General features: G+C 42.7%; 2 protein-coding genes across 3 annotated transcripts; one reads left to right on the top strand and one right to left on the bottom strand.

Moving 5' to 3' along the window:
- Nucleotides 1–43429: 43429 nt before the first annotated feature.
- Nucleotides 43430–46169, bottom strand: LOC129395775 (testis-specific Y-encoded protein 3). Its single transcript, XM_055107222.2, is given in 6 exon segments — nt 43430–43639; nt 44333–44414; nt 44521–44666; nt 44768–44879; nt 45008–45085; nt 45693–46169. Coding segments are annotated over 6 exon segments (918 nt in total). The 3' UTR covers nt 43430–43616.
- A 9679-nt stretch (nt 46170–55848) lies between these two features.
- On the top strand, nt 55849–70298 carry LOC129395776 (RNA-binding motif protein, Y chromosome, family 1 member F/J-like). 2 transcript variants are annotated; one of them, XM_055107224.2, is made up of 12 exons: nt 55849–55983; nt 57848–57960; nt 58421–58524; nt 61489–61666; nt 63578–63730; nt 65741–65855; nt 66810–66920; nt 67356–67466; nt 67903–68013; nt 68935–69045; nt 69132–69220; nt 69721–70298. In XM_055107224.2, the coding sequence occupies exons 2-12, from the start codon at nt 57852–57854 to the stop codon at nt 70020–70022; spliced, it is 1494 nt and encodes a 497-aa protein (XP_054963199.1). In that variant the 5' UTR covers nt 55849–55983; nt 57848–57851; the 3' UTR covers nt 70023–70298. The 2 variants fall into 2 exon arrangements, with proteins under 2 accessions (XP_054963199.1, XP_063458079.1); XM_063602009.1 differs by lacking the exon at nt 55849–55983 and having other exon boundaries at nt 57852–57960; nt 69132–69213; nt 69719–69733.
- The last annotated feature ends 1791 nt before the right edge of the window (nt 70299–72089 follow it).

Raw genomic sequence — 72089 nt, 5'->3', positions numbered from 1 at the left:
AGATTCCACTTCTTCCTGGTTTAGTCTTGGGAGGGTGTATGTGTCAAGTAATTTATCCATTTCTTCTAGAATTTCTAGTTTATTTATGTATAGGTGTTTATAGTATTCTCTGATGGTAGTTTGTATTTCTGTGGAATCAGTGGTGATGTTCACTTTATCATTTTTTACTGCTTCTATTTGATTTTTCTCTCTTTTCTTCTTTATTAGTCTTGCTTCCAACTGAGGTAGCAGGCTAATCTCACTGGGGAGTATTGGAAATTGGGTGCAGGACAGTGGCTGCAGTGCACCCAGTGTGCACTGAAGAAGGGCGAGGCATCACGTCACCTGGGAAGTGCAAGGGGTCATGGAATTCCCTTTCCTAGTCAAAGAAAGGGGTGAGAGATAGCACCTGGAAAATTGGGTCACTCCCACCCTAATACTGTGCTTTTCCAACAGTCTTAGCAAACAGCACACCAGGAGATTATATCCCATGCATGGCTTGGAGGCTCCTATGCCCATGGATCCTCTCTCATTGCTAGCACAGCAGTCTGAGATCAAACGGTGAGGCAGTAGCGAGGCTGGGGGAGGGGTGCCTGCCATTGCTGAGGCTTGAGTAGGTAAACAAAGCCGCCAGGAACCTCGCACTAGGTGGAGCCCACTGCAGCTCCAGGAGGTCTTCCTGCCTCTTTAGACTCCACCTCTGGGGGCAGGGAATAGCCAAACAAAAGGCAGCAGAATCCTCTGCAGACTTAAATGTCCCTGTGTGACAGCCTTGAAGAGAATAGTGGTTCTCCCAGCACGCAGCTGGAGATCTGAGAACGGACAGACTGCCTCCTCCAGTGGGTCCCTAAACTCTGAGTAGCCTAACTGGGAGGCACCCCCAAGTAGGGGCAGACTGACACCTCACACAACGAGGTAGTCCTCTGAGACAAAACTTACAGAGGAACGATCAGGCAGCAACATTTGCTGCTCACCAATATCCGCTGTTCTGCAGCCTCCACTGCTGATACCCAGGCAAACAGGTCTAGAGTGGACCTCCAGCAAACTCCAACAGACCTGCAGCTTAGGCACTTGACTGTTAGAAGGAAAACTAAAAAACAGAAATGACATCCACACCAAAACCCCATCTGTACGTCACCATTGTCAGAGACCAAAGGTAGATAAAACCACAAACTTGGGGAAGAAACAGAGCAGAAAAATTGGAAACTCTAAAAATCGGAATGTGTCTCCTCCTCCAAAGGAACGCAGCTCCTCATGAGCAATGGAAAAAAGTTGGGCGGAGAATAACTTTGACGAGTTGAGAGAAGAAGCCTTCCAACGATCAAACTACTCTGAGCTAAAGGAGGAAGTTTGAATCCATGGAAAGAAGTTAAAAATCTTGAAAAAAATTAGACAAATGGCTAACTACAATAACCAATGCAGAGAAGTCCTTAAAGGACCTGACAGAGCGGAAAACCAAGGCACGAGAACTACGTGATGAATGTACAAGCCTCAGTAGCCGATTTGATCAACTGGAAGAAAGGGTATCAGTGATGGAAGATCAAATGAATGAAATGAAGTGAGAAGACAAGTTTAGAGGAAAAAGAAATGAACAAAGCCTCCAAGAAATATGGGACTATGTGAAAAGACCAAATCTGCGTCTGACTGGTGTACCTTAAAGTGACAGGGAGAATGGAACCAAGTTGGAAAACACTCTGCAGGATATTATCCAGGAGAGCTTCCCCAATCTAGCAAGGCAGGCCAACATTCAGATTCAAGAAATACAGAGAACGCCACAAAGATAGTCCTTGAGAAGAGCAACTCCAAGACACATAATTGTCAGATTCACCAAAGTTGAAATGAAGGAAAAAATGTTAAGTGCAGCCAGAGAGAAAGGTCGGGTTACCCACAAAGGGAAGCCCATCTGACTAACAGCTGATCTCTCGGTAGAAACTCTACAAGCCAGAAGAGACTGGGAGCCAATATTCAACATTCTTAAAGAAATAATTTTCAACCCAGAATTTCATATCCAGCCAAACTAAGCTTCATATGTGAAGGAGAAATACAATCCTTTACAGACAAGCAAATGCTGAGAGATTTTGTCACCACCAGGCCTGCCCTAAAACAGCTCCTGAAGGAAGCACTAAACATGGAAAGGAACAACTGGTCCCAGCCACTGCAAAAACATGCCAAATTGTAAAGACTTTCACGGCTAGGAAGAAACTGCATCAACTAACAAGCAAAATAACCAGCTAACATCATAATGACAGGATCAAATTCACACATGATAATATTAACCTTAAATGTAAATGGGCTAAATGCCCCAATTAAAAAACACAGACTGGCAAATTGGATAATGAGTCAAGACCTATCAGTGTGCTGTATTCAGGAAACCCATCTCACCTGCAGAGACACACATAGGCTCAAAATAAAGGGATGGAGGAAGATCTACCAAGCAAATGGAAAACAAAAAAATGCAGGGGTTGCAATCCTAGTCTCTGGTAAAACAGACTTTAAAACAAGAAACATCAAAAGAGACAAAGAAGGCTATTACATAATGGTAAAGGGATCAATTCAACAAGAAGAGCTAACTATCCTAAATATATATGCATGCAATACAGGCGCACCCAGATTCATAAAGCAAGTCCTTAGAGACCGACAAAGAGACTTAGACTCCCACACAATTATAATGGGAGACTTTAAAACCCCACTGTCAACATTAGACAGATCAAGGAGACAGAAAGTTAACAAGGATATCCAGAAATTGAACTCAGCTCTGCACCAAGCGGACCTAATAAACATCTACAGAACTCTGCACCCCAAATCAACAGAATATACATTCTTCTCAGCACCACATTGCAGTTATTCCAAAAGTGACCAGATAGTTGGAAGTAAAGAATGCCTCAGCAAATGTAAGAGAACAGAAATTATAACAAACTGTCTCTCAGACCACAGTGCAATCAAACTAGAACTCAGGATTAAGAAACTCACTCAAAACCGCTCAATTACATGGAAACTGAACAACCTGCTCCTGAATGACTACTGGGTACATAACGAAATGAAGGCAGAAATAAAGATGTTCTTTGAGACCAACAAGAACAAAGACACAACATACCAGAATCTCTGGGATACATTCAAAGCAGTGTGTAGAGGGAAATTTATACCTCTAAATGACCACAAGAGAAAGCAGGAAAGATCTAAAATTGACACCCTAACATCATAATTAAAAGAACTAGAGAAGCAAGAGCAAACCCATTCAAAAGCTAGCAGAAGGCAAGAAATAACTAAGATCAGAGCAGAACTGAAGGAAATAGAGACACAAAAAGCCCTTCAAAAAATCAATGAATCCAGGAGCTTGTTTTTTGAAAAGATCAACAAAATTGATAGACTGCTAGAAAACTCATTTCTTAATGAAATGCATGGTATTGTTCCTGTCCTCTTCTCATTTACTTTCATTCTCTATTTTAGGCATAGGTAACTATTACTAAATGCCAGAGTGAGGCTGGATTCATTATTGGTTCAATTTTTATTTTTTTCTTTCTATGGATGGAAGTGTCAAAAAGAGACTTTGTTCCCATGAATATGTATTTAGGAATGGAAGAAGGAATTTTTAAAGCAATTTCACTCAATTCTTTGAATTCTTCATGAATTAAATACTGAAAACTATACACATGACAACTGCAAGTCATTCAATTTTGTTGAAAACAAAGCAATGAAAATTGCTTGACTTACAAGAAGAGTTACTATCTAGCCTTTAGAATTGTTCACATTGTGAAGCCAATGACTAACCTTTCCAATGTTAGCAGGTAAACTGAGGCACATTTTTAAAGAGTTTGAGCAAGAAATATTCCCTGAATTGAGCAGCTCCAAACTAGAAGCCATTCAGGAGTTCCATCAAGGGAAGACAATGGGGAGAATTTTATAAAACACACACAGAAGTAAAGCAGATGGCATTTAATTGTTTACAATTATACAGTTGCCTCATTTGATCTATCCCATTGGAAAGTCCTAATTATATAAGTTTGTTAACTGCTTCTGATTGGTTGAGTTTACATTCTGTTTATTTATGATATAAACATTTACAAGAAATAGCTCAACTTAAGTTTTGCTTATGTTTGCAAATCAAGCAAGGTTGAGGACACTTCTGGGGCCTAGCTGTTGTTTTTCTTCTAAGAGATTCTTCAGGTCTCGTCTCTATTTTAATTTGCATCAGCTTTAATAAACCTCTTGTCCTTGGTGTGTGTCTTTTTTGTTTGTTTTTATTTTTACCTTTTTATTTTAAGATAAAACTCAGATATGGAAACCACACAAGTGTATGGTTTTATTTCTGCCATGCAGATGTAAAGCAACAGGATATTGCCAACCAAACTAGTATTCCAATGCAGATGCCTTGTCCAAATCACCATTCCCTTCAGACCTTTTCCACAAAACTGAGACATTTGTCTGTGTTATTAGGAAGTCACTCGGTGGCCAAGGAAGAAATGAAGACCAAAGACAGTTAGACTAAGAAGAAATACATGATGAATCAAGGTCTTGAAGAAGGCATGAGTGGAAAGAATCAGATAAATTCTACATCACTGACAAGGTTTAGTCTTGGAAAACTGAAATTTCTCTTAGTGCAAGTCAGAGAAAAGAAAAGAGAGGACAAATTCATTCAACCTGTTATTTAAGGAAGATTTACTCAGGCCCTTATTACTTGGCAGTAGTGTAGAAAGCACTGGAGGGAGATATTAAAGAGGAAAATAAACTGTACTTGGGCTCTCCAGCTAGATGGACTTAATTGCTTTGAAAAAGGAGGAGATGAGGTTGTGGTTCTCAATAAAAGCTGTTTAGGAGATTGTGGATTTGGACATGTGAAGAGTGGGAACAAAATTTCAAAAACCTACAGTCGAGAAAGCCCTGCAGAATCAGTACATTTTATTTGCAGGACTCTGGAAAGAGCCAAGTCTACCATTTTGTTTTAAAAGCTAAGCTTGGAATGCTTATATCAGACATCACAGTGAATCTAATTGATTCTATTTTTGTATCTGGATCTGCCATTGGAGTGATGCCAAAAGACACATACCAAATTAAAGCAGAAACACTAATAAAACATAACAGGAACAGAATGCTGCAAACTCAAATTGCTTATTTAAAAGAATGATTAGGTTTAAAATGTTAGCACGTCAGAAAACAATTTTCCTCTACTAACATCACTTCTGAAGGTCAGCTAATCAGAAATATATAGAATTAGGACAGGCTGTGAATTCAATAAAGCAGACCTTGCAGTAAAATAAACTTCGCTGCAGGCCCATGCTATTGGAATTAGAAAGGCGTCGTCAATCATATGCCTGCAGATCAGAGGTCTCAGTGAGCCAGTGATAATTCTCATGTTTAGAGTCCACCTGTTAACAACATGTCATTTTTTTACATGTCTTATTTGATGCAATATTTAATTGTCTCTTTAAGAGTGCTAAAAATACTAGGATGCTTGAACATTTTAAAAACAAAAATATACAAATGAGGTAGGCAGTGGGATTTCTTTTGTGTCTTCCTTTGTTTGAGCAAGACAGCCTTTTTTTTCTTTCAATCCTTTCCTTCTGTTCTCATAAATTAATCTGCATTTGTGATTTTAGATTTGTGCAGAGTGGAGTGTGATTACTGAGGTCTTAATCAACATTCAGGCTGACAGAGAACAGTTGAAGCAGCTATTGCCTGTTGTGCAGAGAGATATGTTTATTGTAAATGCTGTGGGCTCTCTGAAAAGTTGGGAGGATAGGCCTTTGAAACTGATGAAGGTGTCAAAGTGTTGCTTTAGATCTCTATATAGCTGACAGTACTGCAAGGGTCACTTGGGAAAGGAAGAGTTATCTGTAAGATCTTTGAATGGAAGACAGAAAAGGAAATTACTTTACTTCAAATATGATATGTTTTCTAATTATTAACTGAATTATAGAATTTGAATTGGAAGCAATTTCATAAGGCAATCAGTCTAGTGATTTCCCAATACTGATTTCCAGACAGACACAAGACTGGGAGAATATTTTTACTAATACTTGGCAGAATTAAAAAAAAAATAAGATATCAGTATAGACAGAGTTTCAACGAAGCTAGATTTGTTATTTGATTTTAATCTTAATGTTACATTATTTTTATCTGTAGTCCTAAAATACTCCTTCTTCTTTTAGATGACAGATGTATATGATGGGATATGTAAATGCTCTTAGACTAAATGAAACGATCATTGTTCTTTTGGAAACTGGAGTAGGGCTAATGTGAAGCTAGACTAGAAAGTAGGCAGCATGTGGTTTGAGGAACAAGATCTTCTTGTACCTGAGCTCTTTCTTCCCTATGTACTCAATATCCTTATTTTGCTATGCAGTTTACAGTGTCATGTTGTTCCCTACTCCCTTCTTTCCCAAATAGAAACCAACTTTGAAAAAGAATCAGCTTTCAGCCACTTATCCAACTCACAGGCAAAGTGAGAGTGCACTGTAGGTGCTAGAAACCTCAATCCACTGCTCTCAATTTTATTTTCTCATGTATGTTAATCCCTCCCTCTCTACCAACTCAGTATACATATACATTTGTGATCTAAATTCTTACATTGCTTTTATAAATTAGAATTTTTCCCATTGTTTACCCCCCGGCCACCTAGCCCTTCATTACTTTTCTCCACTGAGTACACTGTACCCACTTCCCTCATTTCTTCCCACTGGCTTTTCAGTTCAGTTCAATTTGGTTTTGGTCTCATTCCACTGGAACTACTTTTATCAAGGACAGAATTCCCATCTGTACTATGAAAACTGCTGGTTACTTTACCATTTTCCTCTTAGTCAAATTCTCAGCATTATTCTGCACATTAGCAACTCTCTGTTCTTCAAACACAGAACTATTCCAAAATTGTCCTATTTTAGAGATTTGGCAGATTTTTTTCCCTCTTTTTCAATGGCTACTCTTTCTGATATCTCACAAAAGACTTCTTTGGAGAAAGCTTCACTTAGTGCCCAATATACAGTAGTTCTGTCTGTTATACCAACCATCACTACTGTCTGTTACACTCTTTCAAAATCCCAAAATTTCCTTCACAGCATTTACAACTGCTTGTGTCTTTTATTTATTATCTGTCTCTCCCTGTAAATAAAGCTTTATGAAGTCAGGGACCATTAACCCCATATTCATTGCTGTACCTCCAGAACCCAGCACAGTGCTTGTTGCATACTAATAAATATTTATGATATTTTTATTATTCAATGAATCATAAATCTTAATAATCTTGAATAATAATAAAGATTAATAATAATATTGAATCTTAATAAAGATTCCTTGAATAATTTGATGGATAGATGAATGCCAAGAATCCCACAATATTTTTTACTAGCCTCAACTTGAAAACTCATGCCAAGACTTTTGTACCTTATCTTTGCAATGATTCTTGCATCTGTCTCTTTCTTCCAGTCCTTGCTTCAACTTTCCTTGCCCAGGTCACCATCATCTATTAGTTTAACCATTTAATAAAACTCATAACTCACCTTCTGTCTTCTCTTGCTGATCTTCAACCCATCCTATATATTGCAATTAGTCTTACAACCTTCGTGAAACTCTGATCTTATTTTCCTATGAAACAAAAACAACAACAACAAAAACTTGCCTTTGTGTACACAGTTTGTTCTATACTTTCTATCCTGGCATTTCTGGGTCTTGAAGACCTGGCTTTAACTGATACCAGCTCTAAGTGATCATAATGTTCCATGTATTTGCCTAGCTTTTTTTGTGTGTGTACTTCTCTTTCGAAACTTTTATGACTCAAAGTTGTGTTATTACAGCATTTAATAGAATGAGAACATGATGAGTGCAGATACATGGTATGTTTTCTAATCTCCGTACTTATGCAACTCTATGCATATTTACTGAATAAATCATTGTGTGAAACTCTTCTTGAAGTTCTGTGTTCAGTATCAGAGAGAATATAGAATATAAAAATGATTAATTGCAAACCCTATATAGTGTTTGTGTGTAACTAAAAATACTGAATTCTGTACATTTTGTTTAAGGCAATGGATATGACTTATTAGCTGTGCTACTGTTAAATATTGTTGTGTAACTGATGCCTGCAGTTTCCTGAGCCAAAAGAGGAAAAATCTTGTCCTTAGAAATTTTTCGACTGAAGTCCTCCAATTAATTAGAAGACCCTTAGCAAAAAAAAAAAAAAAAAAAAAAAAAAACTGTTGGTGCATGTGGCCTTTTGCCCAGAAAGATCTGCAAGATATGAAGAGAACAATAGCCTCAGGAAGTACACTCAGAAGATGAAACTGTATAATGTGAAAAATCCCACTCTGAATATTTCTAGCACAGGCTGACTACCTGCAGCTCCTGATATTGACCCTTAAGCATGCTGCTCAGAATTCCATTGTAGAGGAATTAAAGTGGCCAAGCGTATATGTATGTGTGTGTGTGTGTGTGTGTGTGTATGAGAGGGAGTTTCACTCTTTCCTATATATGTATATGTGTGTGTGTATGTACATATACATGTATATATATATACACACACACACATTCATATAGGAGACAGAGACTCAGTTTGTTGCCCAGACTGGACTGGAATGCAGAGGCTCAATCTGTGCACACTGCACCTTCAGCCTCCTGAGCTCAAGTGATCCTCCTGAGCAATCCTCTCACCTAAGCTTCCTGAGTAGCTGGGACCACAGGCACACACCACCAGTCCTAGCTAATTTTTTGTATTTTTTGTAGACACCGGGTTTCACCATATTTTCAAGCTGGTCTCGAACTCCTCAGTTCAAGTGACCCACCCACCTTGGCCTCTCAAAGTGATGGGATTACAGGCGTGAGCCACTTTGCCCTGCAACGTATATTTCTAAATATTTTAAAATATTAATGTTGGCTGGGTGCGGTGGCTCAACTTGTAATCCCAGCACTTTGGGAGGCCAAGGTGGGTGGATCACGAAGTCAGGAGTCGGAGACCAGCCTGGCCAATGCAGTGAAACCACGTCACTACTGAAAATACAAAAATTAGTTGGGCATGTGTGTGGGTGCCTGTAATCCCAGCTACTTGGGAGGCTGAGGCAGGAGAATCCCTTGAACCCAGGAGTCAGATGTTTCAGTGAGCTGAGGTTGCGACAATGCACTCCAGCCTGGGCAACAGAGCTAGACACCATTTCAAAATAATAATAATAATAATAATAATAATAATAATAATAATAATAATAATTTTTACTTGTATCATGCTGCATGAGAACAGTGTAATATAATTAAGGGCAGATGAGTAGATAGGAACTTACTTTCATGGATTATTGTTCTTAACATAGTTGCTCTCAATTTTGAATGCACATTAAAGTTATCTGCCAAGCTTACAAAAGCTCACATATCCAGGATCCATTGATCCCCATAAATTCTGATATAATTGGTGTAGGGTAGATCTCAGATGTGGGATGCTTTTTGTTATCTCTCCAGGTAAATCTAAGTTGTTTGTATGATTGAGAAGCATTTCTACTCATTAAAGATTGACATTCTGCTGTAAGTTATTCAGGAATAAAATAATTGATGTAGTGGTTGAGGGGCTTTTTGTCTCATTCTAACATAATTTTTCCTTCATGAAGCTATAAGCTTGAGGTTTGAGCACTCCACATTCAACACCTGTAGGGACATAGTGAAAGCACACACTGAGACCTCTGTATTTCCAACTGCCCCAAACAAGTTACCTGTCACAGATATTCTGTCCCTTTTCTCAGCTTTTAGAGCACTTTACGTATCTGGGTTTTTTTGTTTTGTTTTGTTTTGTTTTGTTTTGTTTTGTTTTGTTTTGTTTTGAGACAGAGTCTCGCTCTGTTGCCTAGGCTGGAGTGCAGTGGCATGATCTCTGCTCACTGCAACCTCCGCCTCCCAGGTTCAAGCAATTCTCCTGCCTGAGCCTCCCAAGTAGTTGGGACTACAGGCGTGTGCCACCATGCCTGGCTAATTTTTGTATCTTTTGTAGAGACAGGGTTTTACCTTGTTTGCCAGGATGGTCTCAATCTCCTGAGCTCATGATCCTCCAACCTTTCCCTCCCAGAGTGCTGGGGTTATAGGTGTGAGCCACCATGCATGGACTACATATCTCTCTTCTTACATCATTTCTATTTGTCTCCCTTTGGACTGAGCTATCACTGAAGGCAGAAACAATGTCTTATTCACTTTGGATCACAGAAATTAGCACAAATGGATTCATTTTAGCTGGGAGAATATTGAAGCTTAAGTCAATTTGCCTGGAATTTAAAGGTTTTCATATGCTAAAATTCTGGAGGATACAGTGCTTGCATCTTGTAACTATTACCCATACATTTAAATTTTTGACAGTCATTGCCCTTCTTCAGGTTATAATGTGAATACCTAGAAATACAATATTTATCCTTAATAAAATATGACAACCTTGAGCTGTGATAGTTTGACACAAACACAATCAGTGTGGTGTTATCTTCTTCTCCAAGATAATTTCTTTCAATTGTTTTAATTATATGAGTTATAGAAATAAAATAAATAAGTAAAACAAAGGGGAATAAATTGTTGGCAAAATAATTAAAAAGTCTCAGAACTTAAGGGTGCTTATTTATAGATTAAAAGGCAAACACCTAGCAAAATAGATGAAAATAGACTCATGCCAAGATATATCAATGTAAAATTTGGGAACACTGAGAACAAAGAGAAAATTGTATAAGTTTCCAGAGAGGTAAAAATAGGTCAGGTACAAAGGATGAGGAATCAGATGATTTAAAAATTTTCAACACTGGCCAGGCATGGTGTCTCATGACTGTAATCCCAGCACTTTGAGAGGCCAAGGTGCACTCTGGGAGGCCAAGGTGCACTTTGGGAGGCCAAGGCAGGCAAATCACCTTATGTCAGTAGTTTGAGACCAGCCTGACCAACATGGAGAAACCCCGTCTCTACTAAAAACACAAAATTATCCAGGCATGGTGGTGCCTGCCTGTAATCCCAGCTACTGGGGAGGCTGAGGCAGGAGAATTGCTTGAACCCAGGAGGTAAAGGTTGCAATGAGCTGAGATCATGCCATTGCACTCCACTCTGGGCAACAAGAGCGAAACTCCATCTCAAATAAAAAAAAAAAAAATCAACTCCACCACTATGAAGCAGAAGGCAATGAATTACGGAGTTCTGATTTGAAAATTCTAAAAGAAAATGATTTCTGATATACATTGTTATTTCCACATAGACTAAAATCAAATGTACAAGGAGAAAACATACATTTCTCAGAAATATGACAACTCTGAAATTTTGTCTCCCTGTGAAACTTTTCTCAAGAAACTACTAGAGATTTCTTCCTACCAGAAGGAAGAAGTAAACCAAGAAAGACAAAGATTCTGAAAAGCAGAAAATAAGAGACACAACAAAAGAGAAATAAATTCTTAAAAGCGTAGTGAATGAAATTCCTAGGATGAGACAATTGAATCAGGCCTAGAGGGCAACCAGTCAAGACTGTTGCAGAGAAGCAGCCTACAAGAGAGTGTTCTTCAAGGAGGGAGCATTTATAGAACAATTGATGTGAATAAAAGTCTTGATATGAGATTTAAAAAATTAGTAAAGAATTTTCAACTGAGTTAGCACAGGTTAAAATAAAATTAAATGGGAATTGAACAACAAAATTATAACAGCTATTTCTCAGCAACTCATGGATTATCATAATATAAATTTATAATAGAAATTAATGGTACTGCAAATATTACAGATTAAATTTTTGGGTAGCAGGAAAAGTGATATTGCAATAGGAGTTCATAGACAAATGTTTCTACAACTTGAAAATTAATGTACTAGATATTTAAAGAAAGAATTAGAAAAGAAACAACAGAATCAATACTGAAAAACTAACGTGAGGGGAAAATGATGTAGAGAAAATTGGTAAAACATACAAAGCCAACCTCTGGTTGTTGGAAAAATGTAATAAATGGTGCAAACCTCAGGCAAGGTTAGAAAAAAAGAGAAAAGCACAAATAAAATGAAGAATTTAAAAAATACATAAGCATAGATACAGTAGAGATTAAGAAGCTAATAAGGAAATATGATTAAAACTTTATGATACAAATTTGAAAACTTAGACCAAATAGAATTTTATAAATTTATAGCTTAGTAAAATTGATACAAGAAGGCATATGTAATCTGAATTGTCTCATACATGTTCAGGGAAATAAAAGATTGTTCCTAGAGATAAAACACTAGGCTCAGATTTTTTCCCCAGGAAGAGCATTTCAATATATATGAAGAATTCTATAGAATAAAAAAGGGAAAATCCTAAACTCATTGTGTGAGGCAAGCAGAACTTTGATGCCAACAAGACATAAACTGAGTGGATAAAAAGATATGAAAACTAAAGTCCATTCTCATTCATGAAGCAAATGGTAAAATCCCAAATGTAACAAGATTTATGTGGATTCTCTGAGGGTTAGAAGGAAATTTCCTTCTGCCAGATCCTACTACTCTGGGACAACCCACACATGAATTTATGTTTTGAGATTTTCTGTAATACCCATGCAATATGGAACTGGCTTGACAGTCTATGTGATAGCCAGCCTGTGGCCATGACTTCTCAGGGACACAAATTTTTTCTGTTTGCCTCCTTGTTCTGCTCAGCTCCAACAGAACTTTGACCAAAGTTCCTTGAGCTTGGAAATAGGAAAGGGTTTGCTTCTGTTTCACCCTTACTGTGAAGATACAGTCCTGTGGAATCCAGATCCACTGGAGAGAGTCAGCTATTAAACTCTTTTCATAAGTAGTCCCTAGGCCTTGACTAGAGTCTTTCTTGAGATATGAGGCTAATAGTTCCTTCTTGGTCCACCACTTTTTGATATAATTAATGTTTCTTCTATTCAGAATTTTTAATCGTTTGGGAAGTGACATGGTTTGGTGTGTCTCCATTCAAATCTCAGCTTCAATTGTATCTCCCAGAATTCCCACATGTTGCAGGTGGGACCTAGAGGGAGGTAATTGAACGATGGGGGTTGGTCTTTCTCGTGCTGTTCTTGTGATAGTGAAGAAGTCTCACGAGATCTGATGGGTTTTTCAGGGGTTTCCGCTTTAGGTTCTTCTTCATTCTCTCTTGGCATTGCCATGTAAGAAGTGCCTTTATTCGTATACCATGATTCTCAGGCCTCCCCAGCCACGTGGAACTGTAAGTCCAATTAAACCTCCTTTTATTCCCAGTTTCAGGTATGTCTTTATCAGCAGCATTAAAATGAACTAATACAGGAGGGTTGGTCCAAATAACTTTGGCTTCCATTATAGAAGGTAGAAGTTGGTGAAATGTTTAATCTTTTCTGTGGCAAACTTTTGCAGTGGGTATTATTTTTCTAATTTTTTTGTTGTTGTTGTTTTATTCACTTTTGTTTCTCACAGGGTACTCTTGCTCTGTAGCCAAGGCTGGAGTGCAGTGGCAGGATCTCTGCTCAACACAGCCTCCGCCTCCCAGGTTTAGCCTCTCCAGTAGCTGGGATTACAAGCATGCATCACCACACCCAGCTAATGTTTTGTATTTTTAGTAGAGGCCTGGCTACACCATGTTGGCCAGGCTGGTCTCCAACTCCTGAAGTCAGGTGATCTGCCCATCTCAGCCTTCCAAAGTCCAACATGCTGGGAATACAGGCGTGAGCCACCATGCCCAGCCAACTACAGTATTTTTTACCTAAGCGAGTGGACAAGTGGAGTTGTTTTTTTTTTTTTTTCTTTTTTGAGACAGGGTCTCGCTGTGTCATCCAGGCTGGAGTGCAGTAGTGAGATCTTGGCTTACTGCAACCTCTGCCTCCCAGGTTCAGGCGGTTCTCCTGCCTCAGCCTCCCAAGCAGCTGGGACTACAGGAATGTGCCACTAGGCCTGGCTAAGTTTTATATTTTTGGTAGAGACAAGTGTTTGCCGTGTTGCCGAGGCTGTTCTCAAACTCCTGACCTCAAGTGACCCACCAACCTCGGCCTCCCAAAATGTGGAAATTACAGGCAAGAGCCACCATGCCCGGCCTGGAGTTGTGGTTTTTTGACATAAAAAGAAATCTGTGCAGGAGAAAGCTTGGTTTGTGGGAGCCTCTGAGCTCAGTTTGGCCCAAAGGTTTGGTATACCTATTATTAGTGAAGGTATGTTGTTAATATACAATATGTTCATTTACATAGCATAGGTATATGCTCATCAGATATTTTCAGGTAAAAAAATAGACATTCCAGTAGTTGGAGCCATTACAGCAATTTCCACTGGGGGATTTAACAGTCAGATTCCAGTTGTGGGCAACAGTGATTAACATAATGGTTATTAATGAGAAGAGATTTTGAGATGTCTACCCATGTTTAGATGTCAGTGTCTTGAAGGGATGGGTTTGGCACATTATTAAGAAAGAGTGCATTTGACTGGATACTAAGAAAAACATTGAATTTTTTTTCTTGCCTCTATAACATGAAAGGACAATTAGAGATATAGAAACAATGGAACATTTCACAGTATGACTTGACATTTCACTGAACTTTTATCCTTTTAACTATGTACAAAGTTTACTACATATGCAAAGGTAGGACTGCTATAGGAAGAAAGAGGTGGAGTTAGAGGTCACAATCCACAGCAAGATGAAAGTCTTTTGTGGATCGCACCCTGAGAGTTGAATTAGAGTGAGAATTAACTTTCAGACTGACAAAAGAGAACAAGGAGAATGAAGCTATCAGTAGTTAACAGTATTGGATTAATTGAAATGAATGTTGACAGAGTTTTTTTGGCTTTCCATCAAATTGAGTACAGAAACAGTAACTGCTTATCCAATTTCACACATATACAATTGTGGATTAATTAAAAGATTACACAACCCATATATTATGGGTATCTCATATAAATATATATGTACAAGGGCAAACTTACAGTGTGCAAATATGTGTCTGTATCTAGATATATATAATTCCATTGACCAACAGTCAGAAAGTTAGAAATTATTCTCCCATTTTACCATTCCCTTTCCAACAATTTTGTCACAAATATAATTTTTCTTTATGTTTGAAGCCTATTCTCTGGAGGCATGTAATGTATGGATACAGTAAAGCCCTGAGATATCACAAAGTTGGTGTCAGAGAAAACAACTACACTGGTATTATAAAAGATTAATCGTGAGGAGAAAGTTATACTTCACCTTACTACAATTACAGTTGTATGACTTCATCAAAAGCTGAAATCATTCAATATACTTTCTTTTTAATGTTTTATTTAAAATAGTTAATTTCAACAGGATTACTCAAGGAAAATATTGGTATTCATAATCAATAATGTTGAAAAATTCCCTTTAATTGTTGATTATTTAAAATGTAAGTAAAATACTAAAAAGTACGTATAATATAATTTCATGAAGCATTCTTTATGGTTTTCATAAAATTAATAGTCTCAATGGAATATTTTGAGACTGAGAAAGTTCCATATATCATTTTATTGTACTTTCACTTTATTACTTGCTTGCATGTCATAACTGATGGAAATAAAAATATGTATATTTACACATATGAAAAACATGGATTTTTGTTTATGTTTTCTAGTGAGACAAAGTTACCAATAATTTTATCTATATAGGAAAATTTTTACAAACCCAAAGTTCTTAACTTTCTTTTCTTTTGAAGTTTTATATTTCAGTCTAGGTATGAAATGGAATTGGCTGTGATCATTCTTTGATTTCACTGTTATTTGTGAGTTTCTGATACAGTGTTAGGAATGTATAGACTTTAAAGCTTTTCTTCTTCTTCATCTCCCTTTGGACCTGTATATGTGATTTCTGCAGTAATGCGCACTGTTATCTGACATATGGTTGCTGAAAGATACAAGCGTAAATAGAATTCTTAGTTTCAGTGAATCTTTAGGAACAGAGAAGTAAAAGTGAAAGATAATTATGGTATGAATGTAAGTAAGCAGTTTATCACAGAGGTACAATAAGGGTGAAAATAAATTTAAAAACACATGCCTCATCCAAAACATGAGGTAGTAAAAATGAAAAATTTAGGTTGGCATAAACAACAGTTTAAAAGTTATGATCATTTCTGATGACAGCAAGTAGCTCAGAAACCATGAGGAAGTCCTGCAAATCTACATGTTGGATTGGCAAGTCAGGATGGGAAGCCTGGGTCTGGAGGAGGGTGCTAAGGTCCTGGTCAGGTTGAGGTTCTCCTGGGGCTCAGCGGTGTCTCAGTGCGAGAGCTGGGAATTGGAAACGCATGCCTCACCCCAGCTACAAGGCCACATCAGCCCACCTAGATGAAATTATCCCTTGACTGTCCTCTTTCTCCCTCTTGGACAGGCAGGTGAAGGAACTCAACTATCCTGAGTACAAGTGTCAGGAAGAAGTTTGCCTTTCATCACAATGTTTACTTCCGCAATGAAGTGATCAGTAAGGAGTATTGCATTGGTATCCTCAATGAGGAGTGCCTCCCGGCATGTTAGAGGGGACAATATGCAGGAAGCTGTGCCTGGCGTGAGCCTTGCTGACTCCTCTCTCTCCAGGATACAGGGCAACTGGCTCCACTGCAGTCCAGTGGTTCTAGGGTCATGCAGGTGAAGGCCCCACTTCCCCGCAGGTCACTGCCTAACTGAACTTCTTCAGCTGGTTGGCTGACTCTGACTGCCCAGTGTACGGCACGAGTGCTGAGGTGGGGCAGCTATGGGGCATCATGGCAAAGGACCTTGTTGGACATTCCTTGGCATCGGAGGAATTGGCTTTGAACCAGAACCTGACCTGTCATGACCAATTTGCCCAGTCCCCCAGATCATCAGCCAGGGCCTGTGGCTCAATATTCTGCAGCACTGCTCAAGGGAGTTAGGCCCTCAGAGAGGGAACAGAGAAGAGGCCAGGGAAGCAGCCCAGGGCCGGGGGTTGAGAGGCCTGTGGGTCCTGGAGGTAGGACACACATAGGGAAGCCAAGGCTTAAGGAGGAGACTGCAGTAAGCAAACTTAGGCCATCATGGGCTGGTGGAGAAAGGCCCATCAGGGAACTGTAGTACCCACATTTCAGGATGGGGGAACCATAATCTGCTTAATAGACATAAGTAGCTAAGGTAAATGGGTGAGAAGCCAGGATCAAGAGACAGCTGCCTCATCAGCCCTTGCTAGCTCCCTTCCTTGTCCTGAGACTTGCTACTTACTACCTGGGGTTCAGCTTGGACTCAACCAGGGCTCTCTCACCCTCCACACAGATGTCCACCTGAGGCCTCTCTAGGTCTGCATCCTCCCAGAATGACTCTCCCAGGGCTGCCAAGTTCCATTTGGATGATGCCAGTCTCCTCTGACATGCTCGTTTCCCTCTGCCATCCTCATTCAGCCAGCAACTCCCTACCCCTAAAAAAGACAGGCCAAACTCAGCAACTCTTCACCCCCCAAAAAGACAGGGAATCTGGAGGACCACAGAGGGCTCACAGGGGAGGAAATGTGAAGAGACGGCAAAAAGGAAGGGGACCTTCCAAGTGCTTCCAGGAAGGCAATCTGGCTGGACATTAAGGCGCACCTCACTATTGGTGAGGACACCCAGTGTCTCTTGGCCCTGAGCATGTGCATACACACACATTGTCTAAATGGCACTGACATCAGTACTACCTAAGTGATCTTCAGATTCTATACAACCCCTGTAAAAATATCAATGACCCATTCTTAGAAAAACAATCTGAGAATCCTAAATTTGCTATGAAATGGCAGAAGATCCTGAAAACCCAGAGCAATCCAGTAAAAAGCACAAAGCTGGAGGCATCACACTGCCTAACTTCATGATATACTACAAAGCTTTACGTACCCAAATAGAATAGCACTGGCAGAAAAGGGAAGACTCGAGCTTATGAGAAACAATAGGAGCCCAGAACTAAGTCACTGCATTTGCAGCTCACAGCCTTTTCCCAAAGAAGCAAGAATACCCAGTGCAAAATCTAGTATCTTCTATAAACTAGGTTGGGGAAAACCTGAGTATCCACATAAAGGATTTTACAAGTGGATTATTTCTCACCAAACTCCAATATCAGACTTGAAATGATAAAAATACCAGGAGAAATAACAAGAAAGAAGCTCCACAGCAACCCTGTGGGCAATGATGGTCTCAAAGTGACTGCGAGAGCACAGTAAACACCATCAAAAATAGAGAACGGAATCATATCAAACTAAAGTGCTTCCACACACCACAGAAAACTAAACAGACAGGGACATCCTACAGGATGGGAGCAATGATTGGATCACCATGCATCTGCTAACTGGTGAATATTCACAATACATAAGGAACTCCCAACAAATCAATAGCATGAAAACCAATGGGCTAAGGCTGTGAATACTCATTTGTAAAACGAAGACATACAGTTGCCCAGAAGACACACTAAAAAGTCCTAATCCCTCAGGAAAATGCAAATCAAAAACAGAATGAGATTTCTTCTCATTTCAGTCAGAATGCCTATTATCCAAAAGACAAAACAAACAAACAAACAAACAAAAATGCTCATTTCCAGTGAGGATGCAGAGAAAAGGAAATCATTGCTCACTTTTGGTGAGAATGTAAATTAGTGCAGGCATTACAGGAAGCTTTATGGCTTTTATTTAAGTATAAACAGTATTCAGAAATCTACAAGTAGAACCACCCACTATATGATCCAGCAAATCAGAATTCTGGGGCACACCCACAAATACACATATCAGTATGTTGAAGCCGTGTGTGCACCCATGCAATTATTGCTGCACTCTTTACATTTATGCTATAGCCAAAATACAGAAGCAACCTGAGAGTCCCTTGATTGATGAGTGGATTAAAAAAATGGGGGCAAAAACACGTATGCACAATGGAAAAATGCACTGCCATAATAAAAAAGGAAATCCTGCCAGTTGTGACAATGTGTGTGAATATGCTGAATGTGTGCATGCCATTTTGTTAAGTGACATAAGCCATGTATCAGAAAGGCAAATAGCACATGACCTCATCCTTATATGAAATATAAAAAGCAGACCTCACAGAGGTAGTGACTCCAATGGTTGGGGTGAAGAGGGTGCACTGGGGAGATGCTGTATCAAAAATACATATTTCTAGTTAGAAAGGAGGAATAGGTTAAAAACATTTTCTTCAGCATGCTGACTATAACTAGTGATAATATATTATTTCTCTAAAAAATTCGAAGACAGTGCTTGTCACGTTTTTTCACAACAAAAATGACAAGTATGTGAGGTCATGCATATGTTGATTAGCTGAATGCATCCACTGCATAATGTATATGACCTTTGGAACATCACCCCCGTAAGTTATAAATATGTATCTTTTCATATGCCATTTTAAAAAATTAACAATTTTTAAAATTCCTGAAGAGAATAAATGTCAATAAAGTATTTTATTATAAAGCAGTGCTTTTCTTTTCTATCAAAGTCTTTTTCATGATACAGGAAAGAATGCGACGTCGTTTGGTAAGTTAAGAAAAAAATATACATGTGTACATGTATATACATATATATGAAAATCCCAGTGAAGGCCGATGATGAGTTGAAAGATAGAAATTACAGGCGCGGAGACTATAGTCCATGAATTGAAACCTTCACTGCATGTTTCAATACAAGACGTGAGGAGGAGGAATAAAAAGCAAAAAACACAAAGCGATGGCCGGGCCATGGGTCACACCTGTAATCCCAGCATTTTGAGAGGCTGAGGTGGGAGGATTGCCTGCACTCAGGAGTTCCAGACGAGCCTGGGGCAACATGGGCCCACATCCAAAAAGTAATTAATTAATTAACTAATTAATACATAGCTGAGAGGGGTGGCATGCACCTGTACTGCCAGGTGTGTGACAGTCTAAGTTGAGAGGATCACAAAGGTGTGTGGTGTCTGGGCTACAGTGGGCTGAGATCGTGGGGCTGCTCTTCAACCCAGGAGACAGAGTAAGACCCATTCTGAGGAAATGAACACAAAAAGCGTCACATTAGGTAAATTAAAACTATGTAGTGTGAGGAGAATCAAAATAAATGAAATATCATTAGACCTTATGCAATCCTAGGAAACAGCTTTCACATAATAAGAGCCCCAGATGGGGAGAATAATGAAAAAAGGTAGAGAGAACACTGTAAATAATAACACACCAAACTCCCCAAATGAGTTAAAAGACATAAATGTCAAAGAGTGCTTCTTTTGGATTCATAGCCCTTAATAACAAGTGCAAGTTTCTTTCTGAATCCCTGACATGCATTCATCTAGCCTGAACCTCTTGGTGAAGTTCTCAGACCATGATTTGTCCTTTCTATATGCTCTCATTTTGTTATTTCCTATCACTTATCTGTAGCAGGTCATAACGAATCATGATGCTTTGACATTCTTTGACACAATGAAGAACTCATGTATGAGTTAATTAAACAATAGTTTATGACATGTCATGAAGAAATTATGTATGTATAATATTTGTTAAAAAGATAAAATAACATTAAAACAGAGGGAGAAGAATATTTTATTGGTTTCATCATTGTGCTTGTGTTTACACAGCATGTATCTACGAACTACAGCTGCCTCCTGGAAAATGATCTGACACAATCACTTGAAAGTTCTCATTCTGCCTTGGAGACCACAGGAATCACCCACTTTTTCACTTTTCCACCTTTTGGATACACTGAGTGGGATGAGTGGAATCCGTGTGACTTTTGGCTTTCCTGTCATGCCCAGTATTTTTTTTTTAACAGTCATTGCTAGATCGGCCAGAAATAAACCCTTCATTATGGCTCAAAAAAAGAACTCATATCCTTCAGCTGAGAGTCTTTAAAAGAGGAATTTCATCCAGACATTAAAATGATAATCTGATGCCACTGATAACAGATTCAGAATTACAAACTGAATTTAGATAGAGAATAAAAAGACAGATGATACAGATGGAAAGCGTGTGGTGGGGAAGGAAGAAAGGAGGGGTGTAAAGGAAAGAAAGGAAAAAAAGGAAGGGACAGAGAGTGATCGATGTTCAAAGACACAGATACAAAGTCCAGCACGGTTGTAGAGATAGACATGTAAAATTACTACAAGTGGTGTGGAAACCTGTTGGGTAGACAGAGACATAGGTGGAGTCAGAGAAAACATATAAACCCACACAGAAAAATAAACATACACAACTACAAACACACACGTGGTAGTTTAAACATGAAAAAACACCAAGACCCTGACACTAGAAATAACACAGGTGTTTCAGAGTTACTGAGGCAGAATACAAATTTGTCAGTGACCTTAGTATCTGCGGCCCATGTGCATGAATATGCAGTGGAAGAATCATTAGACAGCCTGTATAATTCAGCACGATCTCTGATAATACCAAAAGAAGGGCTCTCATGTGAAATCACTAGACTGAATTGTATGTAGGAATCGAGGAAGAAGCCCAGTCTGCTGCATTCACTCACTGGGGTGTCAATATGGCTGAGCCAGCAACCCATGGCACGCCCATCCATTGTAGACAGTTCCTGGTTTGCTGCCTGCCTTGGAAAAAGTGCTTCCCCTACCACTTTAAAACAGTCTACCTCCAAAACTAGCCCTGGCATCTATTTACAGTATTTTTCATATCTATTTACTTCCTAGAAAAATCATTGCAAGACCCTTTCCTCAACTTTTTCCTATGCATTAAATTTGGGGCAAGACCTTTTCAGACGACCTCATTATAGGCAAGTCCCCAGACGTTTCCTAATCTGAGTTGCCCTGAGTGCACACACCAATCTGTTGCCCCATTCCACCATAGGGATACTGTACTGGACAACAGTGCCTTTGACCAGCACACAGTAAGATAAAGGGCAGCTTGCAGGGGCCAAAGGGTTCCAACTGTTTTCAGAATAATTTGCTGAGGAAACCTGTTTCTCCTGTGTTTGTGGGACATGGGGACAGTAGTCAGAGGAGGACAAGACTCCCGCTGGAGAGCCTCAGCTCTTTGCATAGGAGCAGGGGCAAAACTGGGCTATAGATTTTCAAAGCTCAACTGCTGATACCAAGCAGGAGATGTGGAATGCTTGTTGAAGGCAGTACAACAGATTCATGAACTTTGACTGTCAAACACCCTTCCCTGAAACAACACAGCTCTTCTCACAGGAGCTGTGCTGACCAGAGTCCATAGAGGACAGGAATGTTAGCACTCTATTAGTGTGTGGCCAACATGGATGCTCATGTTGCAACTGTTTTATCTGGGAACAGGGAAGAAAGTTCTGTGCCCAACAATGAAATCCTCCTCCCCCATCTATGATAGAGGCAACCCCTTATCTTGTGCATAGACACAGGTGTCCCTGGGAAGCAGCCACCCACTCGAGAATGAACACTGTATGTTTTGTCCTCCTGTGTGAGGCTTGCAACACATACTCTGCAACTATATTCTCTTTATATCATTAATCTTAGGCAAAGTATGCTGAAAAGGCCAAAGAAAATAAAAGGGCCCTGGGCTCTAGAAATAATCTGCAGTGCCCATCACTGGGGAGAATAGAGCCTCACTAGAGTGTGCAAGAGCACAAAATGCACTCATAATGTTGTTAGCTACATACATTATTGGCTCCTCACCTAACATAGAATCTTGGAGAAAAGCTTAAAACAACTAAAGATGTAAACATCAACAAGAGTGTCCATATCCTGGTCATCAAGTGACAAGAGAGTCCATGCGTGGATCCTCCAGCAATCTTATATTCCACAAATCCTCCCCCTTTTCCCTCACTTCTGTAAGTTTGAGTTTTCCCTTAGTCATCTATGCCAAAAAGCGTATTCTGAATGCCTTCCCACATGCCTCTGTCACCTTTCCCACAGTCCCTCCATACAGGTTACGTGCCCATTTCTTCTCAAGTTGATGTCTGAGAAGTCCTGAGAGGCTGATTGTCCCAGAAAAGGATTATGCATTCACCTTTAAAAGGAGAACATGTGAATTCAACACGAAATTGAACTTTAAGATTTCTATCATCCTGTGCTATCTATTGGGTATGATGATACCAAAATGAAGGATTTTGCAGGTCCCAGCAAACTGGGACCTGGAAACCTTAGTGCCTATTGACCCCTTTCCTTGAACTACCTCTGCTTCCATAGGACGAAGTAAGCCTCCAACTAAGCTGTCTTTTGCTTTTACCTCCCCAACTCTGTCCTGTAGGAAGAATCGCAACACATTCCACATCTATTCACTCTACAACTTTAGAGGCCCAGCTCCAACACAGACTGGTTATTTCCATGAAGAGAATAATGCACATGGATTGATCAATTCATTATGACACCCGAATCCAGGGGATAAATATACACACACATACACACACCCAAACAGAGAAACACACACAAACACAGAGTCACATATCTTTGAGAATGTTTATTCTTCATTCCATACAATCCAAGTTTACCCCCACTTCCTGTCTGATTTTCTGTGACTCGATCTGTTTTTCCTTTAGTTCCTGTGCATAAGACCATGCTGAATACTGACATCCTGCATACCGTAGTAACTTTTTAGGAGTTCTGCTGCTTTAGGTAAAGTGTGATGCTCCATCATACTCAACTCAACTCAACATCGGGGAGAGACTCAACTCAACATCTGGGAGTACCCTAGAGAAACACAAACGCATGTCAAAATGCATTTTCTCTGAGCCATACTTCAAAATGTTTCAATTGTAGGGCCCGCTGAGAAAAGGATATCTCTTCCCCATTTGTGATCCCTTAAACTTCCTTCTACCACGTGTTACAAACTGTTCTGTGCAATCCCTGCCCCATTCCCAGTATTCTCTGTGAGGGGAGTCAGCTAACAAGATGCACTGTACCCTAAAAGCACACAGAAATCTGATGAGGCAACAGCTTAAGGAAATCCATCAATCTAAACAGTCCTTTGTGGTTTGGGGCAAGGATGACCAGGACGCACATTCAGGGAGCCCAATCTTATGGGGTTGGTAGGATGACTGCCGGTGGGGTTGACGGCTATGGAATCAAGTGCCACAGACTGAAGTGAAGGATTTTTAGCTTTTCTTCTCAGTGATTCCGGAAATGGATGATGCTTCCCTGGGCTTAAGACTTCACAGCTATAACCTGCTTTGCAGTGCAGTCTCTAATGTGCCTTTTTCAGCCCAATGCCATGAATGTCCTGGATTCTGTCACACTCTGTCTTCCTCTCAAGGAATTTCTACATGTATGAAAGGAGGCTCAATTTATACATTTCTGAAATGAGCCTCCAGCCTCCCTAATAGGCAGGTGTGTCAACCCCCTTATCCTGGGCATCAAAAAGCTTCACTTCCAACTGAACAGCTCACCTGAAATCTCTGTTCCCTCTTCAGGTGGCTTCATCCTCTTGTAGTATTGCAGGGGATTGCGCCACAGGTCCTTACACAGGATCTGTCAGGGGAATCCATCGGGAAAGGCCTCATCAGGACTCAGAATGGTGACCCAAGCACCTGGGAACACACGGGGTCATTCCTCATGTTTCCCAGTGAGGACTTACCTCAGCAGTCCTGTTAGATCCTGCGAAGTTGTGGTCAGAGAACCAGTTGAAGAATTCAGGCTCCTGTTGTGGTGTCTGCAGTGATAGGCCTCCACTTCATAATCCGGATACCAATCAATTGGAGTGGAATGAGAAGCCTTGTATTCTACAGAGACAGGAATTTTTGCGGGAAGGGGGCTGGATCACATTGGCAATGATCCACCCACCATCTTCCTTCCACTACCCATCCTGGGAGCCACATGTCACCTGTGATGTTCACCAGATATTCCTTGGTAATCACTTTATTCTGGAAGTAAGGGTTACTCTGAAACAACAACATGATCTTGCACAGATGAACTGGATGCTTCACTTCTTCCACCTGTCAGGGCAAGGTGGAGAAAGCTTAAATACCTTTTCGGGTGAGATGCCTGCTGTTGCTTACAGGAATAAATTATTTCCCTTACCCTCCCCCGCTAAACCCTCTAGCCTCAGGCTTCCTGGCCTTACCTCCAGGTGGATCATGTAGCTCAGCATGTCTTCATCTTCGTCAGTGATCAGGGCTGACATCTGGGGGTGGTGTGCAATCTGATTTAGGTCAAAGAGACTTAACACACGATGGAAGGAAAAGCTAGGAGCAACAGGGAAGAAGGCCTAAGAGCACCCAGAGGCTGGGGTAGGGGATTTCTCAGATCTGCTTCCATGTATGACCTCCTTTCGCCTCCCCCTCCCCCTAAACTAAGGCCTCTTGCGTTCACAGAAGGTGTATAATTCTGAGGCTGACTGCACTGACATGGGGAGGCATGATGTGCGGAGAGTTGCTGGTGTCTGAGGAGTGGCAGAATCTGCTTATAGTCGAAGACGCCCAGTCGCAGATCGGACTAGCAATTGGCAGCAATCACACTCCCTTAAAAATAGCTTGATTCACTGAAAAACCTCTTCTGGTCTGAACTCGCTTCCGCTCTTCAAAAAGATGCCCCAAACGTCTGCTGCTCGGCATCACCAAGGGTTTCTCTGCCGCATGCAGGATAATAGTACCCACGCCTGCTCCGCCATTCCACAGCCACATTTGTCCGTGGCAACTCCCCTTTGTTCCCCAAAGAGTCACATCGACGCCGAGCTGCCCATCGGTCACTTACACTTCCCCGAGAGCACCTCTCCACTAGAAAGGCCGAAGAAACACTGAGAAGGATACAACATTGGCCCAGAAGCCAGGGACGCTCTGGATGATGGCGCCTCTGTGGTCTAGGTGGGGCTTCCGCCTTCGCTCCATCTTTTCCCGCTGCCGAGAAAAGGCCTTCCTGACTTGGGCATTAACCGGCTCCAGCTCCACCTGAATGGCCAGCAGCTCCTCCAGTGCAGACTCTGGGGTCATTGGCCCAGGGCCAGACTGTGCCCGCTGGACCTCCACCTGCCCCTTCACGAGGGCCTCTTCCTGGGCCACCACCTCCACCTCCGCCATTATGTCATCTGCCACCAGCACCGCCTCCTCCCCCAAAGCCGCCTGCTCACTCTCCACCCCGGCCGCCCGCTCCTGCACAGCTTCCACCCTGAAGGCAGTGCCCTCCTCGGCACTCGCACACACCAAGGCCTGTGCTGCCCGACCCACGCCATAGGAACCCTGTTGCAGCCTCTATGGCACCCGGTGGGTCAGCGGGCCCTCAGGGCGCATACGCCGGGTTTCCAGGAGACCCCCTAAGGGACTGCGCGCTAAGGGCCAAGGGGCCGCACCCAGGCCGACTTCCTTCCCTCGTGGCCAATCAATGGGAGGGCGGTGGGCGTTTCCCTGGGCTGCACAGCCTCTGGCGCGCCTGCATCTCCAGCCCCCTCACCCCCCGCCTTCCCTGCCCAAGCCTCCTCCGAGAAGCCCTTGGAGCTTGTGCCGGGTAGCTCAGAGTCCAGGACACGCGGGCTGCGTGGCCTTTGGAATTGTGGGCATGGCAGCCCTGTGCCCTGACATCCTCAGTGTGGCAAGCCATGAACATCTCTATGTGTCATGAACACACAAAACATCTCTCTTCGTTAGGTAGGCCAGGCAGATGGTAGGGAAGTAATACTGCGAATCCAGAGAACTCTGGTTGCTAGGGCTAGGGTGGCAGGGTTGGACTAGGGGAAGTGAGTCGGGGCGGGCATGTGGGAGGAAAGTCCCCTGCCTGTGCTGAGGTGGAATTGATCTGCTGTAGAGGCCAGAGCCCCGGCACGCACTCTCGTAGGTCGAGGCAAATACAGGCTCCGAGTACCGTGCTTCCTCCCTGAGGATGCTGTACTCCAAGGAGCATTCCAAAGGGCCTCTTGTCCTATGCCCTGGGCACACCAGAGGCCAGCCGCCAGGGTTGGCCATTGTCGGCCTGCGCACACGCTGTTGTGCACTGCCTTGACGACCCAGAGGCTCCCGCACCCGCAGCAGCGGCTGCGGTGCCTGCTGGTGGGGCTCTGCAAGCCCAGGGCCGGGGCCTCTGGTTCCCGAGCTCCTGTCCGCATTTGAGCCTACTGGAGACCAGAGCCCTTTGGCCAGTGCGGGATCTGCGGGTCCAGCGGAGCTCCTCAGGAAACCTGGGTCCACATAGGTGTGGGACTAGTTTCTCAGCAGGGCGACGCCCGTGGGTCTTTCAAGGAGCGGGTCTGTTAGAGCGCGGGCCCCCAGAGCCTATGGGGTGCAGGACATGGGCTGGGCTAGGCTGCGCAGGCCCAGGGTCTGTGGGAGCACCCAGGAGAAAACCGTGTTCAGGCTGGAGGCAATGCTGGAGAGGACGGCCGGGGTACAGAGCAAGGAGGCGGCCTTGGAAGAGGAGGCGGTGCTGAAGGTGGAAGACATCATGGCTGAGGTGGAGGTGGTGGCTGAGTAGGAGACCGACGTGGGGTGGAAGAAGGAGGGCCAGCGGGCACAGCCTGGCCCTGGCCCGAGCACACCCGGGCCGTCGATGGACTTGCTGGAGGTCCTTCACTTGGAGCTGGGTTCCGTGAATGCCTCAGGCCACAGAGCATCTCCGCCTTGTGGGCCAGAGCCATATCCTTGCAGCTGCCGATTTGGGATGGCTGGCAGCAGGGGATAGTCATTGGGCTTTGGGGGGGATGGGGGCTGGTTGCGGGGAGGAGCCAGGTGGGAGGCGCGTGGGGTCAGCCAGGAGGCAGGGGATGGGGGACAGGGTGGGAGCCGAGGCCACGTTCCTGCAGCTGTGAGGGCAGCTTGCTTGTTGCAGCCCTGGGAGCACGTGGTAGGGAAGGGGAGCCAAGGCCAGCACTGACAAGGGAGAATCGCGGCGCCAAGCTCCCTTCCCGCACAGCACAAAGTCGAAGGACACGTTTCCCTGGGAACGTCCCAGGAGGACGGGGAATCTGTATGCCATTGCCAGCCATTGAACCACCCCTGCTCTCGGTGCCTGTTTCCAGCAGGCTCACCCCAGAAACACAAGGTGCTTCACACAAGTTCGTGGTGCATGGGGCTGCCGACCACCTAAGGGCAGGCACCAGCTCCCCACATACGCTTTCTTCCCCCTGCGGGCGCTGCACCCAAAGGTGTGTAGGCCTTGAGCCTATATAACTTCCTTTGCACCCACGCAATTCCCATGGAGAGCGCCAGGCACGACCCTGCAGTCGCTTCTAACTACAGGGCTTCCGTCAAGTGGACAGGCCCACCCCTCAGGGTGACTAGGATAAGAGGACACCACACACCCGGACATCAGCGGAGCATGTCCAGCACCCAGCATACAAAGGCTTCCTGCAGCTCATAAACTCGGAGAGGCAGCAGCCTCACACGACCCCCCGCCCCTCCCGTCCCTCAGCTGCAATCGCCTGCCCACTTTTTCTACCTCCCGTCTCTGGTCAGCCTAGGCCGTCTTGGCCGGGGTCCACCCACTCCAAAAACCACCACAGTTGTGGCGTTGCCTCCTCGTCAGACAGAGATAGAGGGCCAACAATGAAGGGTGACTGGCCAAATGTCTGGGAGATGGCCCTGCTCCACATTGTCTGTGTTCTTGCGAAATTGCAAGGCGTCACGAGGCTTGCCCACTCAATCCTCTTGAGAGTTCTTGCGCAGAGGTAGATTGTTTGGCACACGAGATGTTGGCGTGGTTCAGAAAGCATGCGGAAGTCCTGCTTTGCTACATGATGGATTTGCAGGTCAGGCTGGGGAGCCTGGGTCTGTGGGAGGAGTCCAGTGTCTGAGTCAGTTTGAGGTCCCCCTGGGGACCAGGGTTGTCTCAGTGGGAGAGCTGGGAAGGGAAACTCATGGTTCACTACAGCTAGTAGGCCATCTCAGCCCAGCTAGTTGACATGGTCCCATTGAATCCATCCTCTTTCTCCTTGATCCGGCTGGTGGAGGAACTCAACCATCCCGGTTACCGGTGGCAGGATGATTTCCTTTCATCCCAACCTTTATTTCCACAGTGAAATCATCATGAAGGAGCACTTTGTTGGCATCCTCGGTAAGGAATGCCTCCCAGCATGGTAGGGGAGCTGGTGTGTGGGAGGCTGGGACTGCCATGAACCTTCCTGACTCCTCTCCCTGCAGGCTACATGGTGTCTCATTCCACTGCAGTCCAGCGGTTCTGGGATCACGAAGGTCAAGCCTCCAGCTGCAGGCAGTACACCTCCTACCTGAGCTTATTCAGCTGTTTGGCTGAACATGACTGCCCGGGTTTTGGCAGGATTGCTGAGGTGGGCTTCGCGGTGAGGCATCATGGGAAAGGACCTAGCTGGTCATTCCTTGGTCTCTGGGGAATTGGCTTTAAACTGTCACCTGAACTGTCCTGGACCCACTTCTGCAGTCCCCTAGATCATCAGCCAGGGCCTGTGGCTCAATCTATTGCAGTTCTATCCCATGGAGAGAGGGTCAGCCTTAGAGGCGGAACAGAGAGGGGGCCAGGCGAGCAGCCTAGGGCTGGGAAGGACTGGGAACTGAGAGGCCGTTTGACCTGGATCTGGGCCCCACATGGAGAACCCAAGGATCCTGGAGGAGACTGCAGTGGGCAATCCCAGGCAATCCATGGGTTGGGGGAGAGAGACCCATCAGGGACATGTAACACCCACATTTCAGGATTGGGGCACCTTAAGCCACTATGATGCATATATGGCTAAAGTCAGCGGGTGACAAGCAGGGCTAAAGGGATAGCTGTCTCATCATCACTCGCCAGCTCCCTGCCCTGCGGTAACACCTGCTGCCACCTGGGGCTCATTTTGAGATCAACCAGAGCCCCCGTTTTCTCCAGAAGGATGGCCACCTGAGGCCCACCTAGGTCTATGTCCTTTCACAGTGTTTCTCCCAGGCCAGTCATGTTTTGTTTCCATGAACCCGGCTGCCGTGACATGTGTTATCCTCTCTGCCATCCTCACTCCCACTGCCCTGCCTTCCCACATATGTTTGTCCACCTCCCACGGAATCTGGAGGACCACACTGGGCTCCAGTGTGAGGCAACGTTTTATTTTCTTCACGTACATGTATTTTAGGGCTACCTCCCAGGCTGGGAATGTGAAGAGATTGCCAAATGGCTGGGGACCTTCAGTGTGTGTCCAGGGAGGGAACCTCGCTGGGAATAAAGGCCCACCTGAGTAATGGTGTGGACATCCAGTGCCAGTTGTCTTGATAAAGACCTGCTTTCTTACATCACCTACTATTAACATAAAAGTTAATTCCTTAGAATATTGAAAAAACAAATTTATATATGAAGAAATATAATTAGTTCATAACTGTATGGAAAACACTGCTGACTGATCCATTTTCCATTACAATTCTTATGGGAGACTTGATGTTTTTAGCAAGTTTTAAGATGCATTTTTATTCTTCTACTCCTGCCAGTTTTTATGATCATTTTTGTAATACAAGGACATGGCCTCTGGAAAGTTTTGAGGGACTTTCAGCTTCTTTTAGGGTAGATAGTTGTAAATTTTGAATTGTTTCCCCCTGCAGTTCTTTTGAGGTTACTCTTTGTACTTTCTATGGGGGGTGTTAAATTTGTTTTCTTGTTTCGCCCTTGTGGAACTTTCGTTTTCAAGGAATTGTGTGTGTGTGTGTGTGTGTGTGGGTGTGTGTGTGGGTGTGTGTGTTAGATATGGGAGTTAGCTTGTTAGCATGTTTTCGAATACGGATTTTTTTTTATTTATCAATTTTTGGGATGTATGTGTGTGTGTGTGTGTGTGTGTTTGTTTTCAGTTGGAGTCTCACTGTGTCATCTAGGCTGCAGTGAAGGGGCAAACTCTCAGATCACTGCAACCTCTCCCTCCAACTTCAAAGGATTCCCGTGCCGGCTGGTGCTGTTTTTCCCCCACATGAGGAGAACATGCAGACAGTTATAAAAAATTCTGTGCCTGGGCAGGTATGAAAATAAAATTTCAATGAATGGTAAATTTCACAAATACAGTTTCACATTTGTATTTTGCATCATTTTGAAAATTTTAATTGCTGACATATGAAATTCTCTATTGACTTTCATGTTAAATGTACACATTTGAATGAATTTCCACAATGAAAACTAGCGAAGGCCAAGCGTTAGTTCAGGAAGTTGAAAGCAGTCGTTCTGTAAAATAAAAACATATTTATTGAAGATATATTTAGAGAGATTTTAGAAGGCTTCAGTCAATATTTTTGTTTCTGTTGCTCTGGTGTTTTATCATACAGGGACAAGACTGTAGCATCAGTAGCTATAGTTACAAGGCTAGCAAAGACTCAGTGCTATAGAAATTATTATTGTGGAAATTGGCAGCTTGGCTGTCTGTTTGAGGAGACTAGAGGACTTAGGAGTTTCCACCCAAAGTACAAGGGCCTGGTTTAGTGGGTGGCCTTGTTTTGCTGAAGTAGATAAGATCCAGCAGAAGGGTGGATTCACTGTAGTAGCCAGGGTTTTGAGACTGGTAAAGCTTATTTGTCCCCTAGTGCCATTCCCAGATATTGGTCTGTGCATAAAGGCACTTCCTGGACTCGCTGACTCCTGTAAATTCAAATGTAGAACTTAGATTTAAATCCCTATTCCAACTTCTTAAACTTAGATCTAATAGGTGGGTAATAAAATATGATTCAGAAGAAAGGGAGAAGTCAGATAGCTATATAAGCAAATCATCCTGGTCAAATATCTTCAAAAATATTACTACAAAAAATTACTGAAAATTCAACCTTAAAAAAGTTATTATAATTGGAGAAACAGAAAAAGGTTGGAGTCATTTTAAACCCTGAGGTGTAAAGGTACTGTTATTAGATTCCAGGAATTATATACAATGAATAATTTGTTGGAAGAGCAGCATACTATCTCTTGAGTATGGCTAGAGATTCATAAGCCATGTAAGAAAACTCAGAGAATGAGAAGAAAATGTTTTCAGGGATTTTGTTCTGTTATGAAAGACTTTTAAAATGGATTCCTACTGATCAATGATTCACTTATATTTATCATTGAGGCATATGCTGTGTACCGTTTTATATAGAGATGAAGTTATAGTTTCTATCATGTAGATACAAAAACATGTGACTCTGTACCACATTTGCATCAGAGCCTTTGGCGTGATTAATGAAGCAAACAGTGGAACTGTCTATGTCAGGTTACAGGTGGGCATAGCTGGAAGCTTCTGTCACTTGCACTTTAACATTTCTGCATTCTCATCTGTCTCTCCTGGAAAGAAAATGGACTGTAACTATCCTAAGGGACATATGTTACATGAAGACACTAAGTATTCAGATAAGACCATGAGTTGTCTTATCAATGTCTTGTCATTACATTTATATGTATAACTTATACAAAAAATCCAGTTTATTTTATCACAATTACATATTACATCCCACATTTATGTATTTTATTATATTTCCAGTGCCTGTTTTGTTTTGTTTTATTTTGTTTTGAAATCTCGTTCCACTCTGTCACTCAGTCTGGAATGCAGTGGCCTGATCTCAGCTCACTGCAACCTCTGTCTCTTCGGTTGAAGGATTTTAAAAACTAGTAAAGAATTTTCAATTGAGTTAGCAGAAGTAAAAATAAAATTAAGTGGAAATAGAACAACAAAATTATAAACACTATTTCTCAGCAATGCATAGATTATCATACTAGGAATTGAAATGTACTTAGAACTTAATGATACCGCCAATATTAAAGATTAAATTTGTGAGTAGCAAGAAAAGTGATATTACAATAGGAGTTTACAGAAAAAGATTTCTCTAATAACTTGAAAATTAATGTACTAGATATTTCAATAAAGAATGAGAAAAGAAACAACAGAATCAATTCTGAAAAACTAAAGTGTGGGAATAATGATGTAGACAAAATTAGTAAAACATACAAAGCTAACCTTTGGTTGTTGGAGAAATATAATAAATGATGCAACCGTCAGTCAAGTTTAGAAAAAAAGGCAGAAAACATTGATAAAACTAAGAATTTAAAAGGTACACAACCATAGATACAGCATAGATTAAGAAGCTAATAAGGAAATATCCTTAACACCTTAACCTACAAATTTCAAAACTGAAATCAAATTGACAGATATTTATAATCTGTCTATATATATATAGACATATATATAGCTCTCTATATATATTTTCATATTTATATATAATTTTTATATTTGTATCTTACATTTATACATATATAAATATAAGCTATGTATATAGCTTCATAAAATTGATACAAGAAGACATATATAATCTGAATAGTCTCGTAAATGTTCAAGGAAATAAAGGATTGTTCCTAGAGATAAAGCACTAGGCTCGGACTTTTTCCCCAGGCAGAGCATTTCAATATACATGAAGAATTCTATAGAATAAAAAAGGGAAAATCCTAAACTCATTGTGTGAGGCAAGCAGAACTTTGATGCCAACAAGACATAAACTGAGTGTAGAAAAAGATATGAAAATTAAGGCCATTCTCATTCATGAAGCAAATGGTAAAATCCCATATGTAACAAGATTTCTGTGGATTCTTTGAGGGTTAGAAGGAAATTTCCTTCTGCCAGATCCTGCTACTCTGGGACAACCCACACACAAATTTCTGTTTTGAGATTTTCTGTAATACCCATGCAATATGGAACAGGCTTGACAATCTGTGTGATAGCCAGCCTGTGGCCATGACTTCTCAGGGACACAAATTTCTTCTGTTTGCCTCCTTGTTCTGCTCAGCTCCAAGAGAACTTTGACCAAAGTTCCTTGAGCTTGGAAATAGGAATGGGTTTGCTTCTGTTTCACCCTCACTGTGAAGATACAGTCCGGTGGAATCCAGATCCACTGCGAGAGAGTCGGCTATTAAACTCTTTTCATGAGTAGTCCCTAGGCCTTGACTAGAGTCTTTCTTGAGATATGAGGCTAATAGTTCCTTCTTGGTCCACCACTTTTTGATATAATTAATGCTTCTTCTATTGGGAATTTTTAATTGTTTGGGAAGTGACATGGTTTGGTGTGTCTCCATTCAAATCTCAGCTTCGATTCTATCTCCCAGAATTCTCTCGTGTTGTGGGTGGGACCCGGGGGGGGTAATTGAATCACGGGGGTTGGTCTTTCTCATGCTATTCTTGTGACAGTGAAGAAGTCTCACAAGATCTGATGGGTTTTTCAGGGGTTTCCGCTTTAAGTTCTTCCTCATTCTCTCTTGGCATTGCCATGTAAGAAGTGCCTTTATTCGTATACCATGATTCTGAGGCTTCCACAGCCATGTGGAACTGGAAGTCCAATTAAACCTCCTTTTATTCCCAGTTTCAGGTATGTCTTCTTCAGCAGCATGGAAATGAACTAAGACAGGAGGTTTGGTCCAAATAACCTTGGCTTCCATGATAGAAGATAGAAGTTGGTGAAATGTTTAATCTTTTCTGTGGCAAACTTTTGCAGTGGGTATTATTTTTCTAATTTTTTTTCTTGTTCTCTTCACCTTTGTTTGTCACAGGGTACTCTCGCTCTGTAGACCAGGAGGGAGTGCAGTGGCAGGATCTCAGCTCAACACATCCTCCGCCTCCCAGGCTCAGCCTCTGCAGTAGCTGGGATGACAAGCATGCATCACCACGCTCAGGTAATGTTTTGTATTTTTAGTAGAAGCCAGGCTTCACCATGTTGGCCAGGCTGCTCTCCTACTACAGATCTCAGGTGACCCGCCCGACTCAGCTTCCCAAAATCCAAAGTGCTGGGAATACAGGTGTGAGCCACCGAGCCCAGCCAACTCCAGTATTTTTTACCTAAGCCAGTGGATGAGTGGAGTTGCCTTTATTTTTTTTCTTTTTTCAGTCATGATCTCGCTGTGACATCCAGGATGGAATGCAGTAGTCTGATCTTGGCTTACTATACAATCTCTGCCACCCATATTCAGGCGGTTCTCCTACCTCAGCCTCCCAAGTAGCTGGGACCACAGGAAAGTGCCACTAGGTCTGGCTAATTTTTGTATTTTTGGTAGAGACAGGTTTTTGCCATGTTGCCCATGCTGGTCTCGAACTCCTGACCTCAAGTGACCCACCAACCTCGGCCTCCCAAAATGTAGAAATTACAACAAGAGCCACGAAGCCTGGCCTGGAATTGTGGCTTTTTGACATAAGAAATCTGTGGAGGGAAAAGCTTGGTTTGTGGGAGCACCTGAGCTCAGTTTGGCTCAAAGTTCTGGGATACCTATTATTGAGTGGCAGTGATGGTATGTTGTTAATGTACAATATGTTCCTGTATATAGCATATGTCTATGCTCATCAGATATTTTCAGGTAAAAAAAGATAGTCATTCCAGTAGTTTGAGCCATTATAGCAATTCCCACCAGGGGATTTCACAGTCCAATTCCAGTTGTGGGCAACAGTGATTAACATAATGGTAATTAATGAGAAGAGATTTTGAGACGTCCAGCCACGCTGACATGTCAGTGCCTTGTTTGCAGTATTATGAAGAAAGAGTGCAGTGGACTAGATACTAAGAAAAACATTGAATTATTTTTCTTGCCTCTATAACATCAAAGGACAATTAGAGATATAGAAGCTATGGAACATTCCACAGCATGGCTTGACATTTCACTGAACTTTTATCCTTTTAACCATGTACAAAGTTTGTTACCTATGCAAAGGTAGGACTGCAAAAGGAAGACAGAGGTGGAGTCAGAGGTCACAATCCACAGCAAGGTGACATTCTTGTTGATCGCAGCTTGAAATCAAAATTAGAGCAAGAATTAACTTTCCGGTTGCCGTAAGAGAACAAGGAGAATGAAGCTACCAGCAGTTAATGGTATTGGATTAATTGAAATGAAGGTTGACAGATTGTTTTGGTTTTCCATCAAATTGAGTAAAGAAAAGGTAACCACTTATCTAATTTCACACATATACAATTGTGGATTAATTAAAAGATTACACAACCCATATATTATGGGTTTCTCATATAAGTGTATATGTACATGGGCAGACTCACAGTGTGCCAATATGTGTCTATATCCAAGTATATACAAATCCAGTGACCAACAGTTAACAAGATAGAAATTCTCTCCCATTTCACCATTCCCTTTCCTAGAATTTTTTCATAAATATAATTTTTCATATATTTGAAGCCTACTCTCTGGAGGCATGTAAAGCATGCATGCAGTAAACCTGTGCGATCTCACAATGGTGGTGTCAGAGAAAACAGTAACACCGATGTTATAAAAGATTAATTGTGAGGAGAAAGTTATACTTCCCATTAGTACAAATACACAAGAATGATTTCATCCAAAGCTGAAATCAGTCAATATAATTTGTTTTTAATGTTTTATTTAAAATACTTAATTTCAATAGGATTACTAAAGGAAATTAACGGTATTCGTAATAAATAATGTTCATGTATTCCCTTTAATTGTTGATTATTTAAAATGTAAGTAAAATACTAAATGGCACTGTATAATGTAGTTTCATGAAGCATTCTTTGTGGTTTTCATAAAATTGATAGTCTCCATGGAATATTTTGAGACTGAGAAAATTCCATATATCATTTTATTGTACTTTCACTTTACTACTTGCTTGCATGTCATAACTGATGGAAATAAAACTATGTATATTTACACATATGCAAAGCATGGATTTTTGTTTATGTTTATGTGTTCTAGTGAGACAAAGTTACCAATAATTTTTTCTATATAGGAAAATTTTTACAAACCCAAAGTTCTAATCTGTCTTTTCTTTGAAGTTTCATATTTCAGTCTAGGTATGTAATGGAATTGGCTGGGATCATTCTTTGATTTCACTGTTATTTGTGAGTTTCTGATATGCTTTTAGGAATGTATAGAGTTTCAAGCTTGCTTTCTTCTTCTTCATCTACCTTTGGACCTGTATATGCGATGTCTGCAGTAATGTGCAGTGCTATCTGACATACGGCTGCTGAAAGATACAAGCATATATACAATTCTTTGTTTCAGTGAATCTTTAGGAACAGACAAGTAACCTGAGACATAATTATGGTATGAATGTAAGCAAGCAGTTTATCATAGAGGTACAATAAGGGTGAAAATAAATGTAAAAATACATGCCTCATCCAAAACATGAGGTAGTCCAAATGAAAAATTTAAGTTGGCGTAAAGAACACTTTAAAAGTTCTGATTCTTTCTGGTGAGAGCAAGGAGCTCAGAAACCATGAGAAAGTCCTTCAAAGCTGCATGTTGGATTTGCAGGTCAGGATGGAAAGCCTGGGTCTGGGGGAGGGTGCTACGGTCCTGGTCTGGTTGAGGTCCTTCTGGGGCTCAGGTGTGTCTCAGCGGGAAAGCTGGGAAGGGGAAACGCATGCTTCACCCCGGCTAGAATGCCACCTCAGCCCACCTAGATGAAATTGCCCCTTCACAGCCCTGTTTCTCCTTCTTGGACAGGCAGGTGGAGGAACTCGGCCACCCTGAATACAAGTGGTAGGAAGAAGTTTGCCTTTCATCACAACATTTACTTCGGAAACAAAGTGATGACTAAGGAGTATTGCATTGGCATCCTCCATGAGGAGTAGAGGGGGTAGTACCTCGGAAGCTGGGCCTGGCGTGAGCCTTCCTGACTCGTCTCCCTCCAAGATACAGGGCGACTGGCTCCACTGCAGTCCAGTGGTTCCAGGGTCATGCAAGTGAAAGCCCGAGTTTCCCGCAGGTCACTGCCTGAGCTTCTTCAGCTGGTTGTCTGACTGTGACGGCCCAGGTTACGGCACGATTGCTGAGGTGGGGCAGCTATGGGGCATCATCGCAAAGGACCTTCTTCGACATTCCTTGGCATCGGAGGAATTGGCTTTGAACCAGAACCTGACCTGTCACGGCCAATTTGCCCAGTCCACCAGATCATCAGCCAGGGCCTGTGGCTCTATATTCTGCAGCACTACCCAAGGGAGTTAGGCCCTCAGAGAGGGAACAGAGAAGAGGCTAGAGAAGCAGCCCAGGGCTGGGGGTTGAGAGGCCTGTGGGTCCTGGAGGTAGGACACACATAGAGAAGCCAAGGCTCAGGGAGGAGACTGCAGTAAGGAAACTCAGGCCATCATGGGCTGGTGGAGAAATGCCCATCAGGGAACTGTGGTACCCACATTTCACGATGGGGGAACCGTAATCTGCTTAATAGGCATAAGCAGCTAAGGTCAATGGGTGGGAAGCCAGGATCAAGGGATAGCTGCCTCATCATCCCTTGCTAGCTACTTCCCTGTCCTGAGGCTTGCTTCTACCTGGGGTTCAGTTTGGGCTCAACCAGGGATCTCTCACCCTCCACACAGATGCCCACCTGAGGCCTGTCTAGGTCTGCGTCCTCCCAGAATGACTCTCCCAGGCCTGCTAAGTACCGTTTGGATGACACCACGCTCCACTGACATGCTTGCTTCCCTCCGCCATCCTCATTCACCCACCAACTCCCCACCCCAAAAAAGGCAGGCCACCGCACAGGGAATCTGGAGGACCACACAGGGCTCACAGGGGAGGAAATGTGAAGAGACGGCAAAACAGAACAGGACATTCTGTGTGTTTCCAGAAGGCAATCTGCCTGGATATTAAGGCCCACCTCAGTATTGGTGAGGACACCCAGTGTCTCTTGGCCCTGAGCATGTGCACACAAACACGCACATTGTCTAAACGGCATTGACATCACTACTACCTGAGGCATCCTCAGATTCTATACAACCCCTGTAAAAATATCAATGACACAATCTTCTTAGAAAAACAATCTAGGAATCCCAAATTTGCTATGAAATGGCAGAAGATCCTGAATACCCAGAGCAATCCAGTAAAAAGCACAAAGCTGGAGCCACCACACTACCTAACTTCATGATATACTACTACAAAACTTTTTGTACCAAAATACAATAGCACTGGCAGAAAAGCAGAGACTAGAGCTCAGGAAAAACAACAGGAGCCCAGAACTAAGTCACTGCATTTGCATCTCACCGCCTTTACCCAAAGAAGCAAGAACGCCCAATGCAAAATCAAGTATCTTCTATAAACTAGGTTGGGGAAATGTGAATAGCCACACAAAGGATTTTACAAGTGGATTATTTATCACCAAACTCCAGTGTCAGATCTGAAACGATAAAAATAGCAGAAGAGATCACAAGGAAGAAGCTCCATGGCGTCCGTGTGTGCAATGATGGTCTCAAAGTGACTGCCAGAACACAGTAAACACCATCAAAAACAGAGAATGGAATCATAGCAAACTAAAGTGCTTCACCACACCATAGTAAACTCAACATACAGAAGGGACATCCTACAGGATGGGAGCAATGATTGAATAGTCACAGTACAGAAGGAACTCCCAACAACTCAATAGCATGAAAACAAATGGGCGAAGGCTGCGAAGACTCATTTGTGAAACTGAGACATACAGTTGCCCAGAAGACACACTAAAAGGTCCTCAGTATCCCCAATCCATCACGAAAATGCAAATCAAAAACACAATGAGATTTCTTCTCACTTCAGTCAGAATGCATATTATCCGAAAGTCAAACAAAAAAGAAAGAAAAGAAAACCCTAATCTCTGGTGAGGATGCAGAGAAAACGAATTCCCTGCTCACTTTTGGGGAGAATGTAAATTAGTGCTGGCATTAAAGAAGCTTTATGGCTCTTATTTAAGTATAAACAGTCTTCAGAAATCTACAAGTAGAACCACCCACTATATGATCCAGCAAATCAGAATACCCGGGCACGCCCACTAGTACACAGATCAGTATGTTGAAGTGGTGCGTGCACCCATGCAATTATTGCTGCACTCATTACGTTTTTGCTGTAGCCAAAATACGGAAGCAATCTGAGTGTCCCTCCATTGATAAATGGATTAAAAAATGCAGCAAAAACACGTATGCGCAATGGAAATATGTTGAATATGGGAATCTGTTGAATGTGTGCATGCCATTCTGTTAAGTGACATAAGCCAGGTATCAGAAAGGAAAATAGCACGTGATCTCATTCTTATATGAAATCAAAAAAGCGGACTTCAGAGAAGTAAGACTCCAAAGACTGCGGTGAAGAGGGTGCACTGACGAGATGCTGGATGAAGAACTCATACTTCTAGTTATAAAGGAGGAATAGGTTAAAAATATTTTCTTCAGCATGCTCACTATAACTAGTGGTAACATATTCTTTCTCTAAAAATATTTGAATACAGTGCATGCCATGTTTGTTCACCACAAAAATGACAACTATGTGAGGACACACATATGTTGATTGGCTGGATGTATCCAATGCAGAATGTATATGACCTGTTGAACATCACGCCTTAAGTGGTAAATATGTATCATTTCATATGACATTTTTTAATTAAACCTACAATTTTTAAAATGCCTTAACAAAATAAATGCAAATAAAATATTGTATTATAAAGCAGTGCTTTTCTTTTCTAGCAAAGTCTTTTTCATGACACAGGAAAGAATGCAAGCCTTTTGGTAACTTGAGAAATAAATACATTTGTGTACATGTATATATATAATATATACATGTATATACGTATATAAATGTGCATATATACGTATATACATGTATATACATATATATGTGCGTATATATGTATTTTTATATATGTGTATATATATATGAAAATCCCTATGAATGCTGATGATGAGTTGAAAGATAGAAATTCCAGGCACAGAGACTATAGTCCATGAATTGAAACCTTCAGTGCATGTTTCAAAACAAGACGTGAGGAGGAGGAAGAAAAAAGTAAAAAACACAAAGCCATGGCAGGTCCATGGGTTACACCTGTCATCCCAGCACTTTGGTAAGCTGAGGTGGGAGGATTGCCTGCACTCAGGAGTTCCAGATGAGCCTGGGGCAACATGGACCCACATTCAAAAAGTAAGTATTTAGTTAATTGATACATAGCTTGGAGGGGTGGCATGCATCTGTACTGCCAGGTGTGTGAGAGTCTGAGTTGAGAGGATCACATGGGTGTGTGGTGCCTGGGCTGCAGTGGGCTGAGATCGTGGGGCTGCTGTCCAACCTAGAAGACAGAGTAAGACCCATTCTCGGAAAACAAACAAAAAACAGTCACATTAGGTAAATTAAAACTATGTAGTGTGAGGAGAATCAAAATAAACGAAACATCATCAGAGCCTATGCGATCTGATGAAGGAAACCAGCTTTCACATAATAACAGCCCCAGCTGGGGAGAACAATGAGAAAGGGCAGAGAGAACACTGTAAATAATAACACGCCAAATTCCCCAAATGAGTTAAAAGACATAAAAGTACAAAGAGTGCTTCTTTTCAATTCAATGCCCTTGAATTCAGAATTAGAAAGTAAACCCAGATAGAGAATAGAAAGACAGACGATACAGATGGAGAGCGTGTGTTGGGGAAGTAAGGGAAGGATGAAAGGAGGGGTGTAAAGGAAGGAAAGGAAAAAAGGAAGGGAGAGAGACTGATAGATGTTCAAAGACACAGATACAAAGTCTACAATGGTTGTAGAGATAGGCATGTGCAAATTGCCGCAGGGAGTGTGGAAAAATATCGGAACCACGGAGACCTAGGTGGAGTCAGAGAAAATATACAAACTCGCACAGAGAAATAAACATACACAACCACAAACACACACGTGGTAGTTTAAACATGAAAAGACACCAAGTCCCTGTCGGTACAAATCACAGATGTGCTTCCGAGTTACTGAGGCACAATGCAAATTTGTCAGTGCCCTTAGCATCTGTGGCCCACGTGCACGGATATTCAGTGGAAGAAGTGTTACACAGCCTTTATAATTCAGCACGATCTGTGATAATACCAGAAGAAGGGATCTCATGTGAAATCACTAGACTGAATTGCACGTAGGATTCAAGGAAGAAGCCCAGTCTGCTGCATTCACTCGGTGGGGTGGCAATATGGCTGAGCCACCAACCCATGGCACGCCCATCCATTGTAGACAGTTCCTGGTTTGCTGCCTGCCTTGGAAAAAGCTCCTCCCCTACCACCACTTTAAAACAGGCTAGCTCCAAAACTAGTCCTGGCATCCATTTACGGTCATTTTCGTATCTATTTACCTCCTAGAAAAATCATTGCAAGACCCTTTCCTCAACATTTTCCTATGCATTAAATTTGGGGAAACGCATTTTAAGACGACCTCGTTATAGGCAAGTCCCCAGACGTTTCCTAATCTGAGTTGCGCAGAGTGCACACACCAATCTGTTGCCCCATTGCCACTATACGGATACCGTACTGGACCACAGTGTCTTTGACATGCACACAGTAGGATAGAGGGCAGCTTGAGGGGGCCAAAGAGTTCCGACTGTTTTCAGAATAATTTGCTTAGAAAACGTGTTTCTCCTGTGTTTGTGGGTCAGGGGGACGGTAGTCAGGGAGGACAAGACTCCCGCTCCACAGCTTCAGCTGTCTGCATAGGAGCAGGGACAAAACCGGGCGATAGATTTTCAAAGCTCAACTGCTTTGATACCGAGCAGAAGGGGTAGAATGCATACTGAAGGCACCACAACAGATTCAGGAACTTTGACTGTCCAACCCTCTTCCCTGAAACAACATAGCTCTTCTCACAGAAGCTGTGCTGACCAGAGTCTGTACGGGACAGGAATGTTAGCACTCTATTAGCGTGTGGTCAACATGGATGCTCATGTTGGAACTCTTTCATCTGGGAACAGGAAAGAAAGTTCTGCCTCCGACACTGAAATCCTCCTGCCCCATCCTTGACAGAGGCAACCCCTTGTCTTGTGCATAGACACAGGTGTTCCTGGGAAGCAGCCTCCCACTCGCGAATGAAAGCTGTATGTTTTGTCCTCCTGTGTGAGGCTTGCAACACATACTCTACAACTATATTCGCTTTACATTCTAAACCTTAGGCAAAGTATGCTGAAGAGGCCACAGAAAATTAAAGGGCCCTGGGCTCCAGAAACAATCTGCAGTGCCAATCACGAGGGAGAATATAGAGACTCACTAGACTTTGCAAGAGCACAAAATGCAATCGTAGTGTTGTTAGCTACATACGTTATGGGCTCCTCACCTAACATAGAATCTTGGAGAAAAGCTTAACCCAACTAAAGATGTAAACATCCACAAGAGTGTCCATATCCAGGGTCATCAAGTGACAAGAGAGTCCCTGGATGGATTCTCCAACAATCTTATATTCCACTAATCCACGCCCTTTCCCCTCACTTCTGTAAGTTTGTCTTTTCCCGTAGTCATCTATGCCAAAAGTGTATCCTGAATGCCTTCCCACATGCCTCTGTCACCTTTCCCACAGTCCCTCCATACACCTGACATGCCCATTTCTTCTCACGTTGATGTTTCAGAAGTCCTGAGAGGCTGATTGTCCCAGAAAAGGATTATGCATTCACCTTTAAAAGAACATGTGGATTCAACACGAAAGCGAACTTTAAGATTTCCATCATCCTGTGCTTATCTATTGTGTATGATGATACTCAAAATGAAGGATTTTGGAGGTCCCAGCAAACTGGGACCTGGAAACCCAGTAACCCCATTCCTTGAACTATCTCTGCTTCCATAGGATGAAGTCAGCCTCCAACTAAGCTGTCTTTTGCTTTTACCTCCCCCACTCTGTCCTGTTGGAAGAATCCCAACACATCCCACACCCATTCACTCTACAACTTTAGAGGCCCAGCTCCAACGCAGACTGGTAATTTCCATGAAGAGAATAAAGCACGTGGATGGATCAATTCATTAGCACACCCGAATAAAGTGGATAAACATACACACACACACAAACACAAAGACACACTCACACACACACACAGACACAGAATCACACATCCTTGAGAATGTTTATTTTTCATTCCATACAATCCAAATTTACCCCCTCTTCCTGATTTCTGGTGACTCGATCTCTTTTTCCTTTAGTTCCTGTGCATAAGACCATGCTGAGTACTGCCGTCCTGCATACTGTTGTAACTTTTTAGGAGTTCTGCTGTATTAGGTAAAATCTGATGCTCCATCATATTCAACTCAACAACTGGGAGTCCCCTAGAGAAACACAAACTCACGTTAAAACGCATTTTCTCTGAGCCATACTTTGAAATGTTTCAATTGTGGGGCCCGCTGAGAAAAGGATATCCCTTCCCCATTTGTGATCCCCTAAACTTCCTCCTACCACGTGTTACAAACTGTTCTGCGCAATCCCTGCCCCATTCCCAGTATTGTCTGTGAGGGGAGTCAGCTAACAAGATGCACTGTACCCTAAAAGCACACAGAAGTCTGATGGGGCAACAGCTTAAGGAAATCCATCAATCTAAACAGTCCTTTGTGGTTTGGGGCAAGGATGATCAGGACGCACATTCAGGGAGCCCAATCTTATGGGGTTGGTAGGATGACTGCCGGAGGGGTTCACAGCCATGGAATCAAGTGCCGCAGACTGAACTGAATGATTTTCAGCTTTACTCCTCATTGATTCTGGAAATGGACGATTCTTCACTGGGCTTAAGACTCCACAGCTATCACCTGCTTTGCGTGAAGTCTCTAATGTGCCTTTTCAGCCCAATGCCATGAACGTCCTGGATTCTGTCACTCTCTGTCTTCCTCTCAAGGAATTTCTACATGTACCAAAGGAGCCTCAATTTCTACATTTCTGAAATGAGCACCCAGGCTCCCTGAATAGGCAGGTGCATCAACCCCCTTATACTAGGCATCAAACAGCTCCAGTCCCAACTAACGGCTCACCTGACGTCTCTGTTCCCTCTTCAGGTGGCTTCATCCTCTTGTAGTATTGCAGGGGATTGCGCCACAGGTCCTTACATAGGATCTGTCAGGGGACTCAATCGGGAAAGGCCTCATCAGGGCTCAGAAAGGTGACCCAAGCAGCTGGGAACACACGGGGTCATTTCTCATGTTTCCCAGTGAGGACTCACCTCAGCAATCTTGTTAGATCCTGCGAAGTTGTGGTCAGAGAACCAGTTGAAGAAGTTAAGGCTGCTGCTGTGGTGTCTGCGGCGATAGGCCTCCACTTCATAATACGGATACCACTCAATTGGAGTGGAATGAGAAGCCCTGTATTCTACAGAGACAGGAGTTTTTGTGGGAAGGGGGCTGGATCACGTCGGCAATGATCCACCCGCCATCTTCCTTCCACTACCCATCCTGGGAGCCACCTGTCACCTGTGATGTTCACCAGATATTCCTTGGTAATCACTTCATTCTGGAAGTAGGGGTTACTCCGAAAGAACAACATGATCTTGCAGAGATGAACAGGATGCTTCTCTTCTTCCACCTGTCAGGACAAGGTGGAGAAAGCTTAAATACGTTTTCGGGTGAGGTGCTCACTCTTGCTTACAGGAATGAATTATTTCCCTTACCCTCCCCCGCTAAACCCTCTAGCCTCAGTCTTCCTGGCCTCACCTCCAGGCTGACCATGTAGCTCAGCATGTCTTCATCTTCGTCAGTGATCAGGGCTGACATCTGGGGGTGGTTTGCAATCTGATTTAGGTCAAAGAGACTTTATACACGATGGAAGGGAAAGCGACGAGCAACAGGGAAGAAGGCCTAAGAGCACCCAGAGGCTGGGGTAGGGGATTTCTCAGATCTGCTTCCATGTATGATCTCCTTTCACCTCCCCCTCCCCGTAAACTAAGGCCTCCTGTGTTCACAGAGGGTGTATGATTCTGAGGCTGACTGCACTGACATGGGGAGGTGCGATTTGCAGAGACTTGCTGGTGTCTGAGGAGTGGCAGAATCTGCTTAGAGCCGAAGACGCCCAGTCCCAGATCGGACTAGCAAGGGGCAGCAATCACTCTCCCTTAAAAATAGCTTGCTTCACCGAAAAACCTCTTCTGGTCTGAACTCGCTTCTGCTCTTCAAAAAGATGCCCCAAACGTCTGCTGCTCGGCATCACCAAGGGTTTCTCTGCCGCTTGCAGGACAATAGTACCCACGCCTGCTGTGGCTTTCCGCAGCCACATTTGTCCGTGGCAACTCCCCTTTGTTCCCCAAAGAGTCACATCGACGCCGAGCTGCCCATCGGTCACTTACACTTCCCCGAGAGCACCTCTCCACTAGAAAGGCCGAAGAAACACTGAGAAGGATACAACATTGGCCCAGAAGCCAGGGACGCTCTGGATGACGGCGCCTCTGCGGTCTAGGTGGGGCTTGCGCCTCCGCTCCATCTTTTCCCGCTGCCGAGAAAAGGCCTTCCTGGCTTGGGCATTAACCGGCTCCAGCTCCACCTGAACGGCCAGCAGCTCCTCCAGTGCAGACTCTGGGGTCATGGGCCCAGGGCCAGGCTGTGCCCGCTGGGCCTCCTCCTGCCGCTCCACGAGGCCCTCCTCCTCCGCCACCACCTCCACCTCCGCCATTATGTCATCCAACAGCAGCACCGCCTCCTCCCCCAAAGCCGCCTGCTCACTCTCCACCCCGGCCGCCCCCTCCTGTACAGCCTCCATCCTGAAGGCGGTGCCCTCCTCGGCACTCGCACGCACCAAGGCCTGTGCTGCCCGACCCACGCCACAGGAACCCTGCCGCAGCCTCTATGGCACCCGGTAGCTCAGCGAGCCCTCAGGGCGCATGCGCCGGGCTTCCAGGCGCCCCCTAAGGGACTGCGCGCGAAGGGCCGAGGGGCCGCACCCAGGCCGACTTCCTCCCGTCGTGGCCAATCAATGGGAGGGCGGTGGGCGTCTCCCTGGGCGGCACAGCCACTGGCGGGCCTGCATCTCCAGCCCCCCACCCCCCGCCTTCCCTGCCCAAGCCTCCTCCGAGAAGCCCTTGGAGCTTGTGCCGGGTAGCTAGGCATCCAGGCACACGCGGGCTGCGTGGCCTTTGGAATTGTGGGCATGGCAGCCCTGTGCCCTGACATCCTCAGGGTGGCGAGCCATGAACATCTCTATGTGTCACGAACACAGGAAACGTCTCTCTTCGTTAGGCAGGCCAGGTAGATGGTACGGAAGTAATACTGCAGATCCAGAGAAAACTCTCTGGTTCCTGGGGCTAGGGCGGCAGGGGTGTCCTGGGGGAAGTGATCGGGGCGGGCACGTGGGAGGAAAGTCGCCTGCCTTATAAAAGATTAATTGTGAGGAGAAAGTTATGCTTCCCATTACTACAAATACACAAGTATGATTTCATCCAAAGGTGAAAGCAGTCAATATAATTTGTTTTTAATGTTTTATTTAAAATCCTTAATTTCAACAGGATTACTCAAGAAAAATAACGTTATTCGTATTAAATAATGTTGATGTATTCCCTTTAATTGTTGATTATTTCAAATGTACGTAAAATAGTAAATGGCACTGTACAATGTAGTTTCATAAAGCATTCTTTATAGTTTTCATAAAATTGACAGTCTCCATGGAATATTTTAAGACTGAGGAAGTTCCATATATCATTTTATTGTACTTTCACTTTATTACTTCTTGCATGTCATAACTGATGGATATAAAACTATGTATATTTACAAACATGAAAAACATGGATTTTTGTTTACGTTTTCTAGTGAGACAAAGTTACCAATACTTATATCTATTTAGGAAAATTTTTACAAACCCAAAGTTCTAATCTGTCTTTTCTTTGAAGTTTCATATTTCAGTCTAGGTATGTAATGGAATTGGCTGGGATCATTCTTTGATTTCACTGTTATTTGTGAGTTTCTGATATGCTTTTAGGAATGTATAGAGTTTCAAGCTTGCTTTCTTCTTCTTCATCTACCTTTGGATGTGATCAGGGCGGGCACGTGGGAGGAAAGTCGCCTGCGTGTGCTTAGGTGGAATTGATCTGCTGTAGAGGCCAGAGCCCCGGCACACACTCTCACAGGTCGAGGCAAATAGAGGCTCCGAGTACCATGCTTCCTCTCTGAGGATGCTGTACTCCAAGGAGCATTCCAAAGGGCCTCTTGTCCTATGTCCCGGGCACACCAGAGGCCAGCCGCCAGGGTTGGCCATTGTCGGCCTGCGCGCACGCTGTTGTGCACTGCCTTGACGACCCAGAGGCTTCCGCACCCGCAGCAGCGGCTGCGGTGCCTGTTGGTGGGGCTCTGCAAGCCCAGGGCCGGGGCCTCTCGCTCCCGAGCTCCTGTGCGCAGTTGAGCCTGCTGGGGACCGGAGCCCTTTGGCCAGTGCGGGATCTGCGGGTCCAGCAGAGCTCCTCAGGAAACCTGGGTCCACATAGGTGTGGGACTAGGTTCTCAGCAGGGCGACGCCCGTGGGTCTTTCAGGGAGCGGGTCTGCTGGGGAGCGGGCCCCCAGAGCCTGTGGGTGCGGGGCATGGGCTGGGCTGGGCTGCACAGGCCCGGGGTCTGTGGGAGCACCCAGGAGAAAACCGTGTTGAAGCTGGAGGCAATGCTGGAGAGGACGGCCGGGGTACAGAGCAAGGAGGCGGCCTTGGAAGAGAAGGCGGTGCTGAAGGGGGAAAACATCATGGCTGAGGTGGAGGTGGTGGTTGAGGTGGAGCCCGACGTGGGGTGGCAGAAGGAGGGCCAGCGGGCACAGCCTGGCCCTGGACCGAGCACACCGGGGCCGTCAATGGACTCGCTGGAGGTCCTTCACTTGGAGCTGGGCTCCGTGAATGCCCCAGGCCACAGAGCATCGCCGCCTTGTGGGCCAGAGCAATATGCTTGCGGCTGCCGATTGGGGATGGCTGGCAACAGGGGATAGTCATCGGGCTTCGGGGCTATGGGGGCTGTTTGGGGGGAGGAGCCAGGTGGGAGGCGCGTGGGGGTCAGCCAGGAGGCAGGGGATGGGGGACAGCGTGGGAGCCGAGGCCACATTCCTGCAGCTGTGAGGGCAGCTCGCTTGTAGCAGCCCTGGGAGCACGTGGTAGGGAAGGGGAGCCAAGGCCAGCACTGACGAGGGAGAATCGCGGTGCCAAGGTCCCTTTGCGCACAGCCCAAATTTTAAGGACACGTTTCCCTGGGAACTTGCCTGGAGGACGAGGAATCTGTATGCCATTACCAGCCATTGAACCACCCCTGCTCTCGGTGCCTGTTTCCAGCAGGCTCACCCCAGAAACACAAGGTGCTTAAGAGGGGTTCGCGGCGCATGGGGCTGCCGACCTCCTCACGGCAGGAACCAGCTCCGCAGATACGCATTCTTCCACCTGCAGGCTCTGCACTCAAAGGTGTGTAGGCCCGGAGCCTATATAACTTCCTTTGGACCCACGCAATTCCCTTGGAGAGCGCCAGGCACAACCCTGCTGTCGCTTCTAAGTACAAGGCTTCCCTCAAGTGGACATGCCCACCCCTCAGGGAGACTAGGATAAGAGGACACCACACACCCGGACATCAGCGGAGCATGTCCAGCACTCAGCACACAAAAGCCTCCTGCATCTCAGAAACCCAGAGAAGCAGCCGCCTCACACCACCCCCCGTCCCTCCCGTCCCTCAGCTGCAACCACCTGCCCACTTTTTCTGCCTCCCGTCTCTAGTCAGCGCAGGCCTTCTTGTCCGGGGTCCACCCACTCCAAAAACCACCACAGTTGTGGCGTTGCCTCCTCGCCAGACAGAGATAGAGGGTCAACAATGAAGGGTGACTGGCCAAATGTCTGGGAGATGGCGCTGTTCCACATTGTCTGTGTTCTTGCGAAATTGCAAGGCGTCACGAGGCTTGCCCACCCAACCCTCTGGAGAGTTCTTGGGCAGAGGTAGATTGTTTGGCACAGGAGATGTTGGCGTGGTTCAGAAAGCATGCGGAAGTCCTGCTTTGCTACATGATGGATTTGCAGGTCAGGCTGGGGAGCCTGGGTCTGTGGGAGGAGTCAAGTGTCTGAGTCAGTTTGAGGTCCCCCTGGGGACCAGCGTTGTCTCAGTGGGAGAGCTGGGAAGGGAAACTCATGGTTCACTACAGCTAATAGGCCATCTCAGCCCAGCTAGTTGACATGGTCCCATTGAATCCATCCTCTTGCTCCTTGATCCGGCAGGTGGAGGAACTCAGCCATCCCGTTTACCGGTGGCAGAATGATTTCCTTTCATCCCAACCTTTATTTCCACAGTGAAATCATCATGAAGGAGCACTTTGTTGGCATCCTCGGTAAGGAATGCCTCCCAGCATGGTAGGGGAGCTGGTGTGTGGGAGGGTGGGACTGGCATGAACCTTCCTGACTCCTCTCCCTGCAGGCTACAGGGTGTCTCATTCCACTGCAGTCCAGCGGTTCTGGGATCACGAAGGTCAAGCCTCCAGCTGCAGGCAGTACACCTCCTACCTGAGCTTATTCAGCTGTTTGGCTGAACATGACTGCCCGGGTTTTGGCAGGATTGCTGAGGTGGTGTTCAAGGTGAGGCATCATGGGAAAGGACCTAGCTGGTCATTCCTTGGTCTCTGGGGAATTGGCTTTAAACTGTCACCTGAACTGTCCTGGACCCACATCTGCAGTCCCCTAGATCATCAGCCAGGGCCTATGGCTCAATCTATTGCAGTTCTATCCCATGGAGAGAGGGTCAGCCTTAGAGGCGGAACAGAGAGGGGGCCAGGCGAGCAGCCTAGGGCTGGGAAGGACTGGGAACTGAGAGGCCTTTTGACCTGGATCTGGGCCCCACATGGAGAACCCAAGGATCCTGGAGGAGACTGCAGTGAGCAATCCCAGGCAATCCATGGGTTGGGGGAGAGAGACCCATCAGGGACATGTAACACCCGCATTTCAGGATTGGGGCACCTTAAGCCACTATGATGCATATATGGCTAAAGTCAGCGGGTGACAAGCAGGGCTAAAGGGATAGCTGTCTCATCATCACTCGCCAGCTCCCTGCCCTGCGGTAAGACCTGCTGCCACCTGGGGCTCATTTTGAGATCAACCAGGGCTCCCGTTTTCTCCAGGAGGATGTCCACCTGAGGCCCACCTAGGTCTATGTCCTTTCGCAGTGTTTCTCCCAGGCCAGTCATGTTTTGTTTCCATGAACCCGGCTGCCGTGACATGTGTTATCCTCTCTGCCATCCTCACTCCCACTGCCCTGCCTTCCCATATAAGTTAGTCCACCTCCCACGGAATCTGGAGGACCACACTGGGCTCCAGTGTGAGGCAACGTTTTATTTTCTTCACGTACATGTATTTTAGGGCTACCTCCCGGGCTGGGAATGTGAAGAGATTGCCAAATGGCTGGGGACCTTCAGTGTGTGTCCAGGGAGGGAACCTCGCTGGGAATAAAGGCCCACCTGCGTAATGGTGTGGACATGCAGTGCCAGTTGTCTTGATAAAGACCTGCTTTCTTACATCACCTACTATTAACATAAAAGTTAATTCCTTAGAATATTGAAAAAACAAATTTAAATATGAAGAAATATAATTAGTTCATAATTGTATGGAAAACACTGCCAACTGATCCATTTTCCATTACAATTCTTATGGGAGACTTGATGTTTTTAGCAAGTTTTAAGATGCATTTTTATTCTTCTACTCCTGCCAGTTTTTATGATCATTTTTGTAATACAAGGACATGGCCTCTGGAAAGTTTTGAGCGACTTTCAGCTTCTTTTAGGGTAGATAGTTGTAAATTTTGAATTGTTTTCCCCTGGGGTTCTTTTGAGGTTACTCTTTGTACTTTCTATGGGGGGTGTTAAATTTGTTTTCTTGTTTCGCCCTTGTGGAACTTTCGTTTTAAAGGAATTGTGTGTGTGTGTGTGTGTGTGTGTGTGTGCGTGTGTTAGAAATGGGAGTTAGCCTGTTAGCATGTTTTCGAGTATGGATTTTTTTTTTTTTATCAATTTTTTGGGTGTATGTGTGTGTGTGTGTCTGTTTGTTTGTTTTCAGTTGGAGTCTCACTGTGTCATCTAGGCTGCAGTGAAGGGGCAAACTCTCAGATCATTGCAACCTCTCCCTCCAGCTTCAAAGGATTCCCGTGCCGGCTGGTGCTGTTTTTCCCCCACGTGAGGAGAACATGCAGACAGTTATAACAAATTCTGTGCCTGGGTAGGTAGGAAAACAAATTTCAATGAATGGTAAATTTCACAAATACAGTTTCACATTTGTATTTTGCATCATTTTGAAAATTTTAATTGCTGACATATGAAATTCTGTATTGACTTTCATGTTAAATGTACACTTTTCCATCAATTTCAACAATGAAAACTAGCGAAGGCGAAGCATTAGTTCAGGAAGTTGAAAGCAGTCGTTCTGTAAAAAAAAGAACATATTTATTGAAGATATATTTACAGAGATTTTAGAAGGCTTCAGTCAATATTTTTGTTTCTGTTGCTCTGGTGTTTTATCATACAGGGACCAGACTGTAGCATCAGTAGCTATAGTTACAAGGCTAGCAAAGACTCAGTGCTATAGAAATTATTATTGTGAAAATTGGCAGCCTGGTTGTCCGTTTGAGGAGACTAGAGGACTTAGGAGTTTCCGCCCAAAGTACAAGGGCCTGGTTTAGTGGGTGGACTTCTTTTGCTGAAGTAGATAAGACCCAGGAGAAGGGTGGATTCACTGTAGTAGCCAGGGCTTTGAGACTGGTAAAGCTTATTTGTCCCCTAGTGCCATTCCCAGATATTGGTCTGTGCATAAAGGCACTTCCTGGACTCACTGACTCCTGTAAATTCAAATGTAGAATTTAGATGTAAATCCCTATTTCAACTTCTTAAACTGAGATCTAATAAGTGGGTAATAAAATATGTATTCAGAGGAAAGGGAGACGTCAGACAGGTATATAACCAAATCATCCTGGTCAAATACCTTCAAAAATATTACTGCAAAAAATTAGTGAAAATTAAACCTTAAAAAAGTTATTTTAATTGGAGAAACAGAAAAAAGTTGGAGTCATTTTAAACCCCGAGGTGTAAAAGTACTGTTATTAGATTACAGGAATTATGTACAATGAATAATTTGTTGGAAGAGCAGCATACTATGTCTTGAGTGTGGATAGAGGTTCATAAGCCATGTAAGAAAACTCAGAGATTGAGAAGAAAATGTTTTCAGGGATTTTTTTCTGTTGTGAAAGACTTTTAAAATGGTTTCCTACTGATCAATGATTCACTTATATTTATCATCGAGGCATATGCTGTATACCCTTTTATATAGGGATGAAGTTATAGTTTCTATCATGTAGATACAAAAACATGTGACTCTGTACCACATTTGCATCAGAGCCTTTGGCGTGATTAATGAAGCAAACAGTGAAACTGTCTATGTCAGGATACAGGTGGGCACAGCTGGAAGCTTCCGGCACTTGCACTTTAACATTTCTGCATTCTCATCTGTCTCTCCTGGAAAGAAAATGGTCGATAACTATCCTAAAGGACGTATGTTACATGAAGACACTAAGTATTGAGATAAGACCATGAGTTGTCTTATCACTGTCTTGTCATTACATTTATATGTATAATTTATACAAAAAATCCAGTTTATTTTATCACGATTACATATTACATCCCACATTTATGTATTTTATTATATTTCCAGTGCCTGTTTTGTTTTGTTTTATTTTGTTTTGAAATCTCGTTCCACTCTGTCACTGCCTGCAGCTGGAGGCTTGACCTTCCTGATCCCACAACCACTAGACTGCAGTGGAATGAGACATCCCGTATCCTGCAAAGAGAGGAGTCAGGAAGGTTCATGCCAGACCTACCCTCCCACACACCAGCTCCCCTACCATGCTGGGAGGCGCTCCTTACCGAGGATGCCAAGGCAGTACTCCCGAATGATCACTTCATTGTGGAAGTAAAGACTGTGATAAAAGGAAAACTTCATCCTGCCGCCGGTTCCTGGAAGAGTTGCTTTCCTCCCCTTACCTGGCCAAGAAGGAGAAAGAGGACGTACTCAAAGCAGCATTTCATGTAGCTGGGGTGAGGTGACCTGTTAGCTGGGGTGAAGCGTGTGTTTCTCCTTCCCAACTCTCTCATTGAGACACCCCCGGGTCCCAGGGGTACCTCAACCTGACCCAGACACCAGACCCCTCCCGAAGACTCAGGCTCCTTAGCCTGACCTGCAAATCCATCACGTACGTAGCTTAGCAGGACTTCATCATCATTTGTGATCCCGGCCAACATCTGGGTGTGCCGCACAAGCTGCCTCTGGTCAAGGAGCCGCCAGATGATTGGGTGGGCGTGCAAGGAAACACCCTGCAACTTTGCAAGAGCACGGAGAGTGTGGGGCAGGGCACCTTCCCTTCCAGGCCCTCTGTCTCTGTCTGGCGTGGAGGGCACCATCAGAGCTGTGGTGGTCTTGGTGGTGGGTGGAGGCAGGCCCAGACAACCTGCTCTGACCAGGGACTGGCACTGAAGAAGTGGGCAGGGGGTTGGGGGCGGGGTGTTGTTGTGTGAGGCGACTACTTGCTCGGCGTTTCTGAGCTGCAGGAGGCCCTCCTGTGCTGGGTGCTAGACAGGCTCTGCTGCTGTCTGAGTGTGTGGTCTCTCCTTCTCCTGGTCTCCCTGAGGGGTGCACGTGTCCACCCCAGGCAACCGCTGTGGGTAGAAGTAGCTACGGGGCTGTGCCTGGCTCTCCCCATGGAGCTCGAGTGGTTTCAAGGGAGCTTATATATACTCAGGGCCTAAACATCTTTGGGTGCAGTGCTGGCACAGGGAAGAAATTGTGTCTGGGGAGACAGTGCCTGCCTTGCATAGGACAGCAGCCCCGTGCACAGTGACATCGAGTCTTGAGCACCTTGTGTTTCTGGGGTAAGCTTGCTGGACACAGGCAAGGGGAGCAGGGAAGTTCCATGGCTGGCATGGGCATGCAGACTCCCCTTCCTCCAGGGACTTTCCCAGTGAATCGTATCCTTCAACTTTCTGCTGTTATGATGGGTCCTTGGCGCTGCTGTTCTCCCTGGTGAGTGCTGTGCTTGGCTTCCTGTCCCTACCACATGCCCTCAGGGCACATGCAATTCAGCTGCCCTCCTATGTGCATGAGCCTGTTCTCGGTTCCCCTTGTTGTCCCCCATGCCCTGAATCCTGGCTGACCGCCAGTGCCTACCACCTTGTTTCCCCCCACCTCCGCTCCCGGGAGCTCGGCGCCCATCCCCTGCTGCCAACCATCCCGAATCGGAAGCTGCAAGGATATGGCTCTGGCCCAGAAGCCGGGGATGCCCTGTGGCCTGGGACATTCACGTAGCGGAGCTCCAAGTGAAGGACGTCCAGCGAGTCTCTTGCTGGCCGGGGCGTACTGGGGCCAGGGCCAGGCTGTGCCTGCAGGTCCTCCTGCTGTGGCTCCACATTGGCCTCCTCCTTGGCCACCACCTCCATCTCTGCAATGATGTCATCCCCCACTAGCATGCCTCTTCCCCCAGGGTTGTCTTCCTGCTCTGTGCACAGACCATCCTCTCCTGCACAGCCTCCAGCCTTAACATGGTGCCCTCCTTGAGGCTCCAACAGAGCAAAGCCTGTGCCTCCCACCCCCCACCCCCTCCCCCGGCACCCCTCGACTCTGGGGGCAACTCCAGGAGAGGCCTGCGGGCCTTGCCCTGCTGAGAACCACATCCTACACCTATGTGGAACAGGGTTCCTGGGGAGCCCCACAGGGCCCTTAGCCTGTCACTCTCACACTGCGGCTCAGATACCCAGCAGGGTTAGCTGCGCACAGCAGCCCTGGAGTCGGATGCCAAGGCCCTGGCTTCCAGAGCCCCGCTAGCAGGCACCACGGCCACCACTGCATTTGTGAGAGCCTCTGCACCAGCAAAGCAGTGCACACGGATCACTGCATTGGCGACCATGGCGGTAGGCCTCCCGTGTGCCCAGGACACAGGATGAGAAGTCCTTTGGAATGCCCCTGTGAGTACAGCATCCTCAGGGAGGAACCATGGAACTCGGAGTATGTATTTGCCTAGACCTGACAGAATCCTTGCAGGGTTTCAGCTTCTGGTGCAGAGGAATTCCACCTCAGCAACGTACCAGTCAACTTGAGTCCCACGCACCCGCCCTGCCCCAATCCCCCCAAGCCACCGCCGCTGCCCTCGCCCCAGCGGGCAGCGCTTGTCCCTCTCTCTCCCCTCTGGATCTGCAATATTCGGTACCATCAGCCTAGCCTGCCTAATGAAGTGAGATGTTTCATGTGTTCCCTGTGGGTTAATTAATGTCTTGCCACCCTCAGGATGCCAGTTAGGGTGTAGGTCTTCCATGCCCACAATTGCAAAGGGCTCACAGTTCGCGTGTGCCTTATTCCACCGCCGCCCGCCACATGGCACAAGCGTGGTCTCGGAAGAGTTACCGCGAGATGATGGAGCTGCAGGCCAGCTGGGGCGGAGGGGCCTCAGGACACGCCCACAGCCTTCGCAGGAACTGGCTGACGCCCACCGCCTTCGCAATGATTGGCCGCTGGAGGTAGGCGGGATTTCCGGGCACGGCTTCTGGCGTCCTTCCCTCTCAGGGTAGCTGCCGCTGTCCTTCCCGCAGTTGGCCCTGTGGTGTTCCGAAGCCGGTTCCGTACGGCCTGAGGGCCAGGCGAACCTCAGGCTCTTTGTCCTACTAAAAAGCGCAGGTATTTTCTGTTTCTCTGGACAGCTGGGTCTCTCGGCAAGAATAGAAAGCAAAGGTTTGGGATTTTGTCTACAAAAGGGGATGGGTTTTCTATGTGTGGTTGTTGAATTACGGGAGGAGTCAGTGGGGGAAAGAACTCCTCAGTGCTATTAAGAGACTCACTTTCGTTAAACTCATTGATTTTTGCTGAGGATTCTACCTTTAAGTGCCTAATATGTCCGACTAGTTGTGGGAGATGGTGCTAAGCCGCCATTTGTTTTCATGTGCACTTTTTATTAAAGCGGGTTTTCTCTGTGAATGTGGTCATAATTCAGAATACAGGCAATACACTTAACCACTGCGATTAAAAAGTCACACTTTTAGTTAGCACATGTCGCGTGTCTGATTTGCTTGGAAGAAATTATCAAATTTTGACATAAATTGTGTTACTTTAGTGTATGTAGAAATATGGGGCCACAAATAATCTGAGTTTCAGTTTGCCTCTGTAAAGCCTGTGATTGTCTCCTTCGTTGTATGACAGTATTTGAAAGATGTTTCATGTATCTTTGGCACCGTAAATAATTTAAACCGAATAAGTGGGTGTAACCGAGATAAATGGAGTTAGATAGCCGAAAACTGGAACAAAATAGATGCGCTTAAGTTATTCTGTTAACCTGGCACACTGCCTTACTCCTGTAATCCTAGCATTTTGGGAAGTGGAGGTCGGAGGATGGCTTGAAGTCAGGAGTTTGAGACCAGCCTGGGTAACGTAATGGACTCTTTCATTGCTATTTTCGCATCAGGGACTGGTTTAGTAGAAGTCAGTTTTTCCTCAGACAAGGGTTGCGCAGGGGAAGAAGGCGGCGAGGTGGACACGTTTGGGAGTGGGGGCTGGCGGCAGGGCTCCGAGGGGCACGTGGTGGGGCGGGTCTTCCGGTAGGAGCAATGTGACAGAGGCCAGGTGGGGCAGTGAGGCTGTCACGGGGACAGGGAGGGCCAGCGAGGGAGTAGGGAGGATGGTTTCCGGATAAAAGTGTACCACCTCAGGTCATCCTCAGGCGTTACATTCTCCACAGACAGGTATTACATGTCATCCTCCGGCATCACATTCAGGCCACAGATAGGTACGGGTTGAAGGCTAGGGTTTGGGGATCTTTGACCTATTGTATATTTCAAATCACTAAAAGATGGTAAAATATTTAAAATATTCTCCTCCTAGAACATTTTAAGTAGCTCGATTTAATCTCTTATCCAAATATCATGCTGAGTGTGGTGAGTCACCCTTGAAATCCCATCACTTTGGTAGTCCCAAGCTGGCAGAACACTTGAGCCGAAGATTTGGAGACTAGCTTGGGCACTATGGGGAAACCCTTGTCTATTTTTAAAAATACAAAAAATTGCCCAGCTGTGGTAGAAAGCGCCTGTAGTACTAGCTACTTGGGAAGCTGAGATGTAGGAAGATCAGTTGAGGCTGGGTGGAAGAGCCTGCAGTGAGCAGTTCACTTTGGCAACAGGAGACATACATCTCAAGAAAGAAAATATGCAAAACATCACACTGTACCTCATAAATAGATTCTTTTCAAATAAAATTATTTAAATGGGGACATTCTTCATATTGCAACTGAGGAAAATTACAATAGCTTTTCTTATCTAATTTTTAGAAGTGAGATTTTGTCAGGTACATACTAAAATGCAGCATTTGTCCATGAAGTTAGTGCCCCTCTGCTCTGAGTGTTACAAATTTTACATATATAAAGTAAGAAATACTAAAAAGATGTCAGCCTCGGGAAGGGAATTTTACTTGGGTTTTCAGCACAGTACGTAATAAAATTTTCTCTTTTTAGCTTATTTATATCTAAATATAGATAATTTTTTACCATTTACAGCACAATGGTAGAAGCAGATCATCCTGGCAAGCTTTTCATTGGTGGCCTCAATAGAGAAACCAATGAGAAGATGCTTAAAGCAGTATTTGGGAAACATGGTCCCATATCAGAAGGTAACTCTTAAAACCGTGTCTCTGTGTGTGTGTGTGTGTGTGTGTGTATTTTCACATGTATATTTCAATATGTATGTTTAAAATATGTATGTTATATATATATGTTTTGAAAAAATATATTTTTTCGAAGTTCATTGTATACCTACGTTAAAATGCCTTATGCATTTTAAACTCTTATTTTGTAGTATCCGTTTGATATTTGGAAAATTCTCATAGTAGTAGGTTAAGGTTCTGTGGAAAGGATAACCTACTACTTAGAAAGGAAAATGAGGGAAAGTAAATGTGCTGTGGAGTTCCGAAACAAACTGGAATAAACTAGACTGACTGTAGGGGTGACTGAGTACTGAGAACCATAATAGTGATGTGAAATGCAATTATTTTTTAGTTTGATGTAACCTTTAGATGGTGAGTACCTTGATGAGTCCATTATATGAATGTAAAATGTTTTCATATATTTTAGTTCTTTTGATAAAGGATCGAACCAGCAAATCCAGAGGCTTTGCATTTATTACTTTTGAGAACCCTGCAGATGCTAAGAATGCTGCCAAAGATATGAATGGAAAGGTAAGAGTCCCTTATTACTAATATTCTAACTCTGTTCTTCAATTAACAATATTTCTAGGTCTTTTTAATATTACTAAACTTTTGAAGATAGTAGAATGACACATGAAGCCATCCTCTTTTTTGTGCCATATACGTGCAAGTGTAGTTGGAAGGGTATTGGAATTAACATTCTATAAATTAATATTTGGTAACCTTTTTCTATGTTTGTATTTCGATATGAGTGCAAATAGATTTTAAAAGGTTTTGAAGAGCTTTAAAACTTAAAAGGAACCCTCATGTAAATGAAAGTAATAAGTCAATATTTATTAAATGCTATTAATAACAGATGCACAAGAAGGAAAGACTCTTTCCTTCTTGAAGAATGTATTTTATGAAAATATATTCTTGCAAAAGTGTATTTAAATAAGACCCTTACATTTACGGAAAGGTTAAGTAGTTGAAAATAGAAAATAATATGAGAACATTGAAGTCAGATAACAGAAGAAGTAACTGGCATTCTTGGCTCCGTGCTTGCTTTTTCTCCTAAGGACATTTCTTTCCTGTCACCAGAGTAATTTATGTAACATGAATAGCTAATTACTCATTTCCCCAGTGTGTTTGAGGACTTGTTTTGATTGAACCAATGGTCTCTTGTCCTGTTGAGTCTTAAATCTAGAGATTGTGTGTTTACTTAAGCTTTAAACTTCTATGTAATTATATTAATTATTGAATTCCTTTACATTGTAGTCAAGAGCATTCCATTCTGTGCTCTTTAGTGTTTTTTGCTTTATAGCATTATCCCAATCATGCCGGGCATGGTGGCTCATGCATGTAATCCCAACACTTTGGGTGGCCAAGGCGGGCAGATCACAAGGTCAGGAGAAAGAAACCATAATGGCCAACATGGTGAAACCCTGTCGCTACTAAAATACAAAAAAAAAAAAAAAAAGAAATTAGCTGCATCTGGTTGTGTGTGCCTGTAGTTCCGGCTAGTCAGTAAGCTGAGGCAGGGGAATCGGTTAAACCCAAGGAGGCAGAGGTTGCAGTGAGCCGAGACCACGCCGATGCACTCCAGCCTGGCAACAGAGCAAGAATCCGTCTCAAAAAAACAAAAAATAAATAAAATAAATAAATAACGTTATCCCAATCTGTTTTTAGGTCCTGTTAGTCTTCAGGCTATTCCCAAAGTGCTTTTTTAGACTCCTTGAGAATTATCCTTCCCTGTGTATGGCTCATAAATAAAATTTATGCTTCAAAAACCACTTAGATTTCATATTTTCTTCCTCATTGCGTATTGTAGGTATTTTCTACTCGCTGTACTATGTATTAATCTATTGATCGTGAAATTGTATATAGTGCATATTTAAGTCTTGCTAGTTGCTTTTCTTTCTGTTACATCTAGCACACTTCCTGTCACATAGCAGAAAGTACATTTTTATTCACCCTTATAAATTACTATTTCAAGCTGTGGTAGAAACCGAGAGTTGCTTTTGGTTCATGGCTTTGTGGTAGGTATGGAGATAATTTTGACTTCTGTATAGGAATCTATGATAATTTCTTTTTTCCCTCTAGTTTTCAAGCAAAAGGGCAGATAATTTGTGTAAAGTTTTTGTTCGTTTGTTTGTTTTTTAAGATGGAGACTCGCTGCGTGCCCTAGGCTGGATTGCAGTGGGGCCATCTTGGCTTACTGCAACCTTCGCCTCCCGGGTTCAAGCGATTCTCCTGCCTCAGCCTCCCAGTACCAGGGGCTACAGAGGCGTGCCACCACGCCCAGCTAATTTTGTACTTTGAGTAGGGATGGGGTTTCACCCTGTTAGCCAGGATGAGCTGTATCTCTTCACCTCATGATCCACCTGCCTCGGCCTCCCAAAGTATTGGGATTACAGGTGTGAGCCACCGTGCCCAGCCAACGTTATTTCTAAATTACTTCATCTCACATGTTTTATTGTGTTAAAATAACTATGAATGTTGTATGCACATAAATGTTAAGATGGCCAATAAAGGAGGTTCTTCGAGTTTTCAGAGGGAATTAACAGTTAAGGAATTTTGGCTGACTTCAGAACACTGGGAAGGAAGCAGCCGTGGGCAAATCTGGGGAAAATATTTTGAGCCCAGAAATAACAAAAGAAGTTTCAAGGTAGGAACAACGGGCGATGTGGCTGCAAGGGGTCTTGTTCAGGGATTTAAGTCCTTCCTCCAAATAACAAAAGCCATGTAATTTTAAAATCGCATTATTAGCTGAACTGTTTTCAAAAATTGCTGTGGCCTGTAGAAAAGATTACAGTGAAAAATGTTATTATGAAATTAATTAGGATAGTTAAGCATTTCTGAGAAATTACCTGAAGTACTATATTAAGATTCGTTTTTTAGGGGCACGTCTAAGGCAAGGTAAGAAATGAGTAAGGCAAGAAAACTTAATGAGATCAAACAAGGATCACATTTACAGAAACATTTTTAGAGTCAATATAGAATTGTAAATCATATGGGGACATTTTATGTAAGTGTTAGCAAATCCAACAAGAAACAACTCATAATGAGTAATGTGACTAATCACTCTGAAAAAGTAAGCTCATTTTTTTTTAAATGACACAAGTTTCGTTGGGACATTGCAACTTTCAAATCAGTGATGTGACTACAAAGATGAAGTGGATTATATATTGTAAAAAATAGATGTGCCACATTCTTCCATAGAATGTGTGATGGGTCAATCTTTTTTTTTATGTTTGAGTTTTTTTTTTTTAATAATGGAGAAGTTTTCAAGGAATTTGAAAAATAGAATTTGTGTTTGATCCCTTAATGGAAGGCATGTGCTCAGTAACTGTCTCAAATTTGGCATTGCGAAAGATGTGTTCATTTTAGGAGAAAAAAAAGTTTCCTTTTGAGAGAGAATACCTCGAATTGAACTACAGTTGATGTAAAAATGTTTGTAAAATGTGCATACGTTAAATGTGCCAGTGTTATTGATAGTACCCTTAATACTTCTAGTCTTTGGATGGAAAAGCAATAAAAGTAGAACAAGCCAAGAAACCATCTTTTCAAAGTGATGGTAGGCGGAGACCACCAGCTTCTTCGAGAACCAGAAGCCCTTCAGGAAGTCTGAGATCTGCAAGAGGAAGCAGTGGAGGAACAAGAGGGTGGCTTCCCTCACATGAAGGACACCTGGGTAATGTTTTAAAATATAAAGATGGAACCATAGGACTGAAAGAAAATAAGTTTGACGATATCGAAATTTCTCAATTTTTTTATTTCCTGTATGAAGAGAAAATTAGCTTATTGATAATAAGCAAACTTATTTCTAAGTACTAAAGGCGTATTAGAAGAATGATTGAACTAATATCTAACATTTGTTTTAAAATTATAGTAAGTTTGCACTGAAGTAACACACATTTGAAACTGGGTTGTGTTTGTGAATGCTGATTGCCTGTACTCAACCGGTTTTCTGCAGAACCCATTTATATTCATTATACTTTAGAGTTTTCTACTTTAGGGCCCAGAACTTCGTGTCAGTTGTATTATCAAAGTACGATGTAATATTTAAAATTTTCCAACAGGAAAAAGTAACTGAATACTGAAGATTGATTTTGCAGTATTTGTTTTCTTGTGTCTACATGTGGAAACATCTATGCAAATGTATTGCTTTGTAATTTTGATACAGAGAGTTTGTACATTGGCCTGCCATAAAGCATTTTCAATTGAAGAAATGTAGAACTTTAATTTCTGAAAAGAGTGTGTGACTCTGGAAAGTTCTAAAAACCACGGCTTCACAGATATGTATGAATCTTTCTTTGCTGGAGGCTGAGTCACTGAAAATGATATTTATGAGTGATTTACTTAATAGAAATGAGGGGTCCATCTTTACATCCAAAAGAAAAACAAACCATATATTTAAAAAAAAAGGAAAAAAAAAACTGTTGGATGGGCTGGGCGAGGTGGCTCACGCCTGTCACCTCAGCACCTGGGGAGTACAGGGCAGGTGGACCACGGGGTCAGGATTTCCAGACCAGCCTGGCCAACATGGTGAAACCCTGTCTCTCCTAAAGATACAAAAAAATTTGCCTGGGCGTGGTGGCGTGCACCTGTAATCCCAGCTACTCAGGAGGCTGAGGCAGGAGAATCACGGGAACCTGGGAGGCAAAAGCTGCAGTGAGCCAAGGTTATGCCATGGCACTCCAACCTGCGTGATAGGGCAAGAGTGCATCTGAATAAATAAATAAATAAACCTGTTGGTTAAGTTGTATTATCTATTAACCAACCTTCAAAACTCTAACAATTAACTTGGAGTTTTAATAACCAGACGTGTAATTAATTGGAGATTGTTTTCAAGTTGAAATTGCAGTGTTTGCTCCAGTTTAAGATGCATAGCTTCATGGCTATTTTGTCTCCACTGATCTTGAGGGTGAGGTTCAATTATACTCTGCCACGGACGAGAATGTATATATAAATTCTAACCTGTAACACCACCTGGCAATTGGCATATATCTACATTTTTGTAGATGTAAAAAAATATGTTTATATTACCGAATATGCAATTCTTAAAGACTGTTAAAATTCAGCATAGTCTCATCTGAAAATTAGTGTCTCATAAGGGAATTTTAAGAATTCTATATTGTGTTAACAAATTTTAGAGACAATGTATTTTCCTGATATGTGACTTCTTGGTATTGGAAATATTTGAGTTTCTTTGAATGGAAATTAGTTTATCTTTATGATGTGCTTTGAAAATTTTTCCTCATTACAGAAGGATATAAACAGTCAGTTATCATTTTTCTTTTAATATTTTTATGCCTATTATATTTAGATATTTTAGTGATAGGTTTCTGCCCTGTTCACGCCCCATTTTCCCACATCTCTCCCTCATACCGATATATTATGATACTTGAGTTTCTTTCTAGATTTTCTAAATGAACTTTTATTGCTTGAAGTGTACTAATACCATGTAGGAATGCTAATTTTATTAGTTTAGACAAAATGTGAATTTGTTATAAAATGTAGAAAATATTTGTAAACAACTAAAACTTAGCCATTTAAGAAACAGTGATGTTAGTTAACTAAAAAGATTTTGTTTGAAATTCAGAAGATGGTGGATACACTCCTGATCTCAAGATGAGTTATTCTAGGGGACTCACTCCAGTTAAAAGAGGTCCATCTTCAAGAAGTGGAGGGCCTCCTCCGAAAAAATCTGCTCCTTCTGCTGTGGCAAGAAGCAGTAGTTGGATGGGAAGCCAAGGTAAATGCTACCTGACAGAAAGACCGTAGTTTTTGTATGACTGAAAATGAGCCGTTTTACCTGAATGCTTACCTTTAAGTTCATTGAACAAAAGGGAAGTGACACATACGTGAGCATAATTGCTGATTGATAGCTTTTATTATAGTTTCTATCTCACTAGGTACATTTCAGATTTATGTTGAAGAAATACTTGAGCTTCTCATTGCAGATCAAAGAAGTGATTAGAGTGAGGCCAACATTCCTTTTAATCCTGTGTTGGCTAGAAAATTCCCCTTAATTTTTCTAAAAGTTCCTAGCAGTATTCTTTGATGGTAGGCTTCTTGATGTAATTAATTCTTCCATTTCCTAAGTCCCCTGGTGTCCCATTCTAAAAATTGCTTGTTCGGTGACTTTGCCGGGTTGGAGTCTTGCTCTTACTACGTGAGAGTGCACTATGTGAGATGACGGCTTACCATAGCCTCAAATTTGTGAGATGATGGCTTACTATAGCCTCAAATTCCTGGGCTCAAGCAATTCTGCTGTTTCAGCCTCCCGAGTTTCTGCAACTACAGGCATGCAGCAGCACACCTAGCTACATTTTTTTCCTATGTTTTTGTAGAGAGAGGATCTGACTACATTGTCAAAACTGATGTTAAAGCCCGGGGCTCAAGCGGTCCAGCTGCCTCAGCCTTCCACACTCACTCACAGTGTGAGCCGCTAAGCCTGGCCATCCAGCTTCTGAGACCTCAGTAATGCGTATGTGCAAGGCATACTCACTGCTTGCATGAAGATTCAAAAGAACTACAAGAGCATTTAGCAGACAAGGAGTCATTGGGCTTAAATATGATTTAAAAATAAATTTAAGGCTCAAGAGGTAGACACGTAGGAGTCCAAAATTCTTAAATTAAGTGGATATCACAGAAATGCAGAGTTGTGAAATATAGGTGTATGTAAATCAGTAATTGAGATTGTACCGGGATGTTTAAACATTAACACAAGGTCCTTAGTGTAAGATTTGAAATTATTTGAGGAGAGAATTTAGAACTAAGCAACATGAGGTGAGCAGTAGGGTTGAATGCAAGTAATACTTTTGAGAATTGTAAGACTGCAGACTGAGCAGAAGAAAATAAGACAATAAATAAAAGTTCTTAGCAAGGAAGTTTAAGCAGAGCAAATTAAAATTCTTTCTTAGTCCTCCATCCACATATGGAGGAAGTTAAAAACTGCCATTTTCAATTTTACATTTCATACGTAGAGTATCGGTGAAAGGAGGTATTTATTGGCTTCAGGATACCCAAGCCAACACATTTCCATTGGAAAATTAGCCAGTGAAGGTATCATATGTGAAACACTGACCTCTAAGGAATAGCAAGTGAAGAATATATTAAAGGAGAAACTTTCTATTTTGAAATAGCAACAATGTTGTAATGACCCCTTGCATAGCATTGCTTTCTTTGCAGTAAAAGCAAATCCTGACCATCATTAGAAAATCTTCACTAATACATTTAAATTTGTCAACATTTAAGATAGAGCCAACCAGTTAGAGATAAAGAACTTTTATGTAAACATTTAGCATAGAGTCATTTAAAGGTAGCTGTATTTATGTGTGTGAGATGGACTGAATGATATTGGAAAATCTACCTTCTTTGGCTGAGAAAGGACAATGTATGTAAACTTTAAAATCAGTGAAGAGTTTGATGGTTTTACGTGTTTTCCCTGTGTCACTCACAGTCATCAGTAATTTACATGAAAAGGAAAATAAGAACTAAGTAGTTATTAACCATTACAAATGAACTTTTACCTAAGCATTAATGTTTGCCTTCAGCTTCATTAGAAGAACTGGCCTTGTGGAAGCCATGGGATTATCCAAAGCCATGAGAAATATTCACAGTGTCATGTCTGTCTAGTAATTTAGGAAACAAAGAATGGAGTCATAGAAGAAATAATTTAAAAAAGTTGTTTGAGAGAAGAGAAAATAGCGTTTCAGATTTGGTGTTCTTTACGTAATGTTCCATCATTTGAATGTTAAAGGTCCCATGTCACAAAGAAGAGAGAATTATGGAGTTCCTCCACGCAGAGGGACAATATCTTCCTGGAGAAATGATCGCATGTCACCAAGATATGATGGTTATGCAACTAACGATGGGTAAAGGAAAAATTAAAAAACACAGTTGATTTTTTTTTCTGTGGTGATGAAATTCACATAACAAAATTAAATATTATAAGGTGAACAGTTAAGTGGTGTTTAATACGTTCTGTGCCAGGCAACAACTACCTCCATCGACTTCCAGAACATTTTCATTACTCCAAATTAAAACTCCAACTACCAGTTAAGCAGTCCCTCCCAGTTTCTCCTTTTCCTCAGCTGCTAGATAACACCAGTCAGTGTTCTGCCTCTGAACTTAACCTGTTGTGGGTATTTAATGTTAATGTGCTCAAACACTACATGACTTTTTGTATTTGTCTCCTCTCCTTTTGCATGATGTCCTGAAGGTTCATTTACATCATAGCACTTCACTCCTTCCACAAGCTATTAACCCATTATTTTATCTGGGTTGTTTCCACCCGAGTATTTCTACGCACCAATATTTGTTTGAGTATGCCTATTCGGTTCTGGGTGTATATGAGTGGAATTGCATGGTCCTATGATAATGATGTTTGTTTTCTTGAGGAACCACCACATTTCTCCATAGTAGCTGCATCATGTTCCGTTCCAACCTAGCATTGTATCAGCATTCCAATTGATCTACATCCTCTCAAACACTTGTTATTTCCTGCTGTTTGAAGTTTATTGCCATTCCAATGTGTGTTTGAAATATGATATCCCATTTTGGATTTGAAATGCATTTTCTGCACCCATTAACTCATCATGCACTTGTGTCCTAGAACTTAAAGTATAATAAAACAAAAAGAAATGCATTTTCTGCATCACTGAATATGAGTATCTGTCCCATGTGCTTTTTGGGCATTTGCCGATTTTATTTGGGGAAAAACTGTTTAGAAGTTTGGCCTTTTAATTTTGTTTAAGTTGTAAGTTAGTCATGTATTGGATACTAGAAGTTGAAAATTTAAAATTTGTTGCTTAAACTTATGCACACAGAAATCATCCAAGTTGCCAAGAAACGAGGGATTATGCTCCACCATCTAGAGGCTATGCATACTGTGATAATGGTCATTCTAATCGGGATGAACATTCCTCTAGAGGATATAGGTACTGTACCTTTTTCTGGATTTGTCAAATAGATTTCTTAAATTGTTCATTCCAACTAACGTTCTATCAGGGCTCCAATTTATCTACATCCTCTCAAACACTTGTTATTTCCTGCTTTGGAAAATTTATTGCCCTTCCAGTGTGTGTGTGTGAAATATGATATCCCATTCTGGATTTGAAATGCATTTTCTGCACCCATTAATTCATCATGCACATGTACCCTAGAACTTAAAGTATAATAAAAAAAAATGCATTTTCTGAATCACTGAATATGAGTATCTGTCCCATGTGCATCTTGGGCATTTGCCCATTTTATTTAGAGAAATATCTATTTAGATGTTTGGCCTTTTAATTTTGTTTAAGTTGTAAGTTAGTCATATATCGGATACTAGAAGTTGAAAATTTAAAATTTGTTGCTTAAACTTATGCATACAGAAATCATCGAAGTTCCCGAGAAACTAGGGATTATGCTCCACCATCTAGAGGCCATGCATACCGTGACTGTGGTCATTCTCGTCGGCATGAAACTTATTCCAGAGGATATAGGTACTGTACCTTTTTCTGGATTTGTCAAATAGATTTCTCAAATTGTTTGTTCCAACTAACATTGTATCAGGGCTCCAATTTACCTACATCCTCTCAAACACTTGTTATTTCCTGCTTTTGAAAATGTATTGCCATTCATCTGTGTGTGTGAAATATGATATCTCATTTTGGATTTGAAATGCATTTTCTGCACCTATTAACCCATCATGCACATGTACCCTAGAACTTAAAGTATAATAAAAAAAAAGAAATGCATTTTCTGAATCACTGAATATGAGTATCTGTCCCATGTGCTTTTTGGGCATTTGCCCATTTTATTTGGAGAAATATCTGTTTAGATGTTTGGCCTTTTAATTTTGTTTAAGTTGTAAGTTAGTCATATATCAGATACTAGAAGTAGAAAATTTAAATTTGTTGCTTAAACTTATGCATACAGAAATCATCGAAGTTCCCGAGAAACTAGGGATTATCCTCCACCATCTAGAGGCCATGCTTACCATGATTATGGTCATTCTCGTCGGCATGAAAGTTATTCTAGAGCATATAGGTACTGTACCTTTTCTGGATTTGTCAAATAGATTTCTTAAATTGTTCATTCCAACTAACATTGTATCAGGGCTCCAATTTATCTACATCCTCTCAAACACTTTTTATTTCCTGCTTTTGAAAATTTATTGCCATTCATCTGTGTGTGTGAAATATGATATCTCATTTTGGATTTGAAATGCATTTTCTGCACCCATTAACTCATCATGCACATGTATCCTAGAACTTAAAGTATAATAAAACAAAAAGAAATGCATTTTCTGAATCACTGAATATGAGTATCTGTCCCTTGTGCTTTTTGGCCATTTGCCTATTTTATTTGGAGAAATATCTATTTAGATGTTTGGCCTTTTAATTTAAAGTTGTAAGTTAGTCATGTGTTCGATACTAGAAGATGAAAAGTTAAAATTTGTTGCTTAAACTTATGCACAGAGAAATCATCTAAGTTCCCGAGAAACTAGGGATTATGCTCCACCATCTAGAGGCTAGGCATACTGAGACTATGGTCATTCTATGCAGGATGAACATTCCTCTAGAGGATATAGATACTGTAACTTTTTCTGGATTTATCAAATAGATTTCTTATATTGTTCATTCCAAATAACATTGTGTCAGGGCTCCAATTTATCTACATCCTCTCAAACACTTGTTATTTCCTGCTTTTGAAAATTTATTGCCCTTCCAGTGTGTGTGTGTGAAGTGTGGAAGCTCCTTTTTTATTTGAAATGCATTTCCTGCATCATTGATTATCAGTATCTGTTTCATGTGCTTTTTGGGCATTTGGGCATTTTGGGCATTTGGGATCTGTGGGTATTTTATTTAGATGGTTGGCAATTTAACTGTGTTTAAGTTGTAATGTAGTTCTATTTTGGATACTACAATTTGACAATTTAACATTCCTTGCTTAAACTTGTGCACGCAGAAATAGTCCAAGTTCCCGAGAAACCAGGGATTATACTCCACCACCTAGAGACTATGCATACCGTGATTATGGTCATTCTAGTTGGGATGAACATTCCTCTAGAGGATATAGGTACTGTCATGTTATCTGGATTTATCAAATGGATTTCTTAAATTGTTCATTCGGAAATTGAAAAGACTTTTTTTTTTTCAATTTAGTTATCACGATGGCTACGGTGAGGCCCTTGGTAGAGATCATTCTGAACATCTACGTGGAAGTTCTTATAGAGATGCATTTCAGGGATACGGTAAGGGTCCAGGATGGATTTGTAAATTACAGAATTTTATTTAATAGACCGGATTGTTATTTTAATGAAATTCTAAGGAAAATTGTAAAGGACATATGCAACATGTTTAAATATTGAGTATTCTTTTTTTTTTTGATCATCCCAGAAACATATTTATTCATTTTCATCATTGTGCACAAATAATAAAATAAACAGTGCTTATCTGGTACTCATTATCAGTATAAAGCCTAGGGAATGATATGAAGGTGAGAACTTCAGTTAACGTTAAGAAAATGTGACTGAGCATTTACTTTAGAATTAAGTTTGTTAAGCTGCAAAATACTACTCTTACACTTCTCTTAAATAAAACCTTCTGACTATTGAAGACTTGATTAATATCCTGTCAACAAAGGCGGAGGAAAGCAGATATTTCCAAATAGTACTTTAACTAATTCATGCTTTAATGATAGCAGTAAAAATGTTTAAATGTAGTCCCACATATTATTTTATCAACCCTGCAGGGACGTCTCATGATGCACCACCTGCACGAGGGCCTCGGATGTCTTATGGTGGAAGCACCTGCCATGCATATAGTAATACACGAGATAGATATGGCAGAAGTTGGGAGAGTTACTCAAGGAGCTGTGGTGATTTTCATTATTGTGATCGTGAGCATGTTTGCAGAAAAGACCAAAGGAATCCGCCTTCTCTGGGTAGGGTGCTCCCTGATCCTCGTGAAGCATATGGTAGCTCAAGTTATGTGGCATCTATAGTAGATGGTGGGGAGAGTCGATCTGAAAAAGGAGACTCGAGCAGATATTAAAGCAAGCATTCAAAATAATAGTTATTGCATACCAAACCTTGTTTGCAAATCAAAAATTGAAATGTTATTTCTGCATCGTTACCTGCATATTACTGACAGAAACATGTTGGTTTTGTGGAGAGAGGTAGATACTGACTTCCTCCATGAATTTTTTGAGGTATTCAAAGGAAAAGGAATTGTTTTCGAAGTAATTTCATGCTTGTTGATGCTATTTGGAAAGTGTTTAGATGTAATATCTACCTTAAAATTTTCACAATAAAATTTTACATGTACTGCAAGATGCCTGGTGTTATTGGTTAGCCGCACATGCTTAAAGCAAATTCAATAGGAGAGTAAATTGTGTAGTTTGTTGTACGTTTTCCTTTGTTTCTTTGAACACAGATGCAAAATTAGGGATGTGTTATGTCGCCCTTGCAAGCTGCTCAAGTTTTCTAATTAGGCTGTTTCTCTTTAAAAACTAACAAGGTTAAAATGTTGGAGAAGTCTTCAGAAAGACTACAAAACTGTCTGCCTCACCAGAAAATGTTTATTTTTTAGAGGAATAGTACAGGTCAAAGAAATAATTGATGTATTGATACTAAAGTTTAAGACATCCAGAACATTCTATGTGAAGCATTCTGTGACTGAAGAGGATAACGGTAATGAAAACTTTTTTTTTCACGTAAATCAGAAGTGAACCAGCTAAGTTTCTCAGGTGCATACCATAATGAATTTAAATGTTTGTAGTTTAAATAGTGGAAAGTAAGTGTTTTGTCTTGTGAGGTACCCACGTTAATTTTTTCTTGAATATTTTGCCAATGGATGTTGTAAATAATGGTGTAGTAATATGTTCTTAGAGATAGGAATAATCTAGAGTGGTTGGGATAGTATCACATTTTTTTGAGATGAAGTGTAGCTTTGTCGCCGAAGCTGGGGTGCAGTGGCTCTGTCTTGGCTTATGGCAACCGCTGCCTTCTGGGTCCAAGCTATTCTCCTGCCTCAGCATCCTGAGTAACTGGTATTAGATATGTGTGCAGCACAGCTGGGCCAATTTTTGTATTTTTAGTGCAGACAGCGTTTCACCTTGTTTGCCAGGCTGTTCTTAAAATCCTGATCCACCCTCCTCAGACTCCCGAAGTGCTAAGATCATAGGCATGTGCCTCCACTGTCAGCCTATCGTATTTAATTGATAATATGAATGGAAACACTTTAAACCTCATACTTAGAGGAAAGTGAAGTGTATAAAACATAAACAACAGCATAAAGTTTCCGACGGGATTGCTTAAAGTTTTAAGACATCATTGAATGATAAAAATATTTAGACCGAAATAACTAAATGAATTAATTTTCCTGATTATACAAACTAAAGAAATGAAATACATCAAGTTCCAGAAGTTTTGCAGTCCATAATTCTTACAATTGACAGACTAATCTGCAAGGAGGAAGTATGTTCTTGAAAAATTTTGACACAATCATCAATTTTTATAGGGTAAGTTTACAAATAATTTTAAAGGGAGAAGTTACCAACTTTGATTTTCAAGTGAGTTATTCGTGTTATGAAGTGTTTTCATTCACCTGTAGCATTGTGAGGATGAAGTGAAAAGATAAATTCCCCGAGTCTTGTGTATCTTACTGTCCATGTGTGATGGCTCAGGTCTCTAATTCTAACACTTGGGGAGGCCGAGGCTTGCAGAGCACTTTAGGACAGGAGTTGAAGACCAGGCTGGCCAACACCATGAAACCCCATCTCTACCAAAAATACAAAAATTAGCCGGGCATGGTGGTGCCTGCCTGTAGTACGTTGCAGTTAATTGGGAGGCTCAGGCAGGACAATGGTTTGAACTTGGGAGCCTGATGCTGCGGTGAGCCGATATTGCACCATGCACTCTAGCCTGGGTGACAGAGTGCGACTCCAACACAAAAATAATTATGTCAATCAACAAATATATCAATAATACATAGGGTATCCTTCAGTTCAAGCAGTTATCGATTCTTTTTTCTTTTTTAGAGACAAGGTCTCACACTGTTGTCCAGCCTAGACTGCAGTGGCACCATCATAGCTCACTGCAGCCTTGAACACGGGGTTCA

The sequence above is a fragment of the Pan paniscus genome, chromosome Y, assembly GCF_029289425.2.
Source record: "Pan paniscus chromosome Y, NHGRI_mPanPan1-v2.0_pri, whole genome shotgun sequence".
NCBI lineage: Eukaryota > Metazoa > Chordata > Mammalia > Primates > Hominidae > Pan > Pan paniscus.
This window is presented reverse-complemented; position numbering and strand designations above follow the sequence as displayed.

What these genes read in the sequence shown, in the direction of transcription:
- LOC129395776 (XM_055107224.2), top strand. Translation starts at nt 57,852, where the DNA reads ATGGTAGAAGCAGATCATCCTGGCAAGCTTTTCATTGGTGGCCTCAAT. An exon ending in ACTTATTCCAGAGGATATAG is followed by an intron (nt 67,467 to 67,902) that starts GTACTGTACCTT and finishes TTATGCATACAG; the next exon opens with AAATCATCGAAGTTCCCGAG. An exon ending in AGATGCATTTCAGGGATACG is followed by an intron (nt 69,221 to 69,720) that starts GTAAGGGTCCAG and finishes TCAACCCTGCAG; the next exon opens with GGACGTCTCATGATGCACCA.